The 69,543-nt window shown below is 31.2% G+C and overlaps 7 protein-coding genes across 7 annotated transcripts; 3 read left to right on the top strand and 4 right to left on the bottom strand.

Annotated features, from left to right (window-relative positions):
- Positions 1–8,952: 8,952 nt before the first annotated feature.
- TRIADDRAFT_53978 (uncharacterized protein) lies at positions 8,953–23,908 on the bottom strand (the record flags this gene model as incomplete). The annotated part of the gene is made up of 26 exons (XM_002109662.1): positions 8,953–9,100; positions 9,379–9,450; positions 10,160–10,231; positions 10,659–10,736; positions 11,039–11,110; positions 11,564–11,635; positions 13,207–13,278; positions 13,770–13,841; positions 14,297–14,368; positions 14,697–14,768; positions 15,614–15,685; positions 16,269–16,343; positions 16,512–16,583; positions 16,937–17,008; positions 17,191–17,262; positions 17,487–17,561; positions 17,698–17,769; positions 18,915–18,986; positions 20,132–20,206; positions 20,629–20,700; positions 22,381–22,455; positions 22,638–22,709; positions 22,917–22,991; positions 23,167–23,238; positions 23,589–23,663; positions 23,856–23,908. The coding sequence occupies 26 exons, from the start codon at positions 23,906–23,908 to the stop codon at positions 8,953–8,955; spliced, it is 1,953 nt and encodes a 650-aa protein (XP_002109698.1).
- A 9,959-nt stretch (positions 23,909–33,867) lies between these two features.
- TRIADDRAFT_53977 (uncharacterized protein) lies at positions 33,868–35,749 on the bottom strand (the record flags this gene model as incomplete). The annotated part of the gene is made up of 7 exons (XM_002109661.1): positions 33,868–33,954; positions 34,051–34,107; positions 34,206–34,290; positions 34,466–34,546; positions 34,824–34,876; positions 35,057–35,154; positions 35,407–35,749. 7 exons carry the CDS (start codon positions 35,747–35,749, stop codon positions 33,868–33,870), a joined length of 804 nt encoding a protein of 267 aa, XP_002109697.1.
- A 1,775-nt stretch (positions 35,750–37,524) lies between these two features.
- On the top strand, positions 37,525–40,113 carry TRIADDRAFT_53976 (uncharacterized protein; the record flags this gene model as incomplete). Its single annotated transcript, XM_002110174.1, has 4 exons — positions 37,525–38,067; positions 38,607–39,017; positions 39,109–39,663; positions 39,922–40,113. 4 exons carry the CDS (start codon positions 37,525–37,527, stop codon positions 40,111–40,113), a joined length of 1,701 nt encoding a protein of 566 aa, XP_002110210.1.
- Positions 40,114–43,258: 3,145 nt separating this feature from the next.
- On the top strand, positions 43,259–43,900 carry TRIADDRAFT_53975 (uncharacterized protein; the record flags this gene model as incomplete). The annotated part of the gene is made up of 1 exon (XM_002110173.1): positions 43,259–43,900. The coding sequence occupies one exon, from the start codon at positions 43,259–43,261 to the stop codon at positions 43,898–43,900; it is 642 nt and encodes a 213-aa protein (XP_002110209.1).
- Positions 43,901–45,725: 1,825 nt separating this feature from the next.
- Positions 45,726–50,289, bottom strand: TRIADDRAFT_53974 (uncharacterized protein; the record flags this gene model as incomplete). Its single annotated transcript, XM_002109660.1, has 13 exons — positions 45,726–45,889; positions 46,089–46,183; positions 46,299–46,348; positions 46,445–46,495; positions 46,590–46,649; positions 46,808–46,840; positions 46,943–46,988; positions 47,142–47,229; positions 47,334–47,396; positions 47,476–47,529; positions 47,617–47,706; positions 48,794–48,860; positions 50,032–50,289. 13 exons carry the CDS (start codon positions 50,287–50,289, stop codon positions 45,726–45,728), a joined length of 1,119 nt encoding a protein of 372 aa, XP_002109696.1.
- Positions 50,290–58,226: 7,937 nt separating this feature from the next.
- TRIADDRAFT_53973 (uncharacterized protein) lies at positions 58,227–59,249 on the top strand (the record flags this gene model as incomplete). Its single annotated transcript, XM_002110172.1, has 1 exon — positions 58,227–59,249. The coding sequence occupies one exon, from the start codon at positions 58,227–58,229 to the stop codon at positions 59,247–59,249; it is 1,023 nt and encodes a 340-aa protein (XP_002110208.1).
- A 5,188-nt stretch (positions 59,250–64,437) lies between these two features.
- TRIADDRAFT_63704 (uncharacterized protein) lies at positions 64,438–65,557 on the bottom strand (the record flags this gene model as incomplete). The annotated part of the gene is made up of 2 exons (XM_002109659.1): positions 65,513–65,557; positions 64,438–65,120 (listed from the first exon to the last, which is right to left on the bottom strand). The coding sequence occupies exons 1-2, from the start codon at positions 65,514–65,516 to the stop codon at positions 64,438–64,440; spliced, it is 687 nt and encodes a 228-aa protein (XP_002109695.1). The 5' UTR covers positions 65,517–65,557.
- Positions 65,558–69,543: the final 3,986 nt, after the last annotated feature.

The raw sequence follows: 69,543 nt of genomic DNA, 5'->3' as shown, positions 1-69,543 counted from the left end.
ACATGATTCGAACTGTAAGCAGATGATTTGCATTCCCTATTATAACTATTATAATTTCAGTATGTGTATAAGTGTCACTGTCATAAAAAGTCAGTGCTATATTAAAATACAGTATATCCAAATTAGAAGTTAACTAAATAAGGATAGTCTAACAGAATTATCCTAACATAGTTATTTCTACTGTAATACAGTATTTAACACTGTAACACCAGTCCAAATTCACAACATTCCAAAATAAGAAAAAGCGGGATTCTGAACGGACTCAAATATTTGTATTGTAGAGTCCGTTCAGGGTTACGTATTTTCTTCTTATTGCTAGGCATTTTATGAATTTGGATTTGGACTGGATAAAAATTATGGAGTAGTCCTTAGCATGGCTAATGCTATGGTACATAAGATCTAAATTCAAATTAGCAAAAGTTGGATGTATATTGATATTACTCAGGAAGTTTTATCAGCAATCTAAATCTAAAATAGAAATTTTATGACAAAATCATGTAATCTTATTGAATTCGGTTTGTTTAACATTGTTTTGCACTTGGTTAATTGACTAATCAGTAAGATCTATTACCGTAAAAATAACAGATTTCGTCATTATCAAATAGTAAAATTGGAAAAAATTCTTGTAAAATGTTGGTAATTGGAAAATTTCATCATTATAAAGGAGTTTAAGTATTTCCTATTAATTCTACATTTTATAAGCTACCAAGCAAACTACTATTGCTAATAATTATATAAATAATTTTAACTTAACACCATCATTTCTTTCCTAAGGGCTTCTAATTACGATAGAAAGTCTTAAAAATTACCAGTATATTCGCTAATGAATTAGTATGAGTAATCTATAGATTTCATTTTAGCTACTTCAACTTACAATACTTTCAAAAAGCCATTTAGATGAACGAAAATATCAACAGGAATTTCTTGCAATTTACAGTTGCTTAAGTCGCTGTAATAATCAGAAATAAATGAAGGCAATAGAAAATGCTAATTATGCCTAAAAAAATTTCTATTAAGTATCAGTATCAGGCTTTCAAATTTAGTTGTTGAATTTAAAATTGTAATACAGAATAATAGACAGCTTAACCACCTACATAGCATAATCAAAGCATTTAAATTTATTCCCTGTTGAAGATACTAGTGGTGGTATGCAGAGATCGGTAACATAAAGTCCTCGAATAGTTTGCTTAATAGTGGACAGTGACATGTTGTTATGACCTATGGATCTAAAATTTGAAATGGTAATAATTTAATACCTAAAATGAATTAACGACTTGAATTACGATAATATAATATCAGAATTTTCAGAGACAGCCTTTTCACAATTTAGATACTAATAAAATCTATTTATATCTGCCCACTGAATGCAACGGCAATAAAAATAAATTTATTATATGTATGAAAATGCAATGCTCTAGTGAATCTTTAATCTAATTGAATATTAACTAAAATGTATTTAAAATGGAGTCAATTTAATAGTTATGAGTATCACTCACAGTGCTCTCAGATAGAGATTCCATCTAAAAAATGATTGTGGTATGGATGTAATGCCATTGCCTGCCAATATTCTGTATACACGTATTTGATGTTATCCATGGAGCATGTCAAAAATAGACAAATATGATCTAAAATATGCTTACAAAATGTTACCGTAGCATCTAAACATGCAATTTTAAACTTAGTTATAACTTAATATTTTTAATTTTTTTACACTTACAAAGTAGGAGGTAGCTTTATCAGTTTGAACAAGATCTGTTCATTTAAACTGATTCCATTTCTTACTAAATTATTATAGCTAATATCTCTGAAAATAGAATATTGACAATATTTATACAACTATTACAACTAGAAATATTAAACATGAAATTTTATAACTTAAAAATTTTAATTATTATTTGTTATGGTAATTCTTAAATTTTATAATCTAAAAAATTGATATTGCCTTAAGGTGGCAGTTGCCGAAGTGAAACTCGTGTGGAATATAGGCAGTACGAATACAAATGAATAATACCTTTACTAATTTAGTTAATAGCTTACTACTAATTTATTGGCATACTAAATTACTGATAGAATTCTTGAAGTCAAAATATGATAACATGATATTTCTATTATTAATCTTAATATTTTCTAAATTAATGCAAAAATAAGATGTTGTCATAAAACAGCATTGCAACAAGATAACGTAATGTACGATCTATAAGGCAATTCCTTGAACCATGCATCAAGGAACGATACCTGCACTATCAGAAACACTTTTGCTTTACTAGCAGACTACTCATAGACTTAAACACCTCGTATTTTTACGTTAAACACTAAGTTTGAGAATCCCCTTTATTACGCGATATACTGCATTTATATACTCTTCCTCAATAGTTCAAGAGTCATAGTTAGTACGATTGACTTTGGAATCATTTACTGAATTAGATATAATTTTAGCTACTGCTCTCTTAATACAGACAACAGTATTTATGAACATAGACATCTGATGACTAATACAGAATAGTCAGATTATGATATGTCCTATCACGGAACATTTCCTCGATAATTTACAATCTACTATAAGTAAGTTACTATCACAATGATTCGAACTGTAAGTAGATGATTTACATTCCCTATTTTAACTATTAATTTCAGTATGTGTATATGTGTAACTGTCATAAAAAGTCAATGCTATATTAAAACACAGTATATCCAAATTAGAAGTTAACTAAATATGGATGGGCTAACAGAATTATTCTAACATAGATATTTCTACTCTAATACAGCATATAACACTGTCACAGATGTAGACAAATATTGAAGCAAACATCTTAATATTTAAAAGAAAGCTAGTACTTACAATCTTAGTGTTAAGCTGCCAAACGTCTTATCACAACTAAGTGATATATAGGAAATATTATTGTGACTAACACTTCTAAATTTTGCGTTAAATGATAGAAATTTATTAGTTTATAGTTATATTAAAGTATCAGATGCGATAATGCAGGATGATTTGTTCAGAGTAAAATCCTCTAAGTGAAATTCATTAATTAGCTTTGCATAGAGTTAACATTGTCAGCATAACATCAATTTTAGGGCAAAAAGGGAGTGCTTGAGCTAGAGTTAATTCAGCATACTTTTACAGTAAATTGAAAACATTAAATTATCTTTAAGAAATACGGTACCTATACTTCTTTTGTAAATGAATACAGTTACTTGCACTCAAAATATTGAAAATTTTAATTAAACAGCTAATGGATAGGAGCGTAAGTGTTATTGTTATTTTAAAGACATCAACCAGCAGCATTGGTAATAATACGTGATTTTACTTACAATTCTTGAATGGTTTTGTAAATTGAGTTACAGGATAAACTTTCTAGTTTATTATAATTTATTGATCTACAGTTAAGATAAAAATATTCAGAATAGTTAGAGTTTTAGACTGTCTAACAAGCCTTAAATTTTGAGCAATCTTTGGGTAAACTACGTATTTGCTTACAGTTTACGTATTTTAATCAAATTGGTAAAGCTGTCATTTGCAATCTTCCTCAAGTAATTATAATCCAAGGACCTGTAGTCAACACTTATCCACTTATACAAAATCTTTTTATGTTTAACATTATTGCATTCGGTAAGGTAAATATATATAGTATCTGTTACAAAACCTATGTAAAATTGCTAATGGACATACAAAGTTGTCACTTTTGTTAAATTATAGAATGGGGCTCCAGCGATGGAAGAAATCCGATTTCCATTACAATTTCTATAAATTTTAAACAAAATTCATAATTACACAAAGTAAGGAATGTTTATATTAATAAAGGAAGCGTAATGAAATTATTTCATGTATGGTATAGGTTACTTGCCAACAAGTCAAATTTTAAAAAATAGTTTTTAGCTTCAAAGAACACAGCTCTACGGTATTGAAAGCTAATGAAACAAAGTTAAAACGTATTCGTATGTAACCAACGAAATAACAACTTACAAAAAATTTAAGAGATTTAAATCTTGGAGGAAAATTCCATTCAAAGAGATTATACGATTATAGCTAATATCTCTACCAGATTAAAATAAAGGCGTTAGATTCTGCATACAATATCTTTATGATATATCTATTGAAGGAAGGCCCGAAACCTACAGAGTAATCAACTTTGATAAACCAAGAAATGATCGATTTTCTATAACTGTAATTTGGTTATGGTCTAACATCCTTACGATAAGTTAGTAAAACAATAAAATTAGGAATAAAGTTAAATGCAGTTCACACTAAAGAGATAGCATGTCGTAGTAAAATGAAGAGAATAACTAAATAGCTCTATTAATACATTTCAACTTACAGGTATTGCATATTCTTACATCCTTTGAATATGTCATTTATAAGAGATTCTAGCTTGTTGTAGCTCAAAAATCTTATTCAATTATTCAGAGAAATTACTGTTAGATATTATAAATACCTCACTAGCTATAAATATACATATCATGTAATCTAGGGTCTAAATTTTAGGAAATATTCCTAAATATCAAATCTTACAAATGCGTTAAACTGCTGAAATTTTTAAATTGGCCAATTTTCAAGTTCCTTATCCGATTTTTGGAAGCTGATCTAAACATATTTCATATTATAGTATCATATTTTAATTATAATTAAACCAATACGAGTAATTTGAATGATTTATTTAAAATGAAAGAATGCCACGAATCGAGTTTCAAATATACATGAATAGCCGTTACGGCTAAAGCCCGAAATCCAGCTATTGTGTATGCACGATTTCAGATACCATTAGTGAAATCAAGTCTACAAACGCCAATGCTAATACAAACTACCTCTTACTGACTTAGAGATGTAAGAAAGGTCAACTTTTAGAATTTTCCTTCAAGTTCTTGTATTTTAACTATTCTAGCTTAGTTTTTGTATCATAATAAGTATTCTTGCTTTAAAAATATGAATTATTTGGTTGATTATAATAGTAGATTTTATTAAGTATCTTGTTATATTGTAAACTCGACTGCTGTATTCAGGTTAGAAGTTAATATAATCCGTAGCATAATTTTTGTTAAGAAACATATATTATAATTTTGTAATTCAAGCGATGTATTTAGTTAATATAATATATGTGTGCTAATTTTGATCATTAATTACGGTAAAAGTTGATGTTACTTTGTAATTTCATACAGTATGAACCTAAAGCACTTGATCTCGGATTGCTATTTTGTCATAGTGTATATTGCAGAAATGTGCAGTTTCAAGCTAAACTATATTTAGTATTAATTTAGTAATTTTCGGGAGTCTAGGGTACAATTTATCTTATCTTGTGTGTTTGATTACTAGCTTAATTTGGAGTACTTTAGAATGATAGTTGGACAGTCGAATACCACCAACTGCTCTGCGTAACATATAAAAAATGGCATAGTTCGGTAAGTTAGTGAGAAGATAAGAAAAGCTTAGGATAATCATGAGTCATCTCATTAATTGATGGTTTGGTTGGTTGTGGTAGTAGTTCTGCCCGTATTTAGTTGCTCATTTGAGAAGTTTCGCTAAGATTGTTGTTAAAGTTATAATAAACTGGTGTTTTTCCCTAGTTTATTTTGTTTGGACTTCAGTCGTTGGCAGTTTAATTTAATTTCGTAAGTTTTTTTGGACGAACAATACTACTGAGACATGATTAGCTATATGAACAAATAGATCGGTTCTAACATTCGAATACTATATTATAGTTATAGCGTCACTGATAATATCCTACAAGAGCATACAAATACCAATTTCAATTAATGTTGGTAACTGCAATTAGTATTAACACAAACTTACAGTATTTTCAGGTAACGCAACGGTTTCACAAATTCCAGTTTATCAATACGATTGTTATGAATTATCCTGATCAAACAATGAAAAATAAATTTTATAAAAGCTTTAGTAACTTTCGTTTCTATAATGTACAGTAAATTAGGGTATAACTTTATTTATAGCAAACGTTACTATACAGTGCATGTTCATTGAATGTATTTTAAGAAGTAAAAGCCAATATTTGTAAATGTTACGATTTAAATAGCAATTACAGCATTCCATTAATAATACTTGCCATTAGACAACAATTTTGACTAATTCAGAAAAGAGGTTCATTCATAATAACTTGCTAACAGTCATTAAGTAGATTTTTAAGCACAGTAAGAAGATCGCTCTTACTACTGGGCTAGAATCAATTCATTATAGGTACTAGTAGTGCTTTGCTTTCTTTATCTGTTGCTACTTACAATTCTTTTAAGCTTGAAATCGAATTAAATAAGTCGGGTTCGATATTTTCTAGACGATTATTGGAAATATTTCTATCATCATAAGCCACAAAGTAAATTAAGAACAGGCAGGAGTTGCAAGGTACGATGAATATATAGTAATAAAGTGCGTGCATACAGAGCTGAGAGAATAGTTGGGTCTTGCAATGAAGAGAAAATATCGGTTTGCAACTTAGTAATTCTGTTTTGGCTGATGTCGCTGCAATATAAAAGCAACGTTTAACTGAGGATTAAATTAAAAATTTTAATTGAATATAAAGCTAGTTGCATTGGCATGAGAGTAAAAGAAAAATCTCGTATTGAACTTACTATAAATTAATTAGGATTATGTTATGTACTATTTAACTATGCACTGTTTATTCTCATTAATGTCAAGATCAATATATCGAAATAGATTTTATAAACGTATTATCAAGAAATGAGATGACAAAAGTCTGGTACTCTAGGCCATGGCTATAGTTTTTAAATTAAACGCTGTCACAATTTCAACTCTGCAACAAGGAAATATACAATAAAAGTCTATAATTAACTACTGACTTAAACGCCCTTTTACTAAACGTTAAACACTCAGAGCGAAGTACCTTAAAAAAAACTTTTATTAGCATAGACACATCTACAACTTTTTATCACAGAATTCAAGGCAAACGTTCCGGTTTATATAGGAACCGTCTTATTTGTAAACAACAACAGTATTATTATTATACCCAGCTAGGAGAGACATCTCCAACTGAGATGCTCCTTATATAGCTTTTCTATCAGTAAATATTTTAATCTCTTACTCATGCCTAATCCTAACCTAAGCATGTATGTTGTCTAATTCAATAATCATTAGCTAGAACTAGAATCATCTTACTACTATCTAAACATAATCACAATCAATATTAAATATTTAATAAAATATCAAAAATAATATTCACGTAATAGCATTACTTATCTTACATAGCACTACAAATATGGATATTATTCATATAAGCTACTACTGCACTATTACAATATCCTAACGTTAAGGTAAATCAACACTTTGTTTGTTATGATGATGTCAATACACTGCTAATATCTATTTTTTACATATTATAACTGTGACTGTAAATGAAACGCTGAACAAGGAAATTAATGATTTGCTTTCAAACACCAATTGCTATTTATGCGTATAATGAACCTGTCAATATACATATTTGCATAAAAAACCATTATTACCATTGATTTCGATTATATCTAATCGACTTACATAGATGAAACGCAGTCAATGTTGCGGAACGATAAACTTTTATCACTGGCAAACCTGTTATTAAAGATATTACTAAAAAAGAGATTACTTCAGTTAAATTTCTGCGTAGCGCCTAAGTAATATTCGATAATCAGGTAAATCAGCTAAGTATAGGTATTCATCGGTCGATAATAATACATCAAATTTAATTAGTTTAAGAGGAATTAAACTGATTTATAATATATAAATAGTCATAAAATTACATATGTCGCAGGCATTGAAAGCATCTAGGAATTTGGAACTCTTCCAATAGATTGTTTGATAAATCTCTAATTCCAAGAATGATAGATACAGATATTAAATGTTCTTACTTTTGGATAACAAGCATTCCTATTGTAATTAGGGCTGTTTATAAAATTTTCTTAGCGTGCTATACAGTGCATAATTAAAATCATAGCATTCCGATCTAATGCTAGTCGTGATTGACATTACGAGATCGTACTGACTTACATTTTGTAAATATCATATGTAATATTAGATAAGCATGCCATGCTGAGCCGTCGCATTTTATTTTTTGATAATCCACTAGCAAATTGACGATGATATAAGTTGTGATAATAGAATTATGTGTATTATATGATTTTGCTAATTTGTTCGATTAATATAATTAATACATTAATGGCTGTAATTCCATAACTTCTTACACATGCTGAAGAATTTTAAAGATACCCAAAGGTAGATCAGCTACTTGATATAGAAGATTTCCATCGAGCCGTCTAGGGTAATAAAAGTCAATAGAAGAATTAAATCGTAATTCAGTTTCAACGTCGGTAAATCTATTTAAAAGCTTGTCTAATTTCTCACATTTCTTTCATATTATTCAAGCCGTAAAAGGCATCAGGTTGGATAAATTCGATTCTGTTAGATCTTAAATACCTAATGTTTACAAAAAATAATGTTAGATGAACAAAACTGTTTTCCTATGACCATCTTTTGTATTGCATGGTTGAATAGTACAATAAAAACTCACAGAAATTCTAATGTCGATAAATTAGCAAATTGAAAATCCTGAATTACTTTTAATTGGTTCTCATCCATTAATCTACAATATATTGATCCATCAAAAATACAAATTAGTGATAAGCGAAAGTAAATAAATATCTAATGTCGTTTCCAATAAATACATTCAGCTCCTTTATTTTAAAGGTATTTTTTCAATTTAATGCATTGATTATGTTCATTTAAACAATACGCTATCAAAAACGAAGTAAATTCATAAGCTGTCATGTCCAAACTTACAATATCAGATTTAATACCTACAAGTATGTTAAACTTAATAGTCTATGAAAGATAGTCCGATTTAGGGAGGTGAGATAGTTATTATTGATGTGTCTACCCAGCATTTAAAAAATTAAATATTCCAAATTTAGCATTTGCATACAAAGATCGAATTTATTATTACTAAGTTCTAAATTATATCAAGTAAAATCAATTTCCTCTCGTGTGAATCCAAATAAATATAATTCACTTTGGGTTTGTTTATGGCGTTCATACAAATTAGTTAGTGCATCCAAGCCAGTAAATGCTTCTTCATCAATTCCATCGATTTCATTAGAAGTTAAGTACCTATATTGAAATAGAAGCAATCAAGCAATCAATATTTTCTACATTTTCTTATTTATGATATAGTAGTTTCAATAATCAATTCTTTACCATAATATTATTAAAAAGGCCGCACTAGTGTGATAGAGAATGTATTTACATTCTCTCCCCGTTATTGTGATCTTATTATAACTGATTTTAGACAGTACAACAAATATTTGCAAATAATTTGATATCAAAGTAAGAACGGTACTTCACTAAAGCTTTCTGTAAGCATAATGAGGCGAAGAATCGCTACTTACAGCTTTTTCAGAGACACAAGATGATTGAACCCATAGTTTTCCAAATATTTAATCTTGTTTTGATTAAGATTTCTAGAATTATTAATATTATCTATGAGATAAATGATTTAATATTGGCTTCTTAAATTATCGCATCTAATTTTACAATGACTTGCACAGTGTGATACATTAGTCAACAGTTAATGGCAACATATCCATAGGAATGGAATGCTGACTTATAAATGGAATAGTTCTCATCATGATTTAAAATTTGTGATTCACTGTAATACAGCCACTTTCACAAGCTACTATTATAAGGTGATTTTTCTGATGTTAGAGTATACAATTTATGTCTAAATTTTATTTCATGTAGAATATTGCATAATAAATGAACCTAGACTCACTTAAAATATAGTAAAACAGAGAGGTACTGCAATATCGTATGAATGTATTTATTTTTAACGGGTATTTATAGCTTTATCGTCTTAGCTGAAATCGATATTAAATTCTTATAGTTATAATTATTTCAGCGCAATACTGGCGTGAAGCAACTACTCATAAGTTGCAGTAGCAATTTACATATATATATATAACTTTTTATTAGTGACTTTTATTAGAAAGCAGCAGCTAATATGCTAATCAGTTAATTGTATGATATTGAGCATGTTAGTTTTTGATTAAATCTGATTTCAATGATGAAAATTTAATCGGTTATTGTTGATCATTAAAAGTAGAACAATCTAGGATAAAGTCGTTATAGCTCTTATTTTTTATGATGAACATTAGGCAATTTTTTACTTACAATTCGTCCAAGCTAATAAGAGATTCAAAGGTGTTGAAATTCAAATATCGGATGTTATTTGAATTTAATTTTCTAAAATATATTGTTAAAATACATTAGTTCATAAGATATTTTTGAAATATTGGTTATTTCAATGAATGAATGATTAAGAATTTCAAAGTTACTACGATAGAACTTAAAATTACAGAATTTTCAAACTATAAAGTCCGTAAAAGGCCATTTCGTCTATGGTATCTATCAAGCTGCCATTGAAATACCTAGATCATGAATAGTTTTATATTTAGTCGCTTGTATTTTATTGTGGTACTAGAATATCTCAAGAGAATACAACCGATTCAAAATAGCTATTTTCTAAGCAATTTTTTCAATATGATCGTAAAGTATGCATGGATTCATGTAAGTCAGAAATAAAAATACGATAAATCTTTGTTGCGCTGCCTTTATGAATTTGTTACGTGATTTTTCGCAATCGCTGAAATTTAAAAAATGACATACTTACAGTCTTTCCAAAGTCATTTGCTTTTGGGAACCAAATATATAGGGTGGCAAGACGCGTATGAAGGTAGAAGACAAATTTCTGTGATTTAACAGATAGAAAATAATCTTAATACTTCAAAATTCTAACAGTAAATTAGCTATATATCATAACATGGATATTGCTTTAATATTTTTAAGTTTTTTGCAATTTCTAATTGTTTTTGCCTAAATATGGGTATTATTCGATAGCTAGGATAGAAGCATGTAGTTTTTTGTAACTTTAATTGACTGAATTTTTTTAATTCTTAAAGTAAGACTGATAATATTATTGCCAATTCATGATAATTTACGATATATACCATTTAAATTTATATTTTTAGAATTAAGAAAATGTGGTCTTACATTATTTTCATAATATCACAGTTAGAAAAAGCACCAGAGAACAACACTGTAATTTTGCAGCTACTAAGATCTCTTAAGAATAATAAATCATTTCATAATTTTAGATTTCATTTTCATGATAATAAGATCTGTAATTAATGCATGATCTAGAAAAATTAATATTTCTCAAATTATTATTTTCCACTTACAAAGATTCTATTTTAGTGTTGTTTAAGAATAAGTATGTTCCAATTTTATTAAAAGAGCAAACTCTAATCTCCCTGGATATGAAAACATACAAAAACTTATGTAATCAATACTCCAAAATATTAATTACAATTATTACGATCTATAATACTTTAAACTGTTTCATTACTAACAACTTCTTTAAATTGGCAACATAAGAAAATGTGGTGTCAGAAACTTGTGCAACTCCATTCCCTGATAATTCTCTTCAAAAAATTTCATGGAAAATTTCATATCAGAATCTTTCTAAAGTTCTTCTAAAATTTAATAAAATTTGTGTAATTGTAAATTTTTTCTTACATTCTGCTTAGTAACGGAGATCCGACAAAAGCTGCTGAGCTAATATGGCCAATATAATTATCGGGAATTAATCTAAAATGTTGAAATTTGAACAAATTTGACCTATCAATAAATACTTCCACATGAAGCGCATTCCACGTCATAAAATGAGACTTACAGCTCTGACAATAATGGCAAGTTGCTAAAGATACGATTACTGATAGAGAGCAGTTTATTTCGGGATATATCACTATTATACATAGGATGACAAAATATTATTTCTTTAGTTGTAATCTTTTCGTTTGTGGGTACTATTAGTATCTGCCTTAATCTTCATTGCATCGTAAATTGATATCAAAAAATTATTAACTTTGATAACGGCCTTATCGAATAGTACAATAACATTAAGGTATAAATATATACTGTAATTACACTGTACTGTAGGTTTTTTCTGTACGCTTTGTACCAATATTGTAGTCAAATTATGTTTAGCTAAAATTTAGCTTGAATTGCATAACAAGATCTGTCTAACATAAGTGCATAGATACTTTGGTAATAAATTGAGATTATCTATACAGCATATATGATTATGGTATTGTCACAAACAGCTTTGCAGCAAGATAACGTAATGTACGATTGTCACGGTACGAACTACCGTGAAGAAATAGCTATCTAAATTTGGTTAATATAGTATAGTGATATTATATACAACTAGTTACTTACAATAGGAATTACTCTAATTATAAATGTGTTACAGTAAATTTATTGCTGTGCTGTAATGTGTGCTGAAATGATTCTGTGAATGGACTATTGTAGTCCGACTGTGAAAAACTAGTTAGAAGATGTTCTCACCCAAGTATTATTATAAGATGACTTGTGAATGTTAGCTGCTGTAGAAGGGTATATAAACCCGTCAGATAGTTGAATAAAGCAGTTCTCAATTGTATAGTTGTTTTAACGTAGAATCAAAGGCGTCTAAATTCTTGTAAGTAGGGATACTGAATCCCGGAGACTATAGTAATTTAGAGATTTGTTTTACGTTATACTTGTCACGAAGTTGATTTGTGACAACGATCAATAAGTCAATTCCTTGATCTACGTATCAAGGAACGATATCTACACTATCAGAAACACTTTTACTCTACTAACAGACCACTTAAAGACTTAGATCAGTCGTATTTTACGTTAAACACTAAGTTTAAGAATCCACTTTATTACACGATATACTGCATTTATATACTCTTAATAGTTTATGAGTCATAGTTAGTACGATTAACTTTGGAATTGTTCACTGAATAAGAGATTAGTTTTAGCTACTGCTCCTTAATACAGACAACATTATTTACGAACATAGACATCTGATGACTAATACAGAATAATCAGATTACGATATGTCCTATCACGAGGTATTGACACAATAATAGTCTCAGGTATTATAGAAAATATTAGCTAAAGAAATCTCAATTTATTGTTCTACACTACAACGTTGAGAATAATATTACTACATATCCATGAAAAGCAACGTATGTATAAATAAATGCATGCATTTGAAACCATTCGAATTTAGTCGAATGTAAAAATAGTAAGTTATGTACCGGCTAATATTAATTAAATATCTTGCTCGTATTTTATGCTAACATGAAGTTACTAAGTACGTTACTTACATAAATCTTAGATTGTTTAGGTTAGCAAATGATCCTGGTTTTATGAGTGAAATCTCATTATCGAAAAGGTACCTAATGTAGAAGAAATCATATATTTTATCTTTATATATATTTCTAAAAAAATATATTTGCAGCTATAATTTAAAGAAATCTCCTAGCAGTACTGCTCATTTAAGAAAAAATTAGTTGAATTTAATAAATTGATATATAATAAAATTGACTGCATTACAAGCCCTGTAATCTTTGTAATCCATGAAAAGAGTAGGTTCGGATAACTTTTAGGTTGTTTCCATACAGTTCACTATCGAAAACAGCAACGAGTTTGAAATAAATTTCATCAGGCAATCAATCAATAAATTAAGAAATTTGTCATTTCGGTTCAATTTCCGTATTTAAGAAATTAAAATTATAAACTCACAGAGTGTGAACCTCAGACATTTCGGAAAATGCAAAGTCTCGTATATCAGGAACGTCGTTAGTTCCTAGCTTACTACCATTTTCACGTAATTATAAACACTGTAACATGAATTTATATAAAGTACAATAATTGAAAGCAGACTTACATGGATTTTGTTGTTTTAACTTTGGAAATGTACGTTTCGCTGATATTTTTGATAATATTATTAGCTAAATCTCTGTGTAACCGGAAAAAGATTTAGATTTGAATTTCTCTATTATTTTTTTAAGTATGAAACCGATGCTCTTAGTTATTTTAATGAAAAAGACTACCAGGAAAGCTAAGTTTTTGATAGCCATAATTATTAGAAACTGTACACTCTAGAAATGCTCCATTACTAAGCATTCATCAATATCGATTGGATATATAATAACTACACAAATTAATAAAAAAACTTGATCAACATGCAATGTTGACGTGAAGGCATGTACATACGAGTATTACTACAATTCTCATTTTCCAAAGTGATAACAATTTTTTATACGAATATCGGAAAATTATAGTATTCTCTACAATAATTAAACTTAGAAAATATTTCTAGTTTTATAGCCTTTGAATAAGTTAGGATAAAACCCTAGGTTGTGTCTTCATATCCGATCCTACTATAAAAATTCTCAAGGTACATTTACTTACATATCGTGCAAGTATTGTAGACCATCCCATACCCCTTGGCTAACGCTTTCAATTAAATTTGCGTATAAGCGTCTGAATACAATACATAGAATCGATTAATTAATACCTACATATTTGAAGTATTATAAAATTTAAGCAGCTATTGCAAATTAATGATACAAGTGTATTGTAGCTGCTGATATAAAGTTAGCTATTGAAGCCAATTAAACGTCGTACATAGTCCTTAATTTAGGAATATTTCTAAATACTCCGCTGGGTATTGCAGCTATTCTGTTTCGCGATAGTGACCTAACAATTTAAATATATTTACAGCTTTATTCGAACTAAAACAGAATGGAGTCAGTCAAAACGAAAATTTTAATCTGCTAGTCCTTTATAGATGTTTATAAATCAAGCTTACAAAGTGGTTAACCGATTAAGACCCATAAAGCTAATATTTCGCAGGTTATGAATTTCGTTTTTGGATAATTGTCTATAAATAAATCAATGATATCAAATAGAATGTATTAGATTTAAAGAAGATTTTATATTTCTAATCATCAAATAACCAAACTATCTATACTTTATAATCGCAGATTAATAAATTATGGAGTATAAACGAAAAAATATCAGCGTATAAGTATATTTTGACCTTTTTACTTTATTAAGTCTAATAAAAAAACATTTTAATGTTTCATGAAAATTCCTAAATAGCCATTCATACGGATAAATCATTTTTGATAGTTGAGAATATTACGAAACATCTTAAAACATAAATTGTCCAATTATCCGTATCTATTAGCTAACATGGTGCCGGTTGGGATTAGTCAGTATTCTATTTGATTCGTAATATATGTAGTGTATAAAAGCAACTGAAGCAGGTATCGTTTGAGCATGTAGTTAGCCTGTTTAACTATTTTTATTAATGAAGCTATGGAAATCTGTCTTGTGCATAAGTATTATTATATTATTAGAAATATTATTTTCGTAATCATATAGTTAGTATATTATTATTATTATTATCTGTTCTATAGCTGTGCCTAGTAGCTTATTATGATATCCTATGTGTGGTTAATGATGTCAATTAGTTACCTAATACTAAACAGGACGTACTGGGCAAGAGCTTTAACTATAGTTACTAATATTGCATTTAAATTTACGATTTGATATTTATATCACTACAGCAATATTGTAGTGTAAATTGTAACTGCTTAGGTTAATGATTATAATATCGTAATAATGTACAATACCTTATGGTAGTAAAATTAGAAATAAAACTCACAAAAAAGCCGATTAAATAGAGCTTTAAATCAATGCATTTGATTTATTAAAACTTACAAGTTTGATAATTTGCTAAGTGGTTCGAAAACCCCATTTACAATTAAAGATATTCTATTATTTCTTAGGTGTCTGAAGCAATCAAATAGAATAAAAAATGATTAAACCCAGTCATTGCATTAAAAGCACAAAATTTTTTTGTTATATTCTTTCTTATATCTAATCAAACGATCAAGCTATTGTTCCAGAACTATAACTACATCTATGCTGTTTAACCTCGGAATTGTATCATACTTTTATTAATACACAAAATATCTCATTGAAGATGTTATCAGCAAGACTTATATTACAGTAAATAATAATTAAGTGATTAATAGTATGATACAAAAAATGGTATTACTATATTTAAATAATAAAAGCAATGTGAAATAGTAGTAATTATAGCATGGAAATGCTAAAATACAATTCATGCTGTTCATATAATCGATTTTGCAAGCAATATTCGAAATTACAATTTAGCTCTCCATAGCAATACATATACCGTATATGATATCCACTTTATCATACGAGTAGTCTGATAAAATGTGAACCGTTAAGTTTACTAATAATTAATAGTTAAATTGTCCATCCATATCAATAGCTTATTCGGCATCAACCTTTAACAGTCTAATCTAATGATTATCACAAATAATTATCAGTAGTTTTCGTTACTTACAGATTTTCCAAATTTATTAATCCTTCGAAAGTTCTTTTAGAAGTTAAAGTATTCAATAAATTTTCACTTAAGCTCCTGTAAAAGTAGTATACAACTAAATAACAGTGTTCAAATCCTATGATATTTTCAGAAGAACCAAAAGCAATTTAAATTACGCAATTTACTATCTCATATATTTAAATAGAAATATTACATTACAACAGAGCGATGATCGAATGAGAATGTTGTCTTATGAAAACTTACAGCGTTTCTAATTGATTTAAGTCTGCAAAAGCCCCATCCTCAATTTTTTCTATGTTATTTTTTTCTATGTCTCTAATGTATTGAAGAAAGTGTTCTTATTTATTTTATCGCTATAAGTTGTGTAATAATTAAGCCTCTTGGAATTTATATGTTGTCTAACTATCCTATTTTTACTTTGTCATGGAATACTCCACTAAACCACGAGATACCCTCACTTAGTATGATTTCTCAGTTATAGCGCATAACATACGTATTTAGGCTAAATTACATTAAATATCATATAGTGAATAATATTCAACTAAGTTAGAGAAAATAATTGTAAAATGGAATAATCTAGAACTTATCATTAGCATATGGAATCTATTTATAATAAAAAATATAGTCAAAGAGTTTATGCATTAGCTAAATATCTCTATTTAGCTTACAAATTTGTCAAGCTAGATAATCCTTGAAACATTCCTGCTGATAAAGAGCTCAATAAATTTTCGTACATCACCCTGTATAAGTTATTAGTAAGAAAACTAAGTCTTAGAAGATCTTTTAACAAAATATAGCTGCAAGTCACTTAAAAATGACTATTATAAGGTCATGCTTTCAAAGTATAGTTTTCTCAACTATCATTTACAAGAAATTAGATAGAATAAAGTAGGTAAGTTTACAGTATTCCACGAAAACTTACAGTTTAGCTAATCTAGGCAAGCTCGCAAAAACTCCATCTTCTATTTTTACCAATCTATTACTTTCTAAATACCTATGCAAATAATCAGTCGTATATCAATTTCCTGCTACGTTTAATTTTCATCTTCAATCATTCAATTGATACTGTTTTCATGTATAATTTTTATGCAATTGTCAACGAAATGCAGTAGGTGCAGTAAGCATATTTATTATTAATTTATATCTAAATGGATTTTAAATACTACTGCACTGTTCATTTGTCAATTTTTATTTGTAGTATTCGATTGCATAGCTTACAAATATTCCAAGTTCGACAATCCTTCAAATATTTTGGGAGAAGTTAAATCATTTAATAAATTCTTTTCCAACGAACTGTAAAATAAAATGATACAAAAATATTTGAATCAGTCATCTACTACGGATGAATACGAGGTAATTTCGTCAATTTCAAAAGAACCAAGTATATATTATTAATTAAGTATTCTTTGGGAATTCGTAGGTAACTTACAGCCACTCTAAAAGATGTAATTTCGAGAAAACTCTATCTGAAATTCTTTCTATCTTATTGTCTTTCAGTCCGCTAAAAGAAATTTATTTCAAGTCATTTTCAAATGATACGAAATCGATACAGAAAGAATCAGAGTTAAGATTGTTATTGTACTATTAAACACCGTGTGATAACCGAATGATGAGCATCATTCTGTCAGCAATTATGTGTTTTAATAAACTGTTTTAGTCCAATTAGAGTATACTAGTAAATTCATTTTAGTGGTATAAGGAGTACAGTATTGGAAAATGCTTTACTGATAAAGATAAGCGTCTTAATTTTGTTGTTATCTACAATACTACGAAATAACTTGTAGATCTTTACAGATTTAAATAAATATAACTTTCAATCGTTACGCTTTCATATTGCATAAAAGCTTGAATATATTTAAAGATTTTATACGGAATTTCTAGAAATGATAAGCATCCTAGATAGTATCGTCTCATGATACTGCAGTAAAATTAGCTCATTTTATTTCTTATATTCGCTTAATTTTAGCTAAGATTAGTTGCACAGTCTGTAATATAATATCAGAACCGTCTATACGCTAATATAGTAATAACATTGCAATTATTGAATAGTTGATAAAACAGAGTCACACACCACTAGTGACAAAGTAGTCTACACACGCCAACCCTTGCGGAGAACGCCACTTACTAACTTAAAGAGGCGAGATTAGCTATATCACCAAATAATTCAGTTCCAACGACCGAATACTATGGTATAATTATAGCGTCACAGTTAATGCAGACGAGATAGTCAGAGATTTACTATCATTTATTACTGAAGGAATCTTGGCACCCAAGATTATAGTCTTTACAATTAAATATCAATTGAAAAACTAGTTGACTATCTAACCGACTAACGAACTAAAACGGAATCTTCAAACAGATAGCTATATTTAGCAGTTCCTCATTAAACTGCTAATGTTATAGATTTGGAATCTAAGTAATTATGTTTCAAATCTTTTCAAATTCGATATTAATTTTGAACATCATAATGATTTAGATATTAATGTGAATGCATCATTTAAGCTACTAATAGGTATTCGTTTGAACTCGGTGAACTCTAAAAACTTTCATATCAATATTATCTAATTTCATTAGAAGACTTTCTTCAAATTGTAATGCCATAGAGGCTAATTAGAGCTCTATCGCACCTAAATAGCAATAACTTACAGTATTCGTAAGTTCTGCAAATCCATAAATGCTGCGTCGTCGATCTTTTCTATCCTATTTGTATTTAAGTACCTAAAAGATAAAGAAACTTCTCAATTTTCGATATTATTCTTATTCTGTATTCTTTGCTGAGATATAATACACAAATACAAATAACACTTGCATTGCTATAAGTATTCTATCTAATGTAAAAAAATTATATAAATAAGATAATCCTTAACTATCGTATCTAACTTCAGTTGTTACAACACTTAGTTTGTAAGGTTAACATTCATGCTAGGATCATATATCATACGATAATTATTTAATACACGTGTATATTACCGATTAGCTAAACATCTTTTAAAACAAGATACTCGAACGACTAGGTACTTATTTACTCTCACAGTCTGTGGTTCTAGGGTATTACAGAATAAGTTAGCCTCTCCCTTAGAGTTCACATATATGAGTAGCCTGTCCTTTCGTGTCCATATAATAATTTACAGCAAGACGTAACTTTTTAAGACTGAAAGTATCAATAATGCTAATCTAGCACCGATAAAATTAGCTTTAAGCCGACTGGATTACTTTTCACGTTTACCATAATATTTTACAATGCAATTCAAAGACATTATATTACGATGTAATGCGAAGTATCTGGAGATACTTATACCTTATGATGCATTGTTACAATTTAATTAGCAATGAAAAATTCTTTTGATTTATTATAGCCGAAGCTCTAAAGCCCAAGTAAGCACTTATAACGCTTTAAAGATCATAATACTAGGCAGCTTACAAATATTTTAATTTGTATAGCTCTTTGAATATATGTGAAGAACATATAGAGTCCAACAAATTTCCATTTAAGGATCTGGAATAATCATTAATAAATTGTTACTTAAAATTATGAATCTTCAATTGATTGATTTAAATACTTCATCATAACTTATCATCAATAATATCTTAGAAGAAAAGATTTTAAAGGCTATGCAATAAGAATTAAAACAGAATTATTGTATCTCGTGAAAACCTACAATTTTGTCAAATTTTGTAAGCCTGCAAAAATTCTATCACCAATCCTTTGAATCTTGCTGCTTTCTAAGTCTCTTAAAGTGTAAAAGATAATTCCGTAACTTTAAGCCCCTTTTACTATCACTTGATAGCAATTTTATACCTACAATATAATATTATAAAACTAAAAGTATTTATATTTCAATATGTACAATAGAATAGCTTACAGTGTTTCCAAGTTTGATAATCCCTCAAATATTCTCGGATAAGTTAAAGAACTGAGTGAATTCTTATATAATTTCCTAAATTCGCCATTTGCATGAATTTATTCGAAAAATGAAGAATAACGAATTATTCCAAACATAAATATACTTGAGCGATTGATTAGTTAAGTTATGAATTGAGGTATAACTAGTTCATGTAAAATTTTAGGTTATGATTAGAAATTTGTCCGTAGAACAATAAGGAATTGTTCATAAATAAAAATTTTTGAGTTATTGATAAGTCTGCTGTGAATAAAGTTATAACAGCAAATTTAAGTAAAATCCAGCAAATTGATTAGAAATCTGTTTGTAGACTGAAAAAGAGAGTGAACGGACAATATCAATAAAACAAGTATTTAATCAAGGAAAAATATAATCAAATCATATTATCTACTTATGTTCCAATCTTTCTCAAGACAAAATGGTCGATACACAATTGCTCTTCTTTTATGATAACTTACAGGCTTTTTAGCTTTGGCATAGTTGCGAAAATTCTATCTCCAATCGTTTCAATTTTATTTTGATACAAATCTCTAAGAAATGAAAGATAGAATTTACAGTAGTGTTTACTTCTAAGTACGGTATAGTCCAATTTTAGTAAAACATTAATTTCCACTAGACTGTGACATAACTCTAAATATGCTTAATTTATATTTAATAATTTAAACTGTGGAAATCTCTTAGACTCTAGCTAGATTATACCGTAGCATAACCCTTGCATAGAAGTAACATATTATTAAGAATCATTCGTGGCTATAAGTAATTTCCTCCTGCTATGCTCTTAACATTATAAAAACTATCTTCTTTCGCCTATCTCATTAGTTAGTTCTGGTAGTTACACGGTAAGCTTGCACGCTTTACCTATCCTGCACTACTATAGTTATTCGAGTAGTCATGTCGTTACTCGCACGATAATCTTACTCGATTATTGTCTTATACTAGCTCAATAAAGATTACTCTTCCATTAACCATTCTTTTGTACTTTATTGCGACTACTACCGAACTCTCAACCTTTCGAAACATAACATTTACAATTCTCTAAGTTGATATATTTTAATGTTTCATGCAATTAGTACTTTTTTCTATATTTTTACCAATAGTGCCACATTAATAATGTATAAAAATTTTAATAAACTTGTTCCATTAAGTATACTCAATGTTTAAATCACAAAAGGATTTATAAGAATAGATTCTACTACTGGTTTTCTACCAAATACAGAAGAAAGCTTTTAGAGTAACAGATACTAGAAATCATGGACTGACAAGTAATTTTACAAGAATACTAGTCACTCAAATGTAAAACTTGACGTGTGTATAACTACTTAGAGGTGGTGAGCAAGACCATCGCAACTAACGTAATTTAGTCGTGCGTCACGGTACGCCGTTACTAATTAAGTAACTGTTGATTAATGAATGCTTCTGAATAGATAATATAAGGTTATGTGCTATGTTTAATGCGCTTGTAGCTGATAATAGGATGGTAGAAATGAGATAAAAAAAGAAGTTGTTAGCAGTTAATTTACTGTAGGTTTATTAGGTGTGTTAATCTCTAAAAATTGAGCCGTATATGGACGAAGTTTAAGCGTTTTAACACCTGATAGCTTGTAGCTATCTAAGTCTGAGAATATCGACATGTATATTTAGTAATGGTATTATACTAATTAATGTAACTTGTAAAGCATGAATTCTCACTCGTTAATATTGGAATTCACTGTAGAAACCTATTTAAGCGCGTGTGTTGTAGAATAAAGTTAGTAATTGCTCAAGAAACGACAAGACTCATATCGTGAAGAATAGTGTAATAATTAGTCAGTTGTCTGTGGAGATCAGCCGAGAAATCGAGTTCTCAAATACTTCTCTCATAGAAACTGAAAGTACTGGGAGAAATAGCCCAAGTTTTAAGTAACTACACTAGAGTTCTTTACTTTCCTTTGCCACAAGTGAGGGTTGTGACAAGTCGATACTTTTATTTTAATGATATCTCTAATATATTGCAAAATAATAACTTATTACTTTTCATCAGCTCTTCACTGTAGAATGAAATATAAATACCAGGAATTCATATAAGAGAGCCATAGCGCAGAAGCACTAGATATCAGTAATACTCAAGTAGTTTCGAAAGGTCTGTTTAATTAAATTATCTAATGTTTATTTTAAGTAATATACTGGCACTAATAATTTTTAAATGTACGCCTAAATTATTTAAAACTTACAGTGATTCCAAATTTGATAGTCCTTTGAATAGTTTTAGGGAGGTTAAAGCAGTCAATAAATTTCCATTTAATTTTCTACATCAATTATTAGTATAAAATCATTCAAAAGCAATTCTACATAGCCAGATGAACTAAGTGTACTCAGAGCATACTATTACAGCAATTACATAAACTGATGAAGCTATGCTGCACTGTGCACCTTAAATTGCAATTTAATGTTCTTTCATTAGTATTGAAGTAACCATGTAATAACTTACAGTGTCCGTAAACTATTTAGACCAGCAAATACTCCATCGCTAATTCTCTGTATTTTATTGTTGCCTAAGTATCTAAAACGGAAAATGATTTTCAATTGCATGTTATTAAAAGGTTATTTCTACACCTGTATTTTAATGTACTTGTTATAATGCAATAGCGTTGCACATAGAAGACGTGAAATACTAAATATTAATTTATTTTAACCAATGACTATCAAGCATCTTAATCTTTCTTTAATCAAATGCTTATTTCCGGAAATTAAAGTTTCTCTCACTTACAATGTTTTCAAACTTTTCAATCCTTTGAAGATTTTTAGAGTAGCTAATGCACTCAACAAATTTTCATTAAGCCATCTACATCAGTTAGTTATAAGCATTAATGCATTTTAATTACTTTTTCGGAAAAGAAACGATAAACATATTTATAAACTATTACAAAGACTTTTCTTTAATATTCTTCGGTAAACTCTAAAACTTAAAATATAACGTGTTCAAGTAACAATTTCTGATATCCCTTGCCAGAACTTACAATATTTGTAATTTAGGTAAACTTGCAAAAACTTCATCCCCAATCTTCTCAATCTTACTTTTATGAAGGTATCTAGATTTAATTAGATCATCGCTAAAAATTTATTATCATTATACATACATTTCTTATAAGGATTATTCATATTATACACATGTATGACTTTAACATTATTCAAAATAGCAAAAACATTGTGTATAGTTTTCTTATAAACAAAATTAATCCGATTTTTCTAAATATTATAAATCTCTTAACTGTCGGCCTGAATAGACAAGTCCATGATAATTGTCATAATTAATTATACAGTAACTATACATGGCAGTAACAGATAAATTTAAAGCATGCAATCTATAATTAAGAAGCTACTCAAAGTGATTTTGGGGCTATATGGCTCGTTTTTGTATGTAAATGTATGTCTTGCTTACAGCTCAGTCAAATTCGATAATCCCCCGAGCATCCTTGGAGAAGCTAGAACCTTTAGTAAATTCCCAGACAAATCTCTGTAACAAGTATACATGATATGATTTAAGCAATTATTTCACAAATAATATGGTATACATATACATATAGTACAAGAATAAAATATGCAGGTTACAGCATAGGATGATGATGGCTTTAAGTATCAAAGAACACTATTCACAAATTGCAATAAATTTATCAATGGAACATAACATCGTGTTATAACAACTTACAGCGTTTCTAGATTACCCAAATCCGCAAACACTCCGTCCGCAATCTTTTCCATCTTATTATCATTTAAATATCTAATTAATCACAATTAAATTTCTTGTCATATATTTTTTACTCGAAGCAGGTAAATGAATATTAAGCCTTCTTTATGATTTACAGGTTTAACGATAAAGTCCTATATCTTCTAGATGCTGCTAGTAATACTTTACGGTAACATGAGTTTCTTAGTATCATCGTAGGGCAGTAAAGTTTTAACGCTATAGTTTAATATCTCCTAGGTGCTGCTTGTATTACTTTATCGTAAGATGAGAACTTAGTATTATCGTAAATTAGTAGTAGTCAAATGTTCAGGAACAGTGTAAGATTATGTTTCTAATACAAATTTACAATTGAACCAGTGGCTGACTAATACTACCATCACTTTACAAAGGTCATAGAAATTTCTGTCATTATGTCTAGTCTAAGCTTACTCATTTATTGCCGGTATAAAAATAGAAATACAACTATTCATTTTTGAGACCTATGATTACAATACATGTTGCTTACAAGTATTTCAAGTTTGATAACCCTTGAAATATTCGTACGGAGCTTAAATAATGCAGCAAATTTCCTAACAGCCACCTGCATCAATTTACAGTACAGATATTAATGCAAAAATGAAAGCAGATTAACTCATACAGCTGTCTAATGATTAATTAATATAGTATGTGCCAAAAATTTCGAAAGTATTGTTGAAAAATTAGGATATATGTTCATTAACTAACGAAACGAAGATATTATTACTCGTTACTCCGCTCTAGCCCTTAAGAGCTTAGAAAGTATTTACTTAGTTATCTTAAGTTTACTGGTTGATTTACTCGTGCCTTTTGCATTTGCAGCTACAATTAAAACGGCAACATTTGTCTGTTATGTTACAACTAGGTAGATTGTAATCAATTAGTTACGTATTTTTGGATGATAACGGTTTAAAATCTGAAGGATGCTGTGCTTAATATAGCAAAAAAATTTACTATTTAATACTTTGCTGCTCTACAGTTTAATATCATAGATTATTGCGACATTATAAATAAAAGGAAACCAACTTCTAAGTTATAAGGAATATTCAAGCATGTTATCTCAAAATTGCTCACATTGATCGCAGCTTTGTAAAGTTTGCGAAAGCTTTGTCATTAATGCGTTCAATTTTATTATGTGATAATTTTCTAAAATAATAAAATAGTAGGTTAATATCATTTTCTTTTCATTAGCTAAATGAATAGTACGCAAATTGCACAGATTGTACGTAAGTGGATGGTAATATGATAATTGTTGATTTCCTTACAATATCATCAGATTTGGATAGTTATATAGATCATTATCCTGGATTCTTCGAATTCTTGTTGTAGAAATATTTCTTTGCCGTAACATAAATTGCATAGTAAATAATTTGCCAATTAGAAATTAGAACGTTAAGGTTACTGAATTTAAGGAGCGTTGTTTATTGGTTAGGATCCTCACTTTTGTGAAATAAATAAGAAACATAAAAAAGCTATCCATGCTAATTGCGATATATTAATTATTTAAAGGAAGTACTCCAAAAGATATTGCTATGTACGTACAATTCAGTAACATTAACCATAGGTATATTTGTGACTGGAAATTTGACGATGAGTGAATTGCAGCAAGTTATGGTGGTTCTGCTTCGACAACGGCATTCTTGAGGACATTGCGGCTCTAGGTAGATTGATTAACTTAAACTTAGTTATTTTATTGACATTAAATATACTGACGTTCAATTTATATTGTTTTATTTAAAGGAGTGTGCTAAAATACTAAGGAATGTTAATAGCAGCCCATTTGATCAAATTTTATACAGCATACGGGTATAACTACGGCAATTCGAAAATTTCTACTGACATATCGTATGACAGAACTGCTATCTAAATATTAGATTGCAATACATAACTATCGCGCGCTTCATAATTGCTTAGTGAGAACTATAAGCAGTGAAGTATCTGCTATAGATACACGGCTAATCTTAGAGGTAATCAACACCAAAGTGTGAATAGATATCGAGAATCAATATGTAAATCTATAATATCAAGCATAAATTCCTTATCTATTTGTACTAGGATTTATCTTTGGTAATAATTAACTTTCATTAAGTAAGGATATAGCGAAAGCTGACCCTAGAATGACAAAATAACCATAATTATGCTGATACAGTAAAAGCGAGACAACTTTTCAATATTACGTTTGTATATGAACATCAGAATTTGATAACTGGTTTAATATTTAATCAAAATTTTAGCCTTAGGAGTTCGGTGTTAGGTTCTGTAAATGTAATGCATCCTTTTCATCATGTACGCGTATATAAAGTTAGCAATTGCCGCCGATTTTAATTGGCACATCGATTTAAGTACGCTTACAATTAATCATTATTGAAAGATTTTCAGAAGGATGATGAGAAACTGCTCGTAGCCTCTTAACTTGCTAGTAATAATGCCTACTAATATCGAAGGATTATAAGTCTATTATCAAAAGTATCACTTCGTTATACATGCAAAATACTGCAACTAAGCGATTAAATTAGCAAAACTCTGAAACTAGAGCACAAGAACGATTTTATGTGTCAATAATAAGAAAGTTACATAAAATAATGTGTTATTACTTGATACTATTGATCCCTGCTAGCCCCTTTTCACTTGTGATGTTAATAATGTAACGCTTCAAAACCACATCATAATTTTACGATTCGAAAGTACTTTTACTTTATGGTATTTATTACTTTAATTTTGATTTTCACTTTTTGCAGACTTTACTATTGTTGCTTTAAAACGTCTAGGGTAATTCTACCATCTGTTTCATAATGGAGGCGATATTTGATCCTGGACTTATATATTTTCAATAGAATGGATATATCTTACCCTCTAAACGAAACTAATATTTCCTACGAAGTAAATAATGGCAGATAGTGTTGGGAACCAAGATTACTTATTCATTCAAACTAGTTATGTATACACACAACTATGACTATATTATTGAGAGTAATGCAAAAATGGAGCCTTGCAATGCAGATTTGAGCTATCAGTACTCTAGATTTGTAATTGATACTAAAGTTCCACTTTAACAGAAAAAGAAATTTTACTTGACTGAAGATACACGTAAGAGATGAAATGAAGTCAAAATGAAATCTTGAACGCAGCTCGCTCCAAGCGGTAAATGAAAAGATACTTCATTTCAATTGATTGTACAGTATCATATTACCAATTAGAAATTTCATAAAGTAATTAATAAAGTACAACAACGCACGTATGTAGTAATTTATCATTACAGCACAATCTCAAACTAATAACTCAGGGTTTTATTAGAATAAGTCTATTAATCTCTTCTAGCATTATTAATTCAGAACATATCAATAGCACTATAAATTCACGTAAAAATATTTAAGCTCTAATATACTCCTTTTACCGTAGCTTTTCTGAGTATGCAAGTTACGAATAATATCTTATAATGATATCTAACAAAAAGCTAATTTACGCTATTTCTCTATGTAATCAATAGAATTCTGAATAATGAACTATAAGTAAAAGATGTTATTCATACCTGATGCTTGTAAAAGGTTAAATTGCAAAATGATGTAACAAATCGATATGATTGATATCTTCATCATCATCAATCTTGTAGAAGTCATCCAGTGTACTAATAGCTGGCATGTATGTAAAGTAATTCAATTGCAGATAATGTTAGTATCCTTATAAGAAGATCAATAATCATGATAATACATTTTATCTGGCTACTTTATCTAGTAAGATATTTCTTTACTAAAAAATTATATATTTTGAAAGCTTTTTCTATGTATGTGCGCACAAGAGTCAAACTAAATTTATAGTTTTTACGAGCATTTTGATTCACTGAGGCTTTATTGCGTTTATCTTAGGTTAATAGTAAATAACCAATTTTTCTTCACATAAACTGCCAAATTCTTTAAAGGAATACTGATATAGCATTATTATCGCTAATTTTGTATTTAGGAAATTGTGTAAGAAATAAAATATATTGAATTTAATAAAAATTAATTTTACTGCGTATTGGAATTGCCTTGTTAAAAGAAAACTAGTATTAAAGGGTCCCATGACTCGGTTGATGTTTTCACGAATGCACTATCTTAACAGAGTTAATAACAGCTATTTGGTTATTACTAGAATAGGAATTTACTTGTTTTAATCTATTATCCTTTACAAAAGCAAAAAAAGCTTCATCCATGAATTTGCCTTCCTATGATATCGAACAATCTTTGGTGATCTTACAATTACTTTTAAATACCGAGTATTCCTACAGCAATATTCTTTTAGGCTCTAGCATAACTAAAAATTGCCTTTACGTTGCAAGATGAGTCTTTCGAATACAGAAAGCAATGGGTACTAGAGCTTTTAGTCTTTTACAATATTATCATTATATTAGAAGGCGTGGCATTCAAGATACACAGCTTAAAATAATTAAGGACGAAAAATAGACACTATAATCAATAGACATTGATACACTAGTCTTATTGATAGAAAATATAAAGCATAAGCATATTAGTAGAATTTTATCGTCTTTTCTAGACTAAGAGAAAATAATTGGCTTTCAAAGCGTAAGTACAGGTTTGTCCTATTCGTAATTATAGAATGAACATTTCTTCTTATAATATCTTCTCTTCATTTAAAACAATTTCGTAGACATAATTATAAATAACTCCAAGTTTTTGGATTACGTTTTCTTTTCATCTTATTCGTAATTTATTAGGTATATTTAGTATAGACATTAAATTACATATGCGCAGCGGTCACATAATTATTTTCTTTTTATTAAATCTTCATTTCCTAACTTCGAGATAGAGGCGTACTCTCGGCTTCTTACCTATTTATATTATTGTCCTAATTACAGTTGATTACTATTTTTAATTTGATTTGTTTACTAACTAATTTTTCTATTCTTTTAATCAATTATATTATTGATTTATTTTATTTAAATGATGCTGTTTGCTACACCTGTCTTCATGTCTGCCACGAAAGTAATCTTCGACGTATACTTAATTTTCATGTTACGTTCTTGTCACAAAACAGCTTTGCAACAAGATAACGCAATATACGATCAATAAGTCAATTCCTTGAACCACGTATCAAGGAACGATATCTGCACTATCACAAACACTTTTGCTCTACTAGCAGACTACACAAAGACTTAAACGCCTCGTATTTTACGTTAAACACTAAGTTGGGGAATTCTCTTTATTTCACGATATACTGCATTTATATACTACTCCTCAATAGTTCATGAGTCATAGTTAATACAATTAACATTAGAATCATTTACTGAATTAGATATTATTTTTAGCTACTGCTCCCTAAATGCAGACAACAGTATTTACGAATATAGACATGTAATGACTAATACAGAATAGTCAGATTACGATATGCCCTATCACGGAACATTTCCATGATAATTTACAGTCTACCATAAGTAAGTTACAATCACAATGATTCGAACTGTAAGTAGATGATTTGCATTCCCTATTATAACTATTAATTTCAGTATGTGTATAAGTGTCACTGTCATAAAAAGTCAGTGCTATATTAAAACACAGTATATCCAAATTATAAGTTAACTAAATAAGGATAGTCTAACAGAATTATCCTAGCATAGATATTTCTACTCTAATACAGTATATAACACTGTAACAGTTCTATATATGTTTAGATCTCAGAAATCTTTTACGGTCTCCTTAATTGTAATTTTAGTGGTTAACAGTTAATATCCTTAATTTAGGATTACATAGACTAAAATAGTAATTGCCAACCATCTAAAATGGATCATTTCTATCACCTCCATAGTTATTAAGGTTCAAAGTACAATTGCTAATTTTAGAGGAAATGTCTTAGTGGGATAGCTTTATATGTATATGTAAAACTATTAATAACCGTTGATTTTTTTAATGCTATTATAGTAAATTTAATAGAATTAGACTGTACCTAATCTGTGCAGATAGAATTTCTTTAGAGCATTAATTTGGTTAATTTCTAATAGACGAGGTCATTTGTGTAGCTAAACTGGTTTTAGGTGGGAAACCTATATAAACGGCGAGTTCGCCGACAATAAATTAGATTGTGATTTTCTAGTAAGTCTTGAAGGTCTCCCTGTCTTAAACCTTATCTGCCTTGGAATACCAATTGTCTGGTATTCCAACTAACAGTAACAAAGGGTAGAAATCACTCTTTCAATCCTTGTTGCAAGCTAGGTCTATTCCTAGCTCGTAACAATGTCCTATTATATTTTACCGCAGGAACCTGCCCTAGTTTAAATAAGTATTGCAGAGTACCATGGTTCTGCATAAGATTTCGATAAGTTTTATTGCAGATTAACACTGCTCTCTTTTGTGGAGTAACTATCGTAAGTGAGTCAAAGTGAGACAGTATTGGTACACCATTGGATCGTGACAAAATTCTGAACTCCAAATAATTCGTAATTATTGATTATTCCCGTTGCCAATTTCGTATGAGGGTGCTGTTTTAATACAGAACGTTGTTTAAAAGACACCTGGCTAAGATAAACCGGATAATTATCCTGATAAGTACTTAGGACTGCAGAATCGCCATACGGATTACTATTATTTCTATAATACCAAGTACTTATCACTAGAGTATTACTTAATTAGTTAATACTGAAGGAACCTTAAAATTTACGCGGCACTACAGATATGTAGTATATTAGATCTATTCGTCTTTAGATGGTGAACTACAGAGATATTTATAAATTAATTTTGTAAGCCACATTAGAGCATTGTTATAATGTATTATTAAGTATAACTGATTAGTACATAAAATATTGAATGACATGTTGTTACGACCTAGTTTTGTCGTAAATAATTACTTATGTTACTTAAACCACGACATTTACACTAAGGCAACAGGCTCTACTACTGTAACTGCAATATGTTATACCGCAGGCTTGGCAACTGTAAGACTGTAAGGTATATATAGAACACTGTAATATACTTTAACAGGTTAAAAGTGATATTATAAATAAAGATGTTGCAGATCATGTCAAGTTTCAAGCAAGACTAGGCTCATGCTAACACAGCAAAGTGACGGGTTGTAGGGCTAGTATTAGCGTAACAGTGAACTAAAGAGATATTTATAAATTGAATTTGCATGCCACAATTCAGCATTGTTACACTACGTTATTTAGTATAACTGCATAGTCCGTAAAATTTTGATTGATATATGGCGCATTAAGTATATTAGTATTTGAATAGTGTTGAACTACAGAGACATATATACTGTAAATTGTCTAGTAGATAGAAAAAATTTTAATTCAATCATCTTTATTAGATAAAGGTATTCAAATAAATCATTGCCGGCACTTAATGCGTAATGACTTAGATACTAATCTTATGTGAAAGTGAATTATTGTGCCTTTTATTAGATAATGCTTGCATATTACAGTATCTCAGCAGCCAAATTAGCAGTATTGTGCAGTTCTAGCTTCATTAAATCTAGGTTGTTTGTGACTGCTAATAGTCTTAGATAGTGCGATGCTGTAGTTTATAATAAAAATGTATTAGGACCTTTATGGACTGCAAAGCTTATGTCGTACAGGATGTAGCTTAAAATTGCTTACCTTACTAGAAGCCATTGTTAGCATATTTGATGTTTTGAGTAGAACCAAGTTGATAACATAATTATATAAGGAGTTTTATCAGAAAAATGAATACTATATTGTAGATTGCAACTGCGTATAGTGTAGCGATTGCTCAAAGATCAATGTATAAACTGTAGTAGGTAACGTATGCAGATACTAACACTAACGAGTGCAACTAATAAATCTGTGACAGAAATTATCAGTATTTATAGTCCTTAAGATAGAGCACATACAGAGAAGAGGAATTTAGAATTAGATGCAAGGTATGCCATAATGGATTATGTTATAGCAAACGATTGTGGAAAATTGCGAAGACTGTAGATGCTATAAATAAATAAGCTTAACAAGCTATATTTCAGTATAGTTGAAATGGACTGAAAAGATATTTATATTAAGAAGAATATATACCTATATTTAAAGATATGTTAAGAGCTTACAATGCGATCTGAAACACTACAGGACAAAAGAAGAAGGACAGCGGAATAAAGTATTACAAAATTTTTCTTCTTGTAGCTTAAGTTATTGACAAAGTAAAACTGAGAAGATATTTCCTTAGCAGAGAAAGATATCACACAAACTAGGTTCCTTAACTTTATTATGAGAACTAATAGGTAGCCGTATTATTTTTAAGCATGCCAACCCATACGAATGGATATCAATTTTCACAGATGCAAGATCCTGGCATACACTGAGAGTACACTATACAAAACTCGGTGATGGAATGATCTTTTATTCTTGTGATCCATCTTACTTAGAATGGTACTTACCGTTTCGTTTAATAAAGTACCACACTAGTATTGCCAAGATCTTTGCAAATTATAATTAAGAAGTTAGCTTTTCCTAAGGCTTCCAGCAAAGAAAGTCTCAGACTTTTAGTCTATGATAAACCAGTCCTTGTAACTCTGTAGATATTTAGTACCAACTAAAGCGTACTTTCACATAAAGTCTTGGATCTTATGTAAATTTAATGTACGCTAATTGTTGAAATAATAACTGTAAAATTGCATTTCGCAGATTCTTCTTGAATATCAAAGTAATATATTTGCAACTTATTAAATGTGCCCATTTTATTTTATTAATTAAATTTTTTCAACAAAGAAGTTCACATTAAATTCAATTCTTTATAACAAAGTATTACTAAACATAAAGTAATGCATCTAAATCAAAGCAAGTATCAGAAATTGTTTAAATCTATATTCTATAGATTAAGGTGAAGAAATACAACGATGGTAAAATTTTTCACTATATAATCTTTTTGAAGTAATGGAAATGAAAATTAAGACTTTCAAAGTAGATAAAGGCCTTATGTTAGGACATACCTCTGTTTAAGTACATATTGGTTTATAAATAATAAGATTTATACTTTACAATATTAATACTGATAGTTTAGTAGTACTATCCTTAATAAAATTCTGTTTCAGTAAGTTGACAGAATAAAGCATTTTAGTTGAGTATGGCCAATGATGCGACAGCCCAAATACTCTATATACTCTTGCAACTATTAATATACTGCGGTACGATTCCAAATAGCAGTACGGCAGTAGCTAGGTTATTATAACTTAATTTTTTTGATTGCTTGGTTGTTATTTAACATAGCAATGCTAAATTTAAATTTGTAAACATGTTCTACCATGAGTAATAAAAGATTTAATGTATACGGAATGAGATTTTGAATCTTTCCCTACTTACATTGGCTTGACTCTGAGGGATTTTGTCAGTTTGTAACCTTAATTACCGGTTTTAATTTATTAACTGCAAAGAGTATGCGATCCATAATTGTCAGTTATTGTTTAATTTGCAACAGTTTAATCAGGAAGTATTGAATTAAAGTCTAACTTGACTTCTAATTTGTATGTATTTATAGTTTAGTTAAGATAATCATCTGTTTCAGTATATCAGCAATCAAATAAAAATGATATTTAAAACGAGACATGGTCCTTACAATACTTTATTACAGGTAAGCTAGCTTGAAATCTGCTAGTCAACACATTTCATCTATAATTGGTTGCATTATCTACTGGGTCACATTCAAACCCAAAATTTGAATTTAAGACGAACATATCATGCACATTTCCGTAGAGTTTAATGAAAATTAATATCATGGCCTAATGATCTTGAGAAATATTGATGTTATGGTGTTACAATATTTTTTATATATATAGAATATAATAAGTAAAAATTTCTTGCAATAAAGCCAAATACAAATGTTGATAATTTTACAGTAAAGCATTGCTATATATTCGTATATAACAATCTATTTACACAAATACGTGCGGTTGAACGATGCTTTTTGATCAAGTGTTGTCGTATCGTAAAGAAAATTCATTATATCTTCTATAGTGATAATATTAGTTACGATTCTGCATTATTTTTTTTATCTTTACCACCATTTTCAAGCCAATAGTCTACTGGTTCATATATAATTTTGTCCTTAGGAATCTATGATATATAATACAGCCATATTTAATGTCTTTCTATGAAATTTTTTCATCTATTGATAAAAACCAGTATAAGCGATAGTTAAGTTTGTCTTACTTCTTTCATTTCACGTTGATATTGTCGTAGCTCTTGCACTTCAGCATCACGACGAACCTGCGGTAAGTAAGAAAGAGCAATTTACGAGTTTGGAATCGAATATCAAATCAATTACCTAAACTCTTTGTGGAAGTGATTACTAAAGATTATCATACCAAATATCCTCTGAATGCGGACTGGACGATAGTTGCAGCTTCATCATCACTCAGCAGTAAAGACAGTGGAAGTGGTGGTCTTGGGCTATGAGAATTAAAATTAGTAAAATGATCTTCCATAACGTAGCTTAAATTTGAAAATACTGGCGTTAATTATATATGTATATATCCTCATACATCCGCAAAGCGTCCTTCATAACCCGAATCTTACGCAAGAAAATTTTTAATAAGCATGATGATAATTGTAGTTAGACACTTACTGTTTTTCTAACACCTCCTTCACGAATGGAATATCATCTAAAGCTATATTTTCTCTTTCTTCTTTGTAATTAGGATTATTTCTGGTGAATTAGTATGTGAAATAGTTACTAGCATGTCTAAAAATATCCTATTGGCACTCTTAACTACGCTGGACATACATCAAGTAACGCAAATATCTGAACTAAATTCCAATAGCTACATCATCGTCAACTAATCAAAATGGCTACTACTGCTTAAAAATGTTCTATTAGCACTCTTTATTCCGCTATATACGTCAAATAAAGTAACCGTACATATTTAATTGCAAGAGCTGCATCATCAATTAATTGAAACGAGTTGAAACTGACTCAATCTTACTTATAAATATACTCCGTCAGCCATTCCAAGGCATTAAGTTTAGTTCGCCTTCTCTAAAAAGTAAAATATAAAAATGTTGAAGTTTGCTCTCCTAATTCAGACGTAGTATAGTACAATAGATAAGTAAATTATTTAATAAAATTTGCCGTAGAAGCTTTTCGTAAAATGGATTATGTTCAATTGCAATGAAAATAATTTAAGAGAATAGAAATTTCTAATTACTGGCAAGATACCTCTAGTGCACGGTCTTTCTTTGCCTGTAATATCAAATTCCTCAGTGCAGGCATTAAAACTGGAAATATATACGTCTCAAGATATATCTTGGGAGGACCTATGTATTATCATGATTAAAGCAATCGTATATGCTGAGAGTCTATACTTTTTATATAATAATAGTATTTAAGCTATTCTAATTATTTATATTACGTAAATTTCAGTTTAAAAGATGCTACTACAATCAGAAATAATAAATATTAATCCATACAAGACTAAATATATAGCAGTACGTACATATTAATAAATTGACTTAGGAGTACGGTAGTTCATTTAGTTGATATAGAGATAGTCCTATTTTATAGCTTACACGTTTTGGAATCTGGTAGTTCAACAGACAGCTGAGAAACCTTTTCATCCTCTTGCTCGATTATTTCCCTATAGCCAGCAAAAGCTGGATGAATGATGGCCGGATTAAACCTACCAAATAGTTCATCTGCTTGATTGGCTTCATAAATAGGTTCACAACTTTGACCATGCATGACTGGTGTGACTTTAGCTGGATCGAAAGGGATGACCTCGATTGGCTCTTTATTGATTACTTGCTGTTGAGACGTATATTTCTGCTGCATTATGTCATTTTCTTTTAAGATTTCCTCCCAAATATTATATTTAGTTTGAATAGTGAAAGCTTTATGATAGCCGGTCTCCATGGAGTCTATATTTCAAGCTGTATAACGAAGTAATATCGAAATAATGCTTTATGAAATCCTTTTTTTACTGCTATCCACGTACAATTAATAGCTGCGACTAATTTTGTTTGTGTATTCGATATACTGTAGTTTATCATCGTTCTCTCTAACATCTCCTGCTTCGAGTCATCAGTTGACTTGTTGCCATGGCAATAACGGCTACTTTATGACTAGTCGTCGCCATACGAAATACACAAATTACACTACTTGTTGTAGTTATGCATAAAACAGTACCCTCATTGTATAATAGTCTCTTTCCATCATTCACTATAGTCTTGACTATTCAGTAAGTATTCAGTATGAACAATGCTTGTGGCTTGGGTTCTGTCCTAGTATAAAATGGCGATAATATAGATGACTGCATTCTCATTCGTATATACTCTACCTCAGAGAAATTTTGCTAAAATTGGTTAAGTGTAACAGTTTAAATCGATCTTAAGGTAGCTTAACTTATTACCAGTTTACTCAGAAGACTAATCAAAGTTATCTAAAGTTTAATTTAGGATGAAGATCTCTCATATATTTTCCTGAATGGTCTAACTATAATAATTTGATTATAATGACATTAATACAAAGTGCTTCTATGATAAATCTGATTAGAGAATGAGATAAAGGTTTAGATATGCCTAAAATCTTATTAGGCTTAATGGATACAAGTAAAGGTCCATTATCATTTATTATTAATGTGAGGTATAGTTGTAGAGACTAAACAGTATCTGGAATTTATTACCAGCAATCTATGCTGGAAATCGTTCCTAACGAAATGCCGAGACCAGTAAATTGCCATATGTAAATCTTTACCAGATCTAGCAATTTATATCCAATAAAAATGAACAGATATAATACAGATATTGTGTGTGCTGCAATATCATCTTAAAACGATCTAAGGATAACACAACTTATTATCAGTTTATTCAGGAGACTAATCAATGTTTTATGACATTCAGCTAAAAGCAAAGAACTTTCAGTTATTTTACTGAATGGCCGAACTATAGCAAATTGATGAGATATTAATGCAAAGTACAGTACTTCTATGATAAATCTGACACAAAAATAAGGTAAAGGTTTATATATATACCTATGATATTATTAGGCTTTATCGATACAAGTATAGATCCTTTATTTGTTTTAATCATTAATATGAGTCTCTTATGATAGTAGAGACTAGACAGCGTTTAGAATTTATTACAAGCAATATATATTCAAAGTTGTTCCTAATGAAATACTGGGACTAGCAAATTATTGTATGTAAATCTTTACTAGATCTAGAAATCAGCTCGCAACAAAAATGAAAAGATACACCGTAATGCAAATATAGCATGCGAAGTAATATCATCTTTAGCACCTTAAGGCAAAAATGTCTGCACAGAACCTAGGTAGAGCTGCACATGACCTGTACTTCAAAGCACTGTCATAAAGGATGTTTTTCAATCTTCGTGCAAAGCTTGCCTTTATGATAACTTAGTAAATTAAAATTACAAAATAATTATTTACAGTTAGAAATAAGTTGACACCTGATACTTCATCAAATCTAATTTTTGGGCAATACCTTACTGTAGATATAGCAAATACTACGGATTTAGCTTATAAGTCATACGGCATATACTTCTTCCGAAAAGCATGAACTAAGAGCACTAATCATGATTAATTTTAGTTTTATGCAGCATGCATTACACCACATGATGACTTTGTAGCTGGAACTTTTTAAAATCCCTCTCTTCCATCTTACTGCAGAAATGGCACTTACCGAAATACTCCGTCATGGTTATAAAGAAATTTTAGGAGCCATAATTTTGCTTGGGTTGTCACTTGTTTGTAATTCCGATTTTTCGAGTAATAAATATGAACAACCAGCTTTCGAAATTGTGTCTAGTGAAAATATAAAACATGGACGTAACTATCTAAGTCAATTACGCAAGTGGAGCGAGACAGCACAATGCTGGCACGAAGCCTTGATGCAATTTCAGCGTGGCTGCAAGCACCTCTCTTCAATCGATCAATCCAGGCTAGCTATTTCTCTCACTAACTGTCATCTAGCACAATCTGGACATCCGATATTCCCGTGCTCTAATAATCAGTCTATTGAAGAATGCACCCAAACTATGGATAAAGCAGATTTTATCATCTACACTGAATTCTTCACAAATTCTATAAGCATCTGTTTTTTCATCAGAAATCAGCAATGGCAAGAAAATACTGAGTTCATTATTAATCAGCTATCGATCTCTTCCCTCGAAACAGCTAAGAAACTAAAGAAGTCGTTGCAATACCATGAACAGGTTAGTAATAATTATATAATTATAATATAATTATATCATATAAGATCGTTTTCTTGATTATATTTCATCGATTATCGACCGATCTCTACAGTATAATAGTACTAGACGGTACGGTTGTAGCTGAAATACTTTCATTAGCCATGCAAGAACGCTAGATTAGGTAATTTGGATATTACGGTATTTAAGAGAAAGTTTGACTTGACCAGAGAGATTTTAAGAACTTGTTTGAGCAAAGATACAAGATTGAAAGAATTACTAAAATTTGCTGTTGTAAACTTGGGTTAAAATACGTGCATGCTTCTGCAAACTGGACCCGATTTATAACAGCTGGAGCAGTTTTACATATACGAGTATAAAATCATCGTTGCTGCTGATACATTAGCTCTTTATGATACTACTACAAAAGACTATAGCTTGATTTTACATGTCTTATAATCAATAAAGTACTTTGGATACTAGCTTTGAACAGCATATTTGCAATATTTTTCCGTACCCTAAATCATAATATACATGCTCTACCTGTTTTTATATCCTTGTAGCTGCTACAAAAGCAACATAATTCCTTAGAGAATCAAAAGTTAATAATTCAAAATGAAAGACTTTTGAAAGAATCTATCAAAAATTCTACTGAAGATATGACTGATATTTTGGCGAAGACTAACAGTAAGGCTCAAGAGAATTATCAAACAATTCGAGCAGCATTTAGTAGTTTAGGGAATAATTTACGATATTTGACTTCGCTCCAAATGCTACTTCTGGGAGAATTTTCTACAATTTATACCAGCATTTATTATGTGATTGGTGTTTCATTAGCGTATTTGCTAACTACGACACCGTCCACTGCGAATGCAAGAATTTGGTTATATCTAGTTTTAACGATCAATGTAATATTTGAACGAGTATTGACAGCGATTTTACACAGTTATCGACCTGTCGATAACAAAATCAAGGTTAGAAAGGAATATATAGAAAATCTATAGCTGAGTAATTTTGCATTTAGTATTATTCTAGCTACAATTTTATTGCATTTCACGCTTATAGGATACAATTTATAGCACAACATGGATCGGTAGGAGAATTTTCATTGGGATCTGTACTATGATTCTTGTAATTTCCTATATTAAGTATCGCGATTATAAGAAAATTAATAATGCTTTACTGGAAAAAATTACGAAACAAAATATGGAAATCAAAGCTCTCTTAAACAATAAATCACCCTTAGCTAAGGAAGATGGTAGATTATTATCAGACATCGATTCCCCTAATGCAATTACGAAGCAAAATGTGGAAATCAAAGCTTTGCTAAATAAAAAGTTACTCTTCCCTGAGAAAGAAGATACATTACCAGATGTGGATTCCGCTAATGAAAACTCCTCAGCTAAGATTTTAAACAAACATTTAGGGAAGCAGATGAAAAGAAATCAACAGCATCAAGTTGTAGCCAAAAGTAAAAATTTATCCAGTTTGCGTGACAGTGGCATTTCTGATGACTGTGAAAGTGATTTTGAGATGAGAGCGATTGTACATCCAGAAACATCAGGAAGATTAAAACCGAAATCTGCAGTTAATGATACTAAAAAGATACCGAATGGCGAGGTAAGCCTATATTTTTCAATTTGCTTGTATTAGTAATATAATTAGCCCGCGGTGTAGAGAATTACCGCATGACTTTGTAAACCAAACCATTAATTAGTCTGTCGATTTGTTGATTTAAGATTTTAGCATATATTGATTGCATTCAATCCTTGCCAATCGATTTTACATACATAAGAGTGATATACGTCTGGTCATGATAACTACTCATATAATTTACTAGACTACGCGCATAAAGATTTTTCTAAACTGTAATTGTAGGCAACACCAGAGAGGATGACTCGTTCACCTACACGTTATAATCTTCGTCAACAGTTCGGTTATAAAATGAACGCAACAAAGAGAGAAAATAGTACTGTAAAACCTTCAAGAAAGGAAAAGAGGAGCAATAGCGTGAAATCATCTCGAGGTTTGCCTTCGGCTAAAATGGAACTGTTCTCCGAAGAAGACTAGGAATTGGATCGCTCTGAATTTCCTATCTTTACAGTGACTGCTTGACGATGGATTAAATTGAATTGTTATTCATGATTTAAGACATAATCTTTCGTAAATGTTGTGGTATGTCAAATGCAACTAATAGAAATCATATTAGAGTGCTAAATTACAAGCCTCCAATTTGCATTTAATGACTGTATTACCATTATACCAAGAATTTACATATTAAATTGTAGCATTCTTTCCTCTGTGCAGATTTATTTGTACTTCGTAATCTATAAATATAACAAATTCTATATATTTAGCCTACATTTCATAATGATTTTTGGTCAATTAAATATATATATTTATCGCAGTCAAGTTTATAGTTTACTGCATGGAAAGTAGCTCCCGAAGCTAGGAATCCATTCCATAATCACTCCGAACGTACCATTTCCAACACTTTCCGAAATTTGTGTATACGATCCCGATAGCTCAGTGCATGCACCTAGCAATACTAAAATAGAATCGTAGTTGATTTATTGCGCTGGACTAATAATGCTGAACTATTTATTGTCAATAATAAATCGATCAACCTCAGAGAATCTAAGCGAATCGAGAGCCAGCATGACTTCTAAGTACTATAGACTGCTCCATTCGCTAATTTACCGACACCCTTACATATACTAGCTAGCAGAAATCACATAAACGTATAAATCTGGCCTAGCAATTATAATGACTAAAAGTAATCTTATTTGACTGCATTCGGCACAACGCCGGACTACCAATTACTGTACTATGGCGCCCAATGTTGCGATACAGCAATTAATAATGACTGCACTTGTAGATCCATCAATTTATCCGATTGATGTAGTTAATATTAGAAGTTACCAACAAATACCTGAACTCAAAGCTAAACCAAAGCCGATATGATACCACTGAGTAACATGATTCAATCAAAGGTCAAGGCGGAAAGGCTCTACAATCTTCTGAGCCCTCTCCCTCCTTAGTTTTATTTTGTACTGTATACCCTTGCATGCTGTCTATCTTATGCAGTCATTTCAAGTACAAATTGCTAATTTAAGACAATTACACTATGTAAAAAAACATATCTAGGTCTTGATAATTATAATCAATGCTAATGTTAGTGTTGTATCAGCAATAAAGACTACAACATAGACATAACATCTACTATCGCATGTTTGTGTTTAGTTTACAGTATTGCTGAATGAAGTTCATCTGCTGAGTCGTTACAGATTGGTGAGTGTTACTTCTATTCTTGGCCATTCATTTGTACATTTCTCATATGATATCCGGTTTGTACTCTACTTAACGAAACGATGAAGAAAGTTAAAACTGCCTTACCATCTCAGCAATCTTCTCTGCCAGCAAATCTACATGATTGAGCCTTAGCATGGACTACTAGAAGGTTTTCTTCTCGTAGCCCATGGTCATACCTTGGATCACTAGATCTCTTGTATCTAGTCACACTGAGTATATTTGCATTTCTTCCTTGGTCGCAAATTTGCTTAATAAAATTAGCTATGATTGGATGACTTGATAAAAGTAATTTATTACTTTGTAAAATTAGTTAAGGTATTGGTTAAGGACCTCACAAGTTTTTCTTCTAGTTTCTTCCTAGGCAAGCCAATACAGTATTTATTTACATCTCTTCCTTGGTCGCAAATTTGCTTAATAACATTAGCAATGATTGGATGACTTGATAAAAGTAATTTATTACTTTGTAAAATTAGTTAAGGTATAGGTTAAGGACCACACAAGTTTTGTTCTAGTTTCTACCTAGGCAAGCCAATACAGTATTTATTTACATCTCTTCCTTGGTTGTAAATCTGCTTTATAAAATTAGCATTGATTGGATGGCTTGATAAAAGTAATTTATTACTTTGTAAAATTAGTTAAGGTATTGGTTAAGGACCTCACAAGTTTTTCTTCTAGTTTCTACCTAGGCAAGCCAATACAGTATTTATTTACATCTCTTCCTTGGTCGCAAATTTGCTTAATAACATTAGCAATGATTGGATGACTCGATAAAAGTAATTTATTACTTTGTAAAATTAGTTAAGGTATAGGTTAAGGACCACACAAGTTTTGTTCTAGTTTCTACCTAGGCAAGCCAATACAGTATTTATTTACATCTCTTCCTTGGTTGTAAATCTGCTTTATAAAATTAGCATTGATTGGATGGCTTGATAAAAGTAATTTATTTACTTTGTAAAATTAGTTAAGGTACTAGGTTAAGGACCACACAAGTTTTGTTCTAGTTTCTACCTAGGCAAGCCAATACAGTATTTATTTACATCTCTTCCTTGGTTGTAAATCTGCTTTATAAAATTAGCATTGATTGGATGGCTTGATAAAAGTCATTTATTTACTTTGTAAAATTAGTTAAGGTACTGGTTAAGGACCACACAAGTTTTGTTCTAGTTTCTACCTAGGCAAGCCAATACAGTATTTATTTACATCTCTTCCTTGGTTGTAAATCTGCTTTATAAAATTAGCATTGATTGGATGACTCGATAAAAGTAGTTGATTACTACGTGAAATTAGTTAAGGTATTGCTTAAGGACCATGCAAGTTTTCCTCTAGTTTCTACAGTAATGAAGCAGAATACAATACAGCAAATACCAATACAGTATTCGTCCAGTTGTATGGTCTCATTTATGATATGCTCATTAGTCCTAACCATTTTGCATCAATTACCTTGTCCACTTCGTTTAAGCAGTCCTACTGATACATTAGACATTTATTGACATATGTAAAAAATAAAATCTAGAAATCGTCCAATCTCATGAGCGCCAAGTAATTTATGCAAAATGGTTCGGGCTAATACTCATGCGCTGATGGATAGATGAAATAGTGCACCAGCGGCCTTTCTCAAATTTTCAAAATAGACACGGCATAAACACCGACGAGATGAGCAAAGGTGCAAGTATGCAAATGAACTCATAGCAAAAAATCTGGTCATCCACTGCCGTATATTAAGAATCATCTCTAGATTTCAACTGTCTTAGCTACTGATCAATCTGGACGTTAGCCACTGTTGCAGGAAGAGCAAACTGATATTAATATTATCTAATAGGAGTTAACGGGATTGCTTTTATTGTTGCAAAACAAGAAAAGGTTTGATTGGTATTTTTCACGACTGTCCATCATCAACACGATCATGAGTTACAATTTAGCCACATGGAATGTGAGCCAATCCAAAGGATTCGCACAATTTCTTCATCAACAAGATGTTGTAGTATTACAAGAAGCGAACCCTGCCAGTCGTAAGGAAATTACCCAAGCTGGATTTAAATTTATCGTCGGTCAGCGGTCACATTGCGGTGAGACACATATCTATGTTCGACAAGGCATGATGGCTCATCCGTTTGGAGATGAGTGGCCACATGGTACTGCTTGCGCTCTGATCGATGATCGCTGGCTAATTTGTGGTGTTCATTGGCCACCATTTAAGGAGAGTAAATCTCTAAGATCGAAATGTGCTAACTGGGTTATGGCAAAGTTGCGTAATCATGAGTATGTTGTCGTTGCTGGTGACACAAATATGAGAAATGATGAAAATGTTTCTGAATTAGATGACACTTTTCTGACCGCTGGCCAACCTGCTGACCATCGCTTTACCATGGACGGCTACGAAAATAAAGGTTGGTGGGTAGATCGCCCTTTTAAATGGAAATGTCGATATGATCGTGTCTATCTCCGTAACAACGAATGGTTGTTAAAGGATTTCCGTGTCGATAAAGGCAATTTTATTTCCGACCATTATTGCTTGAAAGTGCAACTTCAAATGAAACAAGTTTAACATCTAGATAACATGCACGTTTTACAATTACACTAGACACTGTGGACAGTGCACTTACTCGCAGCTCTTTAAATATCGTCTCTCACTCACTATCCTTGCTTAACTTGTCTATTTCAGCTCGATGCTACTGAAGTCTAGCTGTACACAAGCTCGTCAAATTCTTTAACACTTAAATACAGTTTCAACTAACTTCACATCTACACATTCATATACGGTAGGAAAGATCAAATGGTTAAGGAGATTTCTTCCGTTATTTCAAGCCGGATTATACTCCCTGCACTACTGAAGACTATTAGCTTTGCATGCAATCGTATTTTTACAAGTATTGGCCAAGGTCCTATGAAATTAAGCATGAAGCTTTGGATATACCGAAATTTTAAACTATTCCTTATTCTTACGTGCACATAAATTTACTTCTTCAGTATTTTTCGCCTACCAGTATATAAAAAGTGAAATAAATACCCTGTAGCTGTTAATCATGGTTTTACTCCATGGACTTTAATATTCGTATGCTATTGGCAAGAATGGGCCCCATTCTTCAAACACACCAGAAAATTACTCACTATATCCTTTGCATTTACATAGTACAGTATTAATGACAGTTAAATCTATTGATTGAATCTGCTTCTGTGTATTACCCTGCCGCATAGTGATCACGGTAGTAAGGGTTGATAATTGTTATAGCTATTTAAATTCACTTGTTTTTGCTAGATTTATCTAGTATTGTTTTGTCTCATGATTGATTTGATTTGATTGGCATTCACTGATTTTGTCTAATTATATATAACTAAACCAACGAAACAGCATACAAACGGTTGAGGAAAATCCTTTGATCAAAAAAAGCTATGTTCATACCTACCGTATATCATTAACTGCAGATTTTAAAATTCGAAACCATTATAATAATTATTATTCAACATTTAATATTTTATCGAACAAATGCGAACTAATCGTTACTCTACCATTAATATTTGCACTATTAACCTGAGAAGAAATAAAAAGTTTTCTTCCGAACAACGCTACAAATACATAAGCTGCATTTTAGAAACGTGTCAAAGTGTCCTTGCATCATTGGCAGAGTGAAATCAATATTACCAACATTAGCTGAACAAGGTGTTCTCACATAAAGATCTTTTTCGTCTTATGATTAAGTAGATTACGAACTAGTTTATTCGAATTACATTCTTCTGAATGCAGCAGGCAATGAATTACGAAATAGAGCAAGGTCTAACTTTTCTAAAAATTAGTTAAATACTATCCAAGTAGCTTTCGTGGGTTTTACTAACAGTAAATATTAATATTGCTCACCTACGTGCGTAATTTTGCAATTATAATTACATCATTTCTATTGCGAGACGGTTAATTTTTAATATTACTATAATTATAATATTATATACGTTAAATGCATTTCCGATTTCTTAACATTTTATGCAGTAGCATACTAATACATATCGGGTACGTACTTGTAATAACCGTAACACAATACGATAAATTACCATGTATGGTCATTGCTCCAATGTATATTACATTATAAACTAAGTACGCTTTTATCATTCTCATAATGCTCGGAATATACTGTATTTCCTCTATTAATATTGGGCTTTGTATAGAACTCGATATACACGAAAAGTATTATAAATATTCGTTTATGAGCTAATAAGATTTGTCACATCAGAACAACACATCGCATGTCGTTACAAATTCAATTAGATTAGATTTCTCAAACACTTGATAAAAATATACCAATCAATTTCGATCCTAGCGACCAGGATATTTGGCTATATCCAATTTATCAAAGCATACATTAGACACAATCCTATGCATCCTATTGAGCCTCAACTTCTGTAGTCGGAGCAGTTTTCTGTAAAGCTCTATTTAAATCGATTTCAATTGGAAAGATATCTGTTTCTTCCATTTCTTTTATGCAATCTTGATGGTACTCTGTTAAACTGCCTATTAGACGGCGTAATTGTGTGCATAAATCTTGAACTGCAATGTTAAAAATGATAAGTAAATAACACATCACCTAAAAATATGGCAACATTACTCTACTTTATATCATCTTCAAACGTATACAATAATATCGCTATCTATCTTGAGTAGTGGAAATACAGTAAATAGCTGTTAAAATTTTATAGAGATATTACATATGTGAATCAACCACATAGACGATAATTATTTTTTTTACCATGCTTATGGTCAAGCAATTCCAATTTGACCATGACGTCTTGCCTAAGTTTCGCAAACCGTACTCTAGCGTCATGTCGGCATCTTAGTACCAGCCTAAGTACAATTTAGAGTTAGAAAATGTACAACATACGAAATCTAAACATCCTTTAATGTAACTAATTCTAATTTAATATAGCAGTTCCTGATGTAAACATCATCTTGAAGTCACCTGTATTCGTAATTGCCCGTTTCAACTCGGTATAAAGACTCATGCATCGCCTAAACGAATATTACAGATATGAGTATAGTGGTTAATAACTACGTCAATAAGCCTCCTTTAAACAAGTGAAAATATAGCTTTGAAATTATCGATACCGCGTAACCATATTCTTCATCATCCATTTCCTTGACTTTTAAGCAATAAGCCTAGTAATTAATAAGCCAAGAACATTGTCAACATTTCGCTGTTTCTAGAATTGTTATAATATTACAGTCATTCAAAGAGCAATCCTTTTCATACCAGATATTCAAATTTAACATCGGCGTATTTCTTAATCGTCAACCGAGTATCCGGAATTGCCTGAGCCAAAGTACGATCGATATGAAGGTAATTAATTGACAATCAATCGTTTTCAAAGTTAGAATACATTTAGAAACATATGGATAAGTTGTATTATCATCAGCAAGTTATAAATTACTACAAGCGTAATAATGTAAGATTGATGCCTGAGCACTAACCTTACTCAAGTAGGTCATCAGGTCAGTCACGATCTGAAACATAAAGCAAATTCATATTTTCATGTTGGTAGCAGTATAATTTAAAAAAAATTAACAGATAATTTTGCTACAACTGTAGTGTTGACTGGTCCTTACCGGTGCAATGTTTCGAAGCAGCTGCGTTCCAAATCTCTCTAGATTACTACAGTATAATAGCGTTATAAATGACAAATTTAACTTAACATGATCGAGTAATGCTACCTAATTTCTAGTCACGATGACTTACAGCTTTAAAGCTAGCATATTACAGGGTAAATAATAAGGTGGTGATAAATACTATTTTACATAATCTCACCGATGAGCTTCTCCAAATCTTGAGAAAGCCAAGCTCGCATTTGCTTGTGGTTCTTTTACACCGATTGCAGCAAAAGCTTCGCCAAATGCTATAGATGAGAGTAAGGAAATTCTTACCAATAACTACTTTATTTCCTGATATTCACAGTAAGTGCCAATCAGGCAAAGACTTTATTCATTGCATATATTTTACCTTTATGAGCAGCAATTAACTTAGCTGTACTTTTCATCATTGCTCTAGCTCTCTCGATCAAGCCTATAATCAAGGCAGATTATGAATTAGTGTGATTCAACATGATAATTGTCTTTCAATAGAATGTGAAAGACTAACTCACCTAAATAAATACTAGAATTTTGTTGTAATTCTTCCAAACGCTTGACAAGGGTGTCTACAATCGCAAGTTATCATTAGTGAAACGATCGATACAACATCCTATTGACTTTATTGATTTTTAACCGTTTAAAATCATACGTACCATTGCATAAGATAGCTCTGCTCAAGCCAAGAGAGTCAGCAGTGGAAGAACTCATATTTTCTACAATGCGATGTTTGACTTTTTTCAAGACTGTAAAAAAAGTGTACATTTATTTAGTATTGCATGTGATTCGATGACACTACACAAAAACAATATTTCGTCATGTGTAAGTTATTTTAAAATATTAGGTTCAAAAAATGATGATGAAAGAAAAGTGCATTTATGCAGCATACGTGGACCATATCCAATTCATAAATTGTCATTTAAACCAAAATTACTTGAGAAATTATCTAGTTAATCATATTTTATATACATTGAATAGACATACTTTATGAAATCTTGAAAAATGTTAATTATATCTTAATTTTGGGACAATCGAGCATACGATCTATACGATGCGCTTTTACATGAATTATTACTACCTGTTATGATAAAAGTAATATTTAGCAGCAGCCATTAGATGCTAATTATAATCGCTGTGTACGATCTTTCAAACTGATATCTTAGCAATGTAATATCACTAAAACCAAGACATCTAGTTAATATCATGCCACAGTCGATACTATAGTATACTAAATAGCTCAAAATGATTTTACTTTAGATAAGACCCATAACAACGTGTGTCCGAACTAATGGGTAAATCAATCTTCAAGTATTTGTTAGAACAACCATGGTTCATCAATAATATCGGAAAAAAGATTTGTAGTTTACATTATCATAGAAGATATAGTACATCTTGTCAGCCACATGACCATTGTGCGATGGTGTAGAAGCTAATACAGTACAGTAAAATAGTAACGTAACCATATGTCCATCTATTCATATTAGAACTGTAGAGGTCTAAGAAGCATGTTAATTGCCATTTCATTATAAATGCAAAAATTACACGTCTCTCATACTTGAACAGTAGTTTATAACTTTTCAATTTTGTGGTAGTTAAAGTTAGGAATTTGGGTAACTTTATTGCACTATTAAAAACTACAGCCTATTTATTAATAATATAGAATAGTCTCATCATGCCATGCAAAAAGCTATAATAAAGCTTACTTTGGAAAAGAACTTACAAGAAGGATGATCGTTTAAGCAAATTTCAACTATTGTAGTTATTGTATTCAGTAGATTGGCGGTTTATAATACTACCACCGATTATGAATTGAACTAGTACTCTCTTCCTTACCTATGTCTAGTGTTTTTCCTTGCTTTGGATCGCCTTGTAGTTTAACATAATTTATGGTTACTTCACCCTATTGAAGTAATTGAATTGACAATGAAGTCTGATTCAAGACATCCTCAAGTACATATTTTAACCTTATCGTTTAAGGCAAACTGTACCATTTACAGTACAAGCTATATCACGTTCTCATCATTCTACTAAGAGTATGTTGATAGAGGTTTTCCCTTTTTCTAATTGTATCATTTTCATCTTGTCTATTCGCTAAACAATTTACGGTATCCAATTTCAAATGCCGTTGTACGCTATAATGCTACTATTACACAGTAGTGTTACCATGTAATATCATTTGTTTAATTTAATCAATGAAATGGACTCGTATATCGCTATTCGATAAAATTATGGAGTCGTCAAGAAGCTCTGACTTGAAGATTGAGTTTTTACTAGCGTAAGTAGATAGCAAAAGATTGATACAGCAATAATCATAATCTACCCGGATGCGTTAACATAATCCACTTGGACGGTAAAATTGTATTCTGCATACAGTATTGACATTTACTACCAGATGTAGGCAACTATCCATACGGTAATTTTCAACATTTTCATTTTTTCCTTTGGATTAAAAGGAATACTCGGCATACTTTATAACTATGACGATTACAATTGATGTGAATGGAATCAATATACTGTTAAGGGGTGAAAAATTGGAATGTGTTTGTTTAACAAGCATTTTCTTCATCGAGTTCTTTTAACAATGATTGTTCTACCTCTATCGCTAGAGAAATACAACCAAGATATACTGGACTACTATTAAGTATATTTTTACAACTGTTTTCTTCATCGAGTTATCTCAACAATGCTTGTTCTACCTCTATCGCTAGAGAATACAACCAAGATATACTGGTCTACTATAAGTATATTTGTACAACTGTTTTCTTCATCAAGTTATCTCAACAATGCTTGTTCTACCTTTATCGCTAGAGAATACAACCAAGACATACTGGTCTACTATAAGTAAATTTTTACAATTATTACTTTCATCGAGTAATCTCAACAATGCTTGTTCTACCTCTATGGCTAGAGAATACAACCAAGATATACTGGTCTACTATAAGTATATTTTTACAACTAATACTTTCATCGAGAAATCTCAACAATGCTTGTTCTACCTCTATCGCCAGAGAATACAACCAAGATATATACTGCTATACGGTATGGATATTATTTTCTTGGGGGGAACCTACCTTGATTGCTTGAATATTTTTAGCTACTTCTACTTTAGTTTTGCCTTTGACCGAGATGTTGTTGACTCCGACAATTTCATCGCCGGCACTTAATGTGGCATCTTTAGCAGCAGGTGTATTATCAAAGACTTGTACAACGTATAAGCAAGGGCATAACGGCGCACCACCTCCAATACTGATACCAATTAAATTTTTGGCATCCTTGGTTAATTTGACACTGCCAGGAATGCCGACATTTCTGTTACCATCATCCGCCATGGATGATCGTTAAAAAATCAACATCAGGAAAACAATAGATTAGACGATAAGATAGCAAAATGGAAGAATCAAAGTGAACAGAACTGCAAGAATTGGATGGAAGTAGTAGTCACGGCGATTGTCTTTCCTCTGACTCATTTGTCATCAGCAATCATTTTATTACCCTCATGGAATTAGTCTAGACTGTCGTATCGATTGGAAGCGTATGATGACTAGCATGGCCTTTTCTTACTATCGATATACACGTTTATTTTATACTGCAAGGAAACGATGCTATTGAAAAATAGGCTAGGCTATCTGACAAGACGTTTTTTTATACAATTATTTCTACTGTTCATCCACTCCTGTACTAGTAGAATATTCTTTGAATTGATGATGTAGCCTAGGCATGTTGTATCCTTTCCATTGGGGTTGATAGGCAATGCAATCAACTGGCCAACGAGAACAGTTACCAAATCCTTACAAGACAACTAGTATGTTTGCGATCAAGAGAAAATCTCTCTTTTGAAATGATCTCAAATTGAGGAATAAAATAAGAGATAAAAAAAGGAACATAAAAGAAAGAATAAGGAATGAGTTGGTCATCCATGGATTGACCAAGTTGAATAACCAAGTTGAGTATGGATGAAAGGATAGTAGGGAAAGTTCATGATGATGATTAAATTGGTTGGACTCTTATTACCTTGGATCAAGTTCGTACTCCATCCCTTGATTGAACGTTGGTAAAGATCGATTATGATGTGTTGTTGGCGCTACCCAATTGCTCATATCAATTGTCTAATTGGAGAATACAAGCCAAACGGAATGGATGGAACAGTCGGGATTACTTCAATAACAGATTGCTGCTTGGAGCAGATGTTTCTTGTTTGATATAAGTGACGTAAAAGAAGAGAAGATTTTTAGCTTTGGTTGCCTGCCCTCTAGTCATCAACCTTCAGTACGCCATCCAGTCGGCAAGTCTATACTGGCTGCAGCGTTTTCATTTTTTGTATGACGAAAGCCTGGAGAGGACACGTGATCAACGCGGTACGGTCTTACAGTTCACAGTGTACAGTACGCCATACTGTACACGGTACAGTGCTGGGGCAGACCAGGGGTCTGATCATCATTTCCCGACGTTTCAAACTAGACCAAAACGCCAAGTTTTCATTTTACGACACGAGTTGTATACCAATCGATTGAAAATAGAATGCTTGTTCTGAATATAGCATTGATATCGATAAAAGGTATGCCAATGGACTAATATTCGCAATGAAAGTGGAAAGTTTGGAATAAACTGTGGCGTTTTTTTTACTGTAGACGTAACGTGCTTTTACAGTCGGTGACGTCCTCCGTCACAGTACATTGTATTGTAATGTAGTGTACTGTACTGCACACTGTACACTCAGTACGCGGGGAGCATGAGTCATTTTCAGACAGACGGATGGCGCCTCCCTGTCCATTATTCGACCTAAGGGAGTTGTTGCTTTCGTCTGCATCCTCTCAAGGGAAATCAGTTTTAAAGTGCATGGATAAACCTTGGGTCGATTAACGGATTGCTTAGTACCTGTTATGATTATGATTATCAAGCTGTAGTACATTGCAGGAGGAGCCGCTGTGCTACTCATTAATTATCTATCAATGCATTAAAATAATCTTCCAATTCAATCGCTTCGATACAAGACATTCCAGGCAGAAATTCTGATATTTCGTTGCCTTTAATGCACAGGGTTCCATTTCAATACGATAGAAATCCATGGGCAATTTTGAATAAATAGTGTGGAAAATAAATTTCAAATTCAATGCTTGATAAATTACTGTAAGTGGACAGTACAGGAAAAAAATTTTTAATTTTACAACAATTTTCAGTCATTCTAAATAAGCATCTACGAGGCATTAATAGCTCGTATCGCACATTTCAAATCTGTAGAAGAGCTCCACACATAGTTTAATTTATTCTCTGTTAAGATTTAAATTAATTACATTCGAGGTATTGCCCATTTTCGGCTCAGATTCATTCAATTTGAAGAACGAAAACACCGACTTCGCTACAGCTTTTGCTGCTCCTTTTCTTGATTTTATTTGAACAAGGTTAGATGAAAACATGACAGCCTTAGTCTGTCAATCTGAAACAGCTACGTACACTCGCATATTACAGTAGGGTAATGCAACAATTCTCAATTTGAACAGCTTTTAGTATCCAGAAAATGGAAGGGATTCAATTCGGTGCACCTGCAATATCCAATTAAAATTTTGTCCAGATGACTTCATTCAATATCTCCTGATGACATCGTTTTTGATCCAATCAACTCTATGACAAAAATACTGGCTGATTTACCCAGAAACACTAGCCCTCGATTCTTAAGGGTAAAGTCTTACACCAAATTCATGACAATCTTATCAAAGTGTGTATGCTGTACTGTAAATAAATATTAGGAATACGTGATAGAATAATAACGTCCCCAAGTTAAATCACGAATTGGATAAACTTAAGGAATGTTCATCTACAGTAATTACATCTGAAAAGTCCTATTTCGATGACCTATAGGCTTGATCATACTATCGCATTCGATATAGCCAAAAGTGGCGCAAAGCCGACATCAAGTCAAGGTGTTTGACAGAATGTGTCTGTCCTGGGATAAGCATTTGTGTGCGTTGTTAATCTACTCGCAACGATTCAGTAATACTTTCAGCCAAATAATACTGCACGACAAATGACATTTGCTCCTTGATTGTCCTAATATATCCCTTAGTGCATGATGCAAGTCCTTATTATGGCTATTTACATACTTGATTTAATATGATGGAGGTGAAAATCACCGGTAATGTTCCGTAGAATCATAATCTAGGGTATATTGCGGGATAATGATTCAAGGGGAATGCATTAAGTTCTTCAACTCAAAACGTATGCTAAAATACGAACAACTCCTTACGGACTACGCAAAAATCCATGACACTCTTCAAAAGGTCTACCTGCACCAATTAAAATTTACGATATTCTGTCCAATAATCGTATAAAATAAATTACGGAACACCTTATCACAGTTGTCATGCTGATCGGGTTGATTAACTAAATGCGAGCTTGAGCTAAAGTACTCTTGCTTAATTAAAAGATAACAATGCATGGATTTAAAGTAGGTCAATAAACACTTCATACTTTACTTTCAGAGTCATCCTTGCTATTAGATCGCGGATACAGTGAAAAATAAAAATACCAGTTAAGCATCCGGTCCATTTTTGCCGACAGCAATTTGATGAATATTCGTGTATAGATATATATATATAGTATATGAATCAAAAATAGCAATCATATACTAAATACTGTAATTGGTATCACATCAGGTCTTCATTTACTCATTATCAACCAATAGCATGCAAAGAGCATAAATATGAAATGTTAAGCATTCCATTTTTCTAAGGTCAAAATATAAAGGAAATCCGCTCATGTTACAAAAGAATCGTCGTTTATAGAAAGTTTAGAATGTCTATAAATATTTCATGAAATACAACAGATATACATTAATATCAATAGGAATAGTTTGATTTATTAGTATCCACGGTGACAATGATACAGTATTTGCATTTCAAATGATCTCCCAAAGTCTGGAAATAAAGGCGACAGAAAGATTATTCTCCTTACCACAAATACACAATTAACAATACATCGAAACCTGATTAAAATTAAATCCAACTTAGAACTTGCTCAATTTCAACAAAACACCCTGTGGCTATACGGATTGACTATAAATGTACTAGATAAACAAGCATATAATTAATTCATCTGCCACTCGTTTCCGTAACGAAATCAAATGGGTTGATATTTATTCGCACCTTTATCATCAACTTCCTTCATATTGAACTAATATCGCTACTAAAGCTGTCCATTTTATGCTTTAGATGTTACAAACCATAAGTACATACATAATGACTATAATTCCAAACTGTAGTTTGTAGAATAATGACGGATATCGATTCTCTCAAAAGTAAGCTGTTAACGTTAAGTAATACCATAGAAGAATAACTATTCTGATAACCTAAAGTAAATCTTGCACATTAATACTAAAATAAGCGAGAGAAAAAAATATATTGCAATTTAATACAGTAACATTTATTTAACAATATTATTTAAAATATTTTTATAGTAGTTGTAATAATAACTCAGATAGATGAAAAAGGATTATAGAGATAAAGAAAGGATCTTTATTAAACAAATAGATATGCCTAACTAGGAGAGATCAGCTTTAGAATAGAGCCAACGTAGAGACGCAACAACTGCGCCAGTTACATCTAATAGCCACATATATAGTGCAGTACAGTAAGCGTACAATCGTGTGATATATCGTGATAAGTTACTGACTTAGATAATAGTCATTAAACGAGTATGGATGAGTAGGCATACAGTAGATCATACGACAGTAGTTGCGCAGGTAATTAGGATAGGTATTCTGCTTAGTTATCGTACCAGAGCTGCAAAATATTCGTTAAATTTTAAATTTTACATTAATATATTTATAAATTTCAATTGAAGCCTAGAATAAAGTATTTACTTACAGTAATCGAACCTTTCCTAAGTTCTGAGAACCATGATCTTTGCCAACCACCCCAAAAAACTCTAAATATGGTTATAAACAAAACATTGTACGATGTATCAATCAAATTTTAATTTCACAGGAATGATGAATCAGTGATTTCTGAATTTATAAGTAATTGATGTCTTTAGTAATTCGATATACAATCCTTAACTTTTAACTCTTCTTAGCAATGTAACTATGTAATATCTTAGATTCTTAATAATATTTAGCTGCTTCTAGAATATATATTTTAGTTTTTAAGGACAATTTTCTTGCCCATTAACGATATTCAGCTACGATTAAAAGAAAACGATTATCGAATTAGGAAATACGCCCTGAAAAAATTTTCATTTTCAAGCATGTCGCATTAGCTACGGTTATCACATTGTAGGTTAAAGTACATATAGTTAACTCAATTCACTTTTTGTTATGTATAGTATAAGCTACCAATAGCGGATATATCATAGATTAGCTAGCTATTATTAAAGCTTACTTGAATCATAACGATTTTTGATAGTGTTTTATATAAAATAATTTGAAAAGAATCAAGAATAATTCGCGAATCACGCAATCTCATTAATACTCGTACACGCAAAAATAGCTTGAGTTAAGATTATAAATCGCATTTTTATGTATTCACATTTATCATTCTCTCTGAAGCCACCAAGAATTTAATATTTTATTGGTACATATCAGAATATAATTGGAAAGGTCTTCCATGCGCTTACTGATTATGCTCTAATTAAATCTTGTAACAATTCCAATCATAACTGTTATCATTAATAATTCTATATAATTTACTTTCATTAAAATCAGATCTCTATTAAGTCCATTAAAGATATGATAAGCCATCAATGATTTAGTAGTTCTTGTAATTTCATGCAATATCCGTATAATAAAATATCGATATCTCTAATCAGGATATCAGAGAAATTAGCCAGGAAAGGCTGCCTGACTATAATAAAAAGTAAGCCCATGTAAGCAATTGCCTTTCTACCAAAGAATTTAAAAGTTCTATTTTTAATAAAGCTTTGCAATCAAATAAAACAATATACGAAAGGTAATAAACTATACTCTATTTTCTATCATTGATATAGTAGTAACAGTACAGAATATGATTTCGCAGGTAATATCCTCAATATTTATCATTAACACGATAATTGACGATAATTAATATTGAAACCTATACTCGAAGATAACATTAAATTTTAATTTCTTTCCTAGATGAAAGGAATAATGCTACGATACTAACAGTAGATAAGATATTGAAATAGTGATTAAGGTCTAAATTGTAGGAAGTTCAAATCCTCTAGATTTTCAGGCAAAGCTTAAAAACGACTTCCTGTAGGCAATAGGATAATAACTTGAGTAATGCAATATTATATCGGTACTAAATTTTATAGTAGCAAACTACTACATCCCTTAGTATTTGGAATAAATATTGAAGCTTTCATTAAAGTATAACCTTTCGTACTCATAGCCTAGAGTATTTCATAAATAAAAAATATTTTTTCATCAAGTTATTTCGGTATTTCATGCTATCTCCGGAAAGCTGTTATAATGACAATTCACTTTAATTGCTAATCTAAATTTATAGTATTATTCTCGTTGACTGTAAAAACTAAGCAGATATGTCAGCGCTTATGGGATTTTCACGTCTTGCGGCTAATCTAATACCGTTATAAGAAATACAAAAGAATTGCAAAATTATCCGTTGTTATGGTATTTGTCTATTACATAGAACTTAGAAATCAACCTAAATACCGCTGTGGATTTGCGTCATAAATTTGCCAGAGGAAATACCAAATCTTATGATATTACACAATAAATTCCAAATCACTCTTTAACAAAGGAATTTACGCAATACAACATCCTCATTTATAATAGGAATTTCAATCAGCTACCATCTGTATAGAATCTGTATATGTACGAGTACATGTATATTACGGTATATCATACAAGATTAAAAATTATTTTCAAACAACTATATTGCTGGAGGTACAATTCGCCTAATAGCTTCAAACAATAATCTGAGTAGAGAATAAATATTATGATAAACAAACTTATTGATGAAAATGGCCGATGAATATTTCAAATATTCTTTATTAGCCAATATCAAAATTTGCTAAAGTATAAGATAAATTAAGTGAGACTGTGAAACTTATTTCTTTTCTTTCCCGCAGTTTACCATTTTCCAATCGGTTAACGTTTATTAAATTGATTGTATAAGTTCCAAAGGTCAGCATCAACAACAGCTATTGTCATTCTATTTATGACCGAAATTGGAATAATAAATTTATATTTTGTCAACTTATTCATATATTAAATACTTTTACAGTATACTAGACTATGATTTCAATGTATAAAATTAAATTTAGATATGGAAAAAGGTCGTTTTTCTAAGGGATAATTCTATCTAAAAAGTAATAATTTCTGCCGAGTTTCAAATGAATGGAATCTCATTAAAAATACTTTATCTTGCTGAATTTAGTACTGTCGTTAATGAAAACATCCAATATTATTGCATAGTTATGCAAAAAGTAGCTCATTATAGTTCATAAATAATAATTAATCATTCTTGTCATGGTAAGTCATTACTTATTGATTTATTGCAATGATTAAATATAACTATCTACAATTGTATGAATCTTCTCTTATTCATTTTTGGGTGAAAATAAATTTAAAAGCATATACTTGGAACGAACTGTCTCTATTTCTGCTACATTACTATCAAGTTTAATAACTAATCCCTTAAAGCCATCATAATACCAATTATATTCAATTTCTTATTCAATTCAAAGGTGAATCTTTAATGGTGTCCTAATCTATGTACATCAGCGTCGTATATTTATTCGTGCCTTACTAAAGGAACAATATTTATTACGTACCTTTATTATGGCAGAATTTAATTTTTTGATGAACTTTAAAAATTTGTTGTTCAATTTCAATAGCAGCAAGTAAGTATGTTGTTTGCAAGTAGATTAAAGTTAGCAGATTGTAGAACAATAAATAGAAAATAAAGATAATATATGTCTATCACCTTTCAATCAGCTTATTTCAATAGATAATAATAAAATTTCAAAGGGTTTTCTAACCGGTTTAGTCAATATTAACTATTCAAAATTGATGAAAATAATATTAGCTATTGTTAATGATTGATATAGTCAACCATGATTAAGATGAGATTACAGATACTATTGCCTTAGTTGACGAAATCGTCATTCCTTTCAATTATCTTTTGGTGATAACTTTTCATATCATAAAATAAAAAATTTGACTTAATAATTTTCTAAATCTATCAAAGTAAGGAATCTCGTAATAGGAGAAAAAAGAAGAACAGAAATGAATCTTAATCATAGTTATCATTCTGCTACAATGATCACCAACATGACTATGCATCAAGATACACCTGAAAAGCCACTATCTAATCATGCTGATAATGATTCCCTCATAGTAATCCAATCGACATTAATCGAAGTAATGTGGTGTATAACTGGTGGAACTACCATCTTGACCAATTTAGGTATACTATTAATCATAGGCTGGTATCGAAAATTACGTCAAACTCCACATGCACCTTACATGATTAGCATGTTTATTGGCAGTTTATTATCCTCTATTTTCTACGTTTTACCTCGCCATATTAAGGCTGGTAATAATCACATGATGCAATATCCATTTCCATGCTCAATTATGCCCTATTTAGGATCATCATTTCTTGTCAATTTAAATTTTCATATTTGTATCTTAACATTAAATCGCTACCTATCTATTGAATTTCCATTTCGTAATTTATATTTTTTATCTCACAAAGTGAGTGTATGTATCTTGATTTGTCTATGGCTGTTGACTGCGGCGATAGCAGCATTACCTTTAATGACATTTGTTCAATATAACAGCTCAAGATGTGCGGTATATATTATCGCTGAAAATGAAGATGCACGTGTATCACAACAGGTTTACTTAACAATCATTTTTACATGTTTATTAATTTTGCCATTAGCATCCTTTCTACCATGCTATGCTCGTATCTTTTATATCGTTAATGTTCATGCACGACGTATGCAAGGCGAAAATGACGGCCATGGTCATCAATTATCGCTCAATAGGCACAATATTAAAGCCGCTAGACAAATCATTATCTTAGTGACTTTATTCTTAATATGTTATTTACCTTTTGCCATTACCTTTATGATACTAAATGTTCGCCCTGGTTTAATATATACCACTACTGAACTGAATATTATTCATTTATTACGATTCGTCGCCTTTTCTTATCCTGCTGTTAATCCAATCTTATTCGCTTTCTATACTGCTGATATTAAAATTGCGATTAAAATGTCTTTAAGTAATCTTTCCAACCAATGCTGTAAACGATTTCGTCATCACTCCTATCAATTATCAACTTAAGGATATTACTAGGTAAGAGCTGAAGATAAAAGAGACCAATTATAATTAGTGCACATAAGCATAAAATGGATGATTTATTTACAGTTAATGGAAGTTAGATATTACTATGTAGTGTAGTCGTTATAATTAATAAGTTTTCTAAGTAATAAGGACGACATTTAGAAGAAAGAAGCATGCTAAAATTTTTCTATCCCTGTACCCAGTAACTAGATGACATTTATCAATGTTACATTTAGATAAATTAAAAATTTATAACCCTTCAATGTATTAGCTAATTCTCAATTTATTGGAGTGTATATCGATTGGAATGAATAAATTTTGTACTTACTGCAAAGATTATTACCATCTTTACATTAGGTACTCGTGTATCTGCCTACTTTTATTTCGAACATATTATCAAATTACGCCTTACCAAACGATAATGCCCATCCTGCACAATAAAATTCAGCTGAAAATATTAGATAGTCAGTTTTCTTACCGAAAATATAGTTGAAAACTTGAATAGACCGATTGATCCTAATATGTTTTCTAATACTTTAAATTTCAACTAAAAAGCATTAGTACTTTAAGTTGTTTATGACAGCTATTTTTGAAGGCACCGAACAAAACTCAAATTTTCACTACGGTCATGATAATTTTATTCTCTAACGATAATTTGTCTCGCATTGTTTTTTATTAATTTCTATGGTAAAACCACAGCACAATCAGATGTGAATACTGATATTAATATCAGTATACTAGTACTGATTATTCGTACGACAAACTGTTCTTGCCTTTTATGCAGGTACGCCTTTATCTATTTTAGCTGGATATAGAATTGCTTCTATATCATACTTCGATATAATTACCGATTTTCTAATTCGATCTATTTAGTCAAATAGCAATAAGATCTTGCGGAAATTCTTAGTACTGTGAAGCCCATCTTATTAGTCTAGTCTGCAAAGTTTCCAGATAGCGATTTTCTGTTCGTCATCATGTTATGTTTCCAATAAAGTATTTTAGCATTATAACCTCTTCTTTTCGGAATCAAAGCTACAGTATCCATTATACTTAGTCATTATGAGAATAATATTTTGATTGGAAATCCTCTAATAAGATAAATTTACTTCAAGTATGACTATTTTATTGTAGATATTGCTCAATATCTTCTATTTTATAGTCTATCCCTTCGTCTCGTCCTTCGTTTTCGGTTCGTTTCAGCTGATTTCTATCTAATATCTTTCTATTATCGCGCTTTTGCAGCCCTTACAGATATTTTACTCTTATACCGTTAAAAATCTGTCTGGTATTATCGAGGCAGACCGTGATACTATCAGTAAGCGAAACTAAAAGTTAGCAAATATTATATTAGCAACTTTTTGACTTGACTACAGTTGGAAATTTAATAGAATTGTGACTGTACATCCTTTCCGATAATACCAATTAAAATTAATGTCTGGCTTAGAATTATGACAGTAGAATTAATAAATAATATTTCATCGATTTTTATTTGTTCATCCGTATTACTACTTCAATACTGTAATTCTATCGGCTTATTGATCTTATGCTTTCATTGTTGACTGTAGATTATTGACCGTTTGTTAAACAATCGCCAGTATAGTTACAAGAATGGCAGGTGGCAATAATTTAAACTATACTCCACGTGCTTTAGAATTCGAGAATTGGAGAAGACTTGAAGAACCTTGATTAATATTAGCCAAATAATGACCATTTATGTTCTGAGCTACTCGTGTATTTTATGAAATATTCACAATTATTAAATTAATGAGCAGCTCTCATTTTTATACCCCGCATGTGCATGGCATATATGCATTATATTTAAAAAAATTGTGGATTATAGCTGCAATAGTTTATATGTTTTTGTTGTTTTCGTTGTATCGCAGATAAAGATTTCTTGTTTGCCTGTATTAGATCAACAGGAATTTACTATTGAGGTTGAAAAAGTAGTCCTGCGAATTATTGAACAGAAATAATTACAGTTCTTGTCTCGGTATTTCCGATTATTAATATTTCTTATTCGCTCTATGGAGAATAGTCTTTACTAGATAGTTGTATCTGGGCATGGAAAAGGAGTTTACAGCAATTTTTACATAACTTGCAGTATATCGGTGAATATTTCATCCTTTAAAATTTAGTGACAAACAATATTGGATAGCAGGCCGCAATCTCATCTTTTTGGCCTATCTATATCAGCTATGACTATCTTGTCTTTTGAAAGATAACCATATCAAACCGAAAAACTGTATCTTTACTAGTTATTACAGGAACGAAGGCTTTAGATATATTCCTTTGCACGTCATGATATAGAATATTGGTGTTCAATAAAGTAAAAGCACTGTGTATTATTAAAAATTTATAAACCTGAGCTGTTTCATTTTTAACGTGATTATGTATAGAATACCGGAAAATGCGACGAAAGCTTTAATTTTCAGATCATGTAAACCACTCTCTATGATCTGATTAAGAGTCATCTATACATCTATATATAGTAATCTACATTGATAATCAAATGATTGTTGCTAAGTTTACGATTAGTCAAAAATTGCCAAGGGCATAAAATTTCTCGAAACGCCAAGGCAGGGATTCCATGTATCTTTTTATCCGTTCATCAAGATCCAATAGCGTTCTACATTAAAAAAATACATCGCTTTTTATCACCAGAACTGTTATAGCAAAATGGTTCCAGATTGAACTTGAATGATCAATTGGGTATTGCACAAACCATCTTGGATCAACCGCATTTTGGTTCACTGAATATTAAATACTATGGTACTAGACTAGTAAGAAGTACTTGATTATAAATTAGGGCACGTCGATTGGCGGCCCTCTTAAAATTGGCATTTGTGAATTTGTTTATAGTAAGTCTGTATCACTTTTTGGCAGAGGCTATTACCCTGAGTCAGTGTTAATGAACTATGTATTAAATCTGAAAATAATTAGTTCCTGTTTTAATGAATTATAGACTTCATTCGCATAGTCTCAATACAAGCGACTAAAATCATTTAATAAACAATTTTAAGTTGTAATTATAAAATAGACTAATAGCATAGTTAAAATAAACTACATAATGTTCTTTCTCCCTGCATTTTAGGATTAAATGTAACTAGTATCTTAACTAATTCTTCTATGCTATTTTACTACTGCAATATAGTTTTACTTAATTAGTTTTTAAATACTTTGGCAATTGCTAACTTTCAATTTGCGATTAAAATAAAAAATACTTTATTATAATCGCTTGATCGTCTTCTAATTCATTTGTAGTAAAATTTTCATATTTAATGATTATGCTATTATTGAGAATAACTCAACATTAGCATAGTTCTGTATCGTACGTTAGCATTGCTTGCATTTGCTTAGGCTTCTAATATCGAAATATTTGTGGCAATTATTCTATAAAAGTATGTTAGTTTTCTATGACAAGCCTATAGCATAAATTCGTCTGACAAGATAGCTATCATTAATTAATAATTAGGGAATTATTATCGATCACTGAGGTAAGCTGCATCAGATGTCAAGTAGAATAAAACTCAATAATAAATACCGCAAATTGTAATAGATTCACAAAACATTTTTGTATTAACTCTCAATGTTGTCTAACTTACAAGTAAGTATAGGTTACTTTGAAAGTATATCATTCGCATTAGTCAGTTATACGTAGGTATTTAATTGACGGAAAATCAGTGTTTTCATGATCTTCAACGTTAATTTTAAAGAAAACAGTTAAAATTATAAACGCCATCAGTGAAGAGTCTTGAATTAAATCTATTACGAATACAGTATTTCATTCATTATAGGAATGTGATATAAATTTACTTGAATAGTAAATTTATATATAACGGGGCAAAATTGTAACTTTATCCAAAAATATTTACTGTGATTTGCTACTAGTATATTGATGTACGAGTATGAGTAGTAAAGGACTCAACCAACTTTTTTGAATGCAAATTTAATTTCTAAAACTCTGATTAGAAATTACATTACGCACAGTAATAACAGCTGTGGCACTATATTGAAATTAAAATGCTGAAAGACTTCATGATTTATGATTGAAATAGTTCGAAAATGGAAATGTTAGGGTAATGCGACGAGATATCATAAATTGGCATCAATACGTAAGTATGATATAGTGTATCTGAATGCTTCTGTATCGTAGTAATTGCTATGATACAAGATGGTATCATCGTGTACTGTACAATTGAATAAAATAACGTTTATAAATGAGGAGCTAGTATTGAGAGAATTGATTTAGGGGATGTGAAGATTGGCAAATTAAGCTGCTGGACGTAGTTTTAAAGACTCCCTTAAAAGTTCCGTTAAAAAATGCACTGTAGATTATGGAGTCTAAAGGAATAACTCCTTATAATGTTCAATTTCTTCCAACATGTATTTGATATTTAAAAACCATTTTTATTTATTGCACTGAGCTACGTAAGTACAATTCGTAAACTGGATAATATTTACAAGGAATTTCTAAATTTAAATTTTTTTGCTATTGATAAATATTATTATTTCAAAATAGATTTCATCTACTCTGGTTTAAATACCCTTCAGATTATGGTCTTAACAAAAAAGGAATATCTTACTTTACAAATCAACTGTACATCTTTATCTATCGAAATAACATCAGTCACTATGCTTTGTTAAGATTGATTATTTTAAATACAATTAGAACTGTTATCGCTATGAACTGGAGCATCTTACAGAAATTGAAGGATTCTATCAATTACAACATTTATAAATACTAAACGTTATAATTATGGAGATCAGAGTATCAACGTTTAATAGAAGCAAAAAGCTGTTCAATGGTGATGATTTTAATCCATTAATCATAAACTAACTCCGCATATAAATAGAATATTGTAGTAGATTTATCATACGTATATGAGAAATGCTTTATATATGGTATAGCTACACAGTGGTAGTCTCACATATTTTACATCTATTATGATCATGTATATTTTTAATACTTTAGGTTTAATGCCACACGCATGGAGAATCGCACTCCGAGTAAAATAGCGCAATTTCTAATATCTCTTAGGATAAAATAATATGCACATTTGTCATAGTTTAGGCATTCAGTCTTTCTAGTACTTTCAATCCTATTTTCATGTATGCTCTTTATGATTAGGACAACCCATCATAAGTAATTCTGTTTTCTTTGCATATATATTTGGTCAATTGATGAATTTTACAGCACCTTAAGTTCATTTCTAATGGGTTGAGGTAGGCATAATTTGTCAATATTTGCATAGTCCACATATCGACGTACAGTCCGTCTGCAAAGATCCTCTAGACTTACAAATTTCGATCCGCGTATGCCCAATTGCATTTCACTTTCAGCAGCTGTTGAAGCGATCATCGGATAGAGTTCAGAATTAATATCCAATAAGTCGTCAAATGCAGTTCCCAAGAATGAACCATTTTTAAAATAACTTAATTTACCGACATTCATGTCTAACAATACTCCAATAGTGGTTCCAGCGTAAAATGTATCGGTGAATTTAGTAGGTCTACCATTATGGAATAGATAACCTTTATAATTTAGGCCCCAGCTTTCACAATCAGTACCTAATATATCTATGTATTCGTAGTTGTTGGTGCGTAATTTTGCTTTCTTAGTGCCAACGCCAACCATTACTGATGATCCAAATGTTGGCTCACACAATGTAACTTCCCAATAATGGAGACCTCTATCAAAGCCTTTACTGCCACGTACTGCCGCTGTGCCAGTGCTATCAATAACAGGATCAGTATAAAAGTAGGCGCCTTCTCGACGCGAACACAATTCGACATCAGGAGATTTGTCGTCAATGTTCCACGTCCAATTGTCAGGGAAAGCTTCTTGAATTGGTCCAATCGCACAGGTTGCAACTAAGTCAAATACAAATATCCAATTTTGGTTAATCTGATGATAATATCGAACTTTTTTTATCTTCTACAAATGAAAATCATTAACGATATCCTGTACGTAGGCGCATTTAAGGTATTAATTATTAATCATGGACAGTGTTGGGAAGATACTTTATTCAATCAAGCAGGTTTTATAACTGCAAACTACTAGATTGATGTATGCCGAGCTATAGCAGTACAATTCAATATTGTTCACTTCGGAGAAACAACTTTGTATACTATGATGTTAGCGATTGATATCACATACTGCTGCTTTGTCTACAAAAGCTGTTTTCAAAGTTTACAGCTATTGTAGAAATAATGGTAAAATATAAAGAATGATTGAAAGTTTACAATCAATAGTAACAACTTACCCATTTTGATAGCTAAGATATTTAATGTGTGAAAGAAACCACAAATAGATCGCTGCAAGTAAACTTTTTCTTCAACGAAAGAGTAAACCTAGAAATTATTACAATGAATTAGGATCTTGTCAGGTGCCGGTGTGCGAATAGGATAAGTTCTTCCATCCAGTTAACAATACAATATCAGTACATAGTATTGTTTTTATCCTCAAGACAGGTTGAAGTATATGAACAGAATAGTGGTGCTTCATCCTTCTTCGGCCAATTGAAGAAGTTAAGAGAGAGAAAAGTGGATATTAAACTACAGTTGGTGTTATCAACTCAATACCGAAATCATTTTACTTATCAGGCTATCGTAGTTAAAATGACTTAATTTTACTTCCACACGCAGATGACATTGCATAATTGGCGGCAAATACTTCCGTACTATTGCATACTTTATAATTCTTGTAAACAATTGCACAATGGGCAAAAGTATCAAGGATCGAGCTTAGTAAGCGATACAAGCAGGATTTCAAGCATTAACTAACATGAGTAGTTAACAATAACATTGTACAGTATCTTGTGTGTCAGAAGATTCGATTACGTGCTATCTATTGGAAATTGATTGTGTACAAGTCACTTGGATGGTAGCTGCTGCTTATGCTATCCAATTTTACTATCCGCTATACTAAGGTGCATTATTCAACAACGGTTTGTACTACTCTTATTCTTGGTTACAGTAATTGAAGTCATTTAGTAGCATTGAATGCGAGTTGAAGCAGTTTAAAATACTAATCCGCTGATAGAGTCTATTGATTCTTAGCCTACGCGTATTCAAGTTGCATTATCACCTTGTACACATTACATGACTGGATATTGCTTTCATTGATGGTTACCATGACCTACCGTAGTCTAGTGATAAGGTAGAGAACATTGAAGACTATGCCTACAGTAGTCCAACTACAGCAAAAGCTGAAATAGTAGCCATTATGTATTGTAGTTGAAGAAGAAGATACTACAGTAGTGTCGGTCAGCAAAATTGAAATAGAGCAGAATGCGATGCTTACTCAATCAATCATTGCTTTTAATCATGAATTTCTACATTATCTATCTATCATCATTTTGAGATTACGTTTAACCTACCCTTTACTTCCAAGGTTGAACAAATAATGGCAGTGATTTTTGTCCTAGAGTGACCGTTTTCGTTTTAGCCTTGAGTACTTGCAATGAGGCTACCAATGCCTAAAATGGATAGTAATACAAAGTTGAAGTGATGATACAACACTTTTAGTTTGTAGCAAGAGAAAAAAAGTGAATAGTAATACTTCAACTTGGCGGTAATCAATTCAAGTTGTACTAGCGAATAAGATTCATCATCAACTCGTTTTAGCTGCACTTGACACTCCTTTTACAGTCTACTAGCGTATTCTATACAGTACAGTACAGTACGATCGACCCTAGTACAGTATTGTATAGCCCAACAGGCTCGGTGGCCAATGACTGTCGAGTAACACCAGTTTAGAATGGAATGCGTCAATATTGAGCCCGGGACAGATTTCACCTGATCTGCAGTGCTACTGTCATTGTAGCCTAATCTGACGTCATTGGCTGGCGGTCAAACGTATTGACTGATGTCATTGAATTACTGTCAATTAATGACTGGTTTTCTAACAGGATCCACTCGACCCACAATGTGGAAAATTGTACTGTAAGCTACCAGCGACTGCCAGATACGATCCCTAACGTCTACAGTCCATGTACTGTCACTTAATTTAAAGACTGGTTTTCCAACAGGAACCACTCGACCACAGTGTGGAAAATTGTACTGTAAGAGTGTAAGCTACCAGCGACTGCCAGATACGATCCCTAACGTCTACAGTCCATGTACTGTCACTTAATGACTGGTTTTCCAACAGGATCCACTCGACCCACAGTGTGGAAAATTGTACTGTAAGCTACCAGCGACTGCTTGATACGATCCCTAACGTCTACAGTCTATGTACTGTCACTCAGCTTACAGTATCGTACTGTACAAAGGCAAGGTACTGTATCAAGAACAACAGTAAGCGACCATTGTCTCTAGTGTACGGTACCGTACTGACAAGATAACGGTTTTGTGGCACAAACTTGAAATGCAATTTTCCTATTTACTCCAGTATACAGTACTGTACACTGTACAGTAAGTCTAGTGGATTCGAACTTCTCCCATGTTGACAAAGTTGGCTGATTATGCATGCTAACTCAGCGGAGTCAAAGTATCGCCAATCGGTAGTCAATTAAATTGTAGTTGGGAGCGCCACTCAATCACTTTGACGTCCGTATGGACAGTAGAGTACAGTCTATTCCAACTTGTCCCATGTTGACAAAGTTGGCTGATCATGCCTGCTGACTCAGCTGAGTCAAGTTGCGTTCCTGGGTAGTAAATTAATTTCCAACTATCAATAACATTGACGTACGCATGTAAAATGACTTCATCAGTGACGCACGGAATGGGTGACACGCCAAGCGTCGACTTCAACCTATTACGGCAAAACCCAATAGTCATACTGATAGAGCAGAACGTGAAGCGACAAATGGATGACAACAGTCATGGTCATCTGATTGAGATGACAGTACTGCTGTAGCGGCAGTAGTCGATGGCAGTAGATCAACACTAAACTGGATATGAAACATGGCCAGGGTAAAATGTGAATTTCAGTTTTGTTACTTTATCTCGACTGTCGTACATTCTCCATGTCCAATTGAGCACCAAGTGGTAGTATGATATTGTTAAAATGGATAAGATGGCGTTGACGTTCTTTGTGAAGATACCGTAAGACTAAAACCATTTGACCATTTGGATTGATACTACAGTAAATTAGCCTTACTAACAAATAATTTGGCTACATTGATGACAAAATTACATTGCATATCAACACATCAAACACTAAAGCAGATCGAGTAATGCAATGACTAAACGCTTAAGCAACAATCAATCAAGCGTCCGTTGAACATAACGATGTTCTTGAGTAAAAAGTGATTCACAAAACTAGTAATCATCAGTACAGTTGACGGTTGGTGTCGTGTTTCAGTTTTATTTGAATATTATTGTAGAGATCTTTACTGTTCTAACATTCATCATAATTCAGTATCTTTAGTCAAACTTACAGTGCTTTGGCCAAAGTAGATTGCCGATTTTCTATAAAACGATTATTCAATATCGACGTCGACTTGAAAATTTTCCAGTTGACGGTGCAAACTGATAACGAATCAATATACCAATGACTACGATAAAAGAAAGATTACTCAGTTATCAGGCTGGCTCGCTGACAAATTGAACTGATGGTGGGGATAATGCCGACTAACTATCATCGATCCAGTGATGACTACTAGAAAAATTGTTGCAAAGTTTCTCTTTTGCCTATTGAAGACTGCATGAAATGTACACGCATTGAAATGATTAACTGACTAATTTTAATTGATGGAAACGCATATAAATAGTAAATAAATTTTGAGTCATTGCCTTTGAATATCGTTGCTATCGCATCCAGTACTGTAATATTGCGCAATAACTTATCATTGTTGTTGTTATTATTGACAACACTGTACGGGACTGGAGATTGAAGCATCAAGTATGGTTTAACTACTGTATCCTGTAGTACGGTATTGTACTATACACTACTGGACAATTTCACCGTTCAAGTGAGTGACAGGAAGAGCTCGTCCAACAAGTTTTTTAAATTTGAAAGATAAAAACAATAGGGAAGCGTAGTAATAATAATAAATAAAGTAGCACGGCAAATACAAGTAATACCGTACAGTACTGAGTGTACAGTGTACAGTACAGTACTGTACAGTACAAGGCGACACTATCAGTCTTCATTAGTGTATTGTAACCCCTCTATGAGAGGGTCTCTACTGTAGTCTTCATGATCCAAGCGCCGACAAACGATTTTCAAACAAACCAATCTTTTGTTCATTCAATGTTGATGCTCCTCGCTACAGTGTAGTACAGGAAAATAGGAAGATATTCAGTCCAGTTTTAAATGAACTGAATGATGGCTAGCTAATTCATATGC

Source organism: Trichoplax adhaerens, genomic scaffold (genome assembly GCF_000150275.1).
Source record: "Trichoplax adhaerens TRIADscaffold_2 genomic scaffold, whole genome shotgun sequence".
NCBI classification, from domain to species: Eukaryota; Metazoa; Placozoa; class Uniplacotomia; order Trichoplacea; family Trichoplacidae; genus Trichoplax; species Trichoplax adhaerens.
This window is presented reverse-complemented; position numbering and strand designations above follow the sequence as displayed.